At 38.8% G+C, this 60,948-nt stretch overlaps 5 protein-coding genes and 1 pseudogene across 5 annotated transcripts; 4 read left to right on the top strand and 2 right to left on the bottom strand.

Moving 5' to 3' along the window:
- Positions 1-5,384: 5,384 nt before the first annotated feature.
- LOC137723185 (F-box/kelch-repeat protein At3g06240-like) lies at positions 5,385-6,275 on the bottom strand. The gene has a single exon (XM_068462356.1). The coding sequence runs from the start codon at positions 6,273-6,275 to the stop codon at positions 5,385-5,387; it is 891 nt and encodes a 296-aa protein (XP_068318457.1).
- A 93-nt stretch (positions 6,276-6,368) lies between these two features.
- Positions 6,369-11,357, top strand: LOC137723184 (uncharacterized mitochondrial protein AtMg00860-like). The gene is made up of 2 exons (XM_068462355.1): positions 6,369-6,451; positions 10,982-11,357. The coding sequence occupies exons 1-2, from the start codon at positions 6,369-6,371 to the stop codon at positions 11,355-11,357; spliced, it is 459 nt and encodes a 152-aa protein (XP_068318456.1).
- A 2,250-nt stretch (positions 11,358-13,607) lies between these two features.
- LOC137723675 (uncharacterized) lies at positions 13,608-17,472 on the bottom strand. The gene is made up of 7 exons (XM_068462873.1): positions 16,883-17,472; positions 16,616-16,712; positions 15,616-16,496; positions 15,334-15,436; positions 14,449-15,221; positions 14,076-14,174; positions 13,608-13,955 (listed from the first exon to the last, which is right to left on the bottom strand). The coding sequence occupies exons 1-7, from the start codon at positions 17,450-17,452 to the stop codon at positions 13,875-13,877; spliced, it is 2,604 nt and encodes an 867-aa protein (XP_068318974.1). The 5' UTR covers positions 17,453-17,472; the 3' UTR covers positions 13,608-13,874.
- Positions 17,473-27,032: 9,560 nt separating this feature from the next.
- Positions 27,033-28,166, top strand: LOC137723182 (phloretin 4'-O-glucosyltransferase-like; annotated as a pseudogene).
- Positions 28,167-30,747: 2,581 nt separating this feature from the next.
- On the top strand, positions 30,748-32,526 carry LOC137722482 (phloretin 4'-O-glucosyltransferase-like). The gene has a single exon (XM_068461491.1). It carries the CDS (start codon positions 30,884-30,886, stop codon positions 32,306-32,308), a length of 1,425 nt encoding a protein of 474 aa, XP_068317592.1. The 5' UTR covers positions 30,748-30,883; the 3' UTR covers positions 32,309-32,526.
- A 10,201-nt stretch (positions 32,527-42,727) lies between these two features.
- LOC137722858 (phloretin 4'-O-glucosyltransferase) lies at positions 42,728-44,496 on the top strand. The gene has a single exon (XM_068461958.1). The coding sequence runs from the start codon at positions 42,890-42,892 to the stop codon at positions 44,333-44,335; it is 1,446 nt and encodes a 481-aa protein (XP_068318059.1). The 5' UTR covers positions 42,728-42,889; the 3' UTR covers positions 44,336-44,496.
- Positions 44,497-60,948: the final 16,452 nt, after the last annotated feature.

Below are 60,948 nucleotides of genomic sequence, written 5' to 3'. Positions count from 1 at the left end.
TAAGTATGGTCCCTATATAAATATTGATGTTGGTGGCTTCTCATCTATCAAAGCCATGCTTTTATCTATTTTAATTATAGTTAGGTTGCATTGTAACTATAATATGTTATTAATTGTCTATCCTACCAATGTAAGGTACCCTCCTATTTAAAGGGTTTCATATGTAAGATTAAGTAGCCAATTAGTGAATTAAAAAAGTCATCTAAGAAGAGAGTTTTCTCCTTCCTTAATCAAGTGTGAGGCTTGGATGTGTCGAGTGAATCCGCAATTAGCAACGTCAAGTGATTTCGTTGCCCTTGGTTGAGTAATTCCCAGGTTCCTATCCCTTGTCTCCTCGACACTTCCTTTGGCTTTTTTTTCCTGCGTCAAGTGGCATTAGAGCAGGTTTTCCACTATAGTTGAAGACTATGGCTGTGATTTACAATCTGTTTGAAGAGCACATTGTCGAAGAAATCAGTTTCGTAAATTGGAAGTCCCCACCAATTTACGATGAGTATGTTGATGATGACGACAACCTCAAATAGAACTCTTTCGATAGGTGTTCTCTACTAATTTATGGAGAGCGAGATGAGGATTACAAGGTTATGTTTACGGTGGTTAATCACCAGTGTTGTTTGCAACTTGGAGTCAATGCCAATCCTGCCCCAAATTTTTATGAATACTGTGACAGTAACAAAGGAATGAGTTCATCTGTGAAAGAACGGTACGTGCATCATCATAAAGAGGTAATATTTGACCTTGATACCCATTATATATGTGACTACATTTGGGAATCCTTTATTGCTTTCCACACTAATATACTTGGAGCAAAGTATTTTTCCAAGTCATCAATATCAAAAGGAAATTTGGAAGATTGATGAACATTTTTCAAAAGAAATTGTACTTCAAAAACCTATTATTGTTGTAAGGTCAAATTTTTCCGTAGGCCTTGCTGTACGTGGTAGTGCATTTTTAATGTCACCTTAGTGGTGTAAAAATTGTTATGTAAACCATTGTAGGCTAGCTATCCTTGTTAGCGATATTGAGATCCAAACACCATCCATTGCTCTTCCATTTAAAAGGCACGCGTGAATCTCATGTAGGAAGGTTATATTCATCTTTTTAAAACTGAAAATTTTGGTGAGGCTTCTTTGTTGATTGTTTTGACTTGTTGGACCGGCCTCCTTACAGTAGTGTAGAATATTGCTTGTACTCAATTAAAAAAAATTGTTTTTCTGTAATTTAATTTTATGCAATGCCCTTGTTCCTCAATTCCAACGTTGTTTACACTCAATGTTTGTCTCTAAATACCCTTTAATATTTTTCAGTATATAAGATTAATTTCTTGTACACGTAGATTGGGCACCCACTAAAATACTGAAACAAAGAAACGTGTTCATCACATACTCATTTTCACAGTACATTCAATTACCCGATCTATTTCGTTTGTTCTTACAAGTTTTGATTTTATTCTTCAACTAACATGCACTCATATGTTTACCTTGTTGGGGCTTAAAAAGATTTCACTACTTTGGAGTTGTTTATCTCACAAAGAAGAATGTAACGCAGGGGAATTTGATAGGCAAGAGAAAGAAAAAACACTCAAAGTATTACACAAAATTTTTATTCTCACACAAACTTAGTACAAGAGGAAACACTCACTCTTAGAAGCTTTGTTACTTCTTTTCACTTCTTACTTGGCACTCTCACTTCTCACTACTTGCTCTCTTGGTTGTTACATCACATAGCTTAGCAACTCACCTATTTATAGGCAAGGTTTGCCAACTTTGGCATTGCTAGAACTTTCTAGCTAATGCTTAACAACCACACATTTTTACAAGATTCTAGATCTTTCCACAAAAAGCCTTAGATATTTATGCATGCATTCCACCAACTTGAACTTTGCTAGAACTCTTTAGTATGTGCATGAGGGCCGGATCAATTGTCTTGGACCAAGACAAAATTACAATTCAACATACCCAAACTCCTTGAAATTTGATGATAAGTTCATTGGGAGGATATGAATATTTGCACAGTGGCGATGATCCTTTTTGACTGGGATTTTGCAGAATATCTCAACTATTATGTGGTGTGGCAGTTGGAAGATGAAAGGCAATATCATGCTCTATTTCTTTGTCATCTTCTTGTTAAGGAGGTCTATCGTTAATGGTCTCGTGTCGAGTTCAGGAAAAGAATGAATGAGTTCACAAGGCTGAAGTAATGAGATTGAAAGGAGGCATATTAACACCAAGGATGGACTGCAAGTAACTGGGAAAAAGTAACGTTCCGGTCTCAAAACCGTCGTCGTTTAGACCAAATCCAGCAGCATAGTCTTGGCACTGAAAAGACAATCTACCTAAACAGGTTAAACGTAAAAATATATTTCCGTATCATTTTGCTACCAGAAAACACAACTGCAACTTAAGTATAATCAAAGCCTCTAATTACTTCAAATAATCCAAATCACAAGCGGCACTCTGCTTCTGGAGATTTCGGGACTCAAAATAACTCCACGAACAAAAAAATGATGGAAATAAAGCAACGTTCATTCCGTAAGATACAATTTATATGCAACAAGTCTACGGTGCTAACTGTGACATAAATTATTCTCCTTTCAACTTATACGATTAGTATTGGTAGTGGAAAATTGAAAATGATGATATTTCCAAAGAACCGGAAAATGCAAAATCATGAAACTGAGTAAGCTTTTCATCATTTAGACATAAAGTACATTTGAATTCCCATATCTTGTATCTTATGACATACAACAAACAACAACAACCAAGCGTTATCCCCCTAACAAAATTCTCTGTTAGCTCCAAATACTCCATATTTTTTCTTAAGATCTCTTTCTAAGTCTTCCTAAGTTTTCCTTTACCCCTTTTGCCTTAACAACCAAGCGTCTCACAATTACATCTTCTAACCGAAGTATGTCGTATGTTAGGTAATTTAATTTGTTTGTCCCCTTGGATTACTAACAAACATAGCCAACTCAGTTTCATTTTATTGCGCTCCAAAAAAAAAAAAAAAAAAAAAAAAATCATCTGCGCTTCTCTCATACTTCATTTGCAGATTGACTTGGTGGTGTCAATAAGGAAGGGGTAACATATATATCTCAAAATAATGTATGTAGGAACTTGAAACAATTTTGATTAGAGGAAAATTAACATGAAGGGTTATCTGTAATTGGTGAATGGTAGTGAGAAATGAGACCACGAAATTGTACTACATTAAAGACCAAATGATTGACTAGCCACGACACAAATTGCCAGCGAGATCTAACCCTTTATAACATCTTGAAGCGAAACCAAGCTTGGAATATGCTAGTTATAAATGATAACCCATGAATCCGAACCCTTGCAACGCCCCTTGTTCCACTAAAGGAAAACCAACTTTTCCAGACTAACAAAATTAGTCGTGCAAAATGACATTTCGTCGCCTTAGATTTTGTCCGACAAAATTTCATCGGAAAAAGGTGTTTTTATTTGTAGTGAGGCCATAGAAAATTGTAACTTTATACTTGTTCTCTTTACTCTAATGCTTCGTTTCTTAAACACTTCTACAAAATGCCAAACTTAAATCTACTTTATATAAGTTTTCCTAAACAATTAGAATCTGCCCATATAAACGATCATTTATTCAATGCAAAAATTCCTTCCAAATAAATCAAATTTTAATGAAGTCAGATTCTTAATAATTCATTAATCGAGAACTCAAAGTAGATAAAATCTTGTGTAATATGATTTTTTGCACAATGTTATAAAGAAAATTATATGCCGCACCAAGACAAAAAACAAGATATAGAAAAAAAAAAAAAGAAATCAAGAATGCATTGATCTGCAATCAATTGGAAAATTTAAATCAACGTAGGATAGTGCTATTCACGCACCTATTTTTAGGTTCCACAGATCCTTGTTAATTTTTGGGCATTGATATATATTGTTGCGGAAATTAGATAACCAAAATTAGGCTCTTTAAGTCTCGAATTTTTGTGCTCGCTAGTATACGAATCAAATTACAGTATAGCATATAAGCACGAATATCGTCCCACAGAGATCAACTTAATTCTAAAAGTCTTACTAATGAAATTGAAACAAATTATAATTGGGAAGCTTTAACAGAAAAGATAGAAGATTTCAATTAAACTAAAGACGAAATATGACTTTAAAATAAAATGAATGAAATAATAAAATTAAAACATAAGAAAATAAGACCTAAGGCATCCAAATTCACCGTAGCCAATCCTACTTAATTCCCTTAATATGTTATGCTCAAGTAATTTCCCAATATTGACGATTGATTTTCCCTAAATGATTCAACGGCCATGGTATCTGATTGCATCAAAAGCATCCTTCCATGTTAACCCTCTATGGCATCTAGATGGATTTAAACGAGTAAGAACCCATTAAGCTCTATGGAAATCGTTGGAAAGTCACACAAACACTAATTGCATGGCATCTACAAATAGGTGTTTATGGTATCAATTGCAAGAAGCTAAACCCGAGTTAAGTATGGCATCTACTCTAACTTGCATCAAATCAACCTAATTTAAACCTAGATGGTGATCAAGCATCTAAATAAAAATCAAGCTCATTACGATTAGCAAAAGATACTCAATAAAGATGAAAAATTTGATAATAACAATGCCACAAGACAATTAAGTATTCATGATTAGGCTACATCGTAGCCCTAGCAAAGAAAAAAACTACAAACTTCTCTTCCTCTTCCCTTCTTTGCCGCAGCCCCCCCTAAAGTGTGATATGTTTTTGGTGGCTTTCTTCGTGAATGAATGAATAAGGAGAAGTAATCTCCATATTATAACTCACGGCAAAGGGGCAATATAAAGCCTAATTAAAAACCTAGCTCTTATTGGACTTTAAGTCCTAATTAAAGAAAAAGAAATTAAACTGAAATCATAAAAACAATTATGTCCATCCCAAAAGCCATTGAATAGCTTCCCATGTCCATCTGATTTCCACAACCGTTGTAATCTCATCTTCTTATTGTAATGCATATGTATTGGTGCAATTAATTATCCTTGTGCTCCATTGGAATTACTCTAGACATCCGAAATCTCGTTTTTTCACTTCTTTTTCGCATAATTCTAGTATTGAATGTCTATAAATTAAAACAATATAAATGAGTGCATTTAACCCATTCATATATAGAAAATGCAAAGGAAATATATGATAAAAATATATGAAAATATGCACCCATCATATATTCTTCAATTTATCCGATTCGACTGTACAAAATTAAGAGTGTGTATGAAAAGTCAAAATAGATATGTGGATAACACTACCCCCTTATGCAAATCAAGCACCCAATCACCTCAGTATCTTACAAAATATAATACCAATACTATGTAAGCTTGACTAGCTAGCTATGACATATAGTTTCGAGCTCTAACCTCTGATAACATCTTTAAGTGAAACAAAGCTTGGAACGTGGACAAGTGCGTCACTATTCCATGATATCCCATCGATATGAATCCACGCAAAGCCCCCTGTATTAGGAAAATAAACTCGCAAATGTCCGTCCCTACCTAATATCAATACTTTTCCTTCCTCGGTAAAGTTTACGGATTTGAAATAATATGAACGACAGGAACCCCAGTTCTTGCAAATTTCAAGCTCTTGGGTCCAAGACTCCTCAACGCCATACTCCTTCATCACCCAAACGGTTATATTATTAAGCGAATGAACTGTCAAAGAGATGCAACTTTTCATGACTCCAAGCTTATAATTAGGCATATTGTCCATATCAAACTGAAAAGGGGGTAGTGGAAATTGCTGGAAATGCTCAGTTTCAACATCAAAAGCAAAGATCCCGAGAGAATCCATACGCCGGCCTAACCAATGAATAAATCCATTATGATAAGTACCATATGATAATGCGAAAATCTCAAAACCTTCGATGATTCTCCAAGTAGTACAACCAACGGTGAGAACCCTCGCCCCCGGTTCCTTGGACTCATTGTTTGGCTTATTAATCAGAACAACTTTGTAGACATCACTGATGGGACTAAACCCAAAGCCAGAATAACAATTTGTAAAACGGATTTTCGAAGGTTTTGGAATTGCTAAGGACTCAGCGGTAATGGGATTGGATATGTAAAGACTCACCGATCCCATCAACCTGTCTTCGCATAGAAGCAAACCGTTGTATGAACTCACAATATGTATATCTCCTGTTCGGAAAATTGGGTCTCTACAAAGCTTCAGTGCCACATGGTTTCCGTTCCACTTGTGCTTCAGGCCGACCAAGAAGTGGGTGTGTTTAATCTGCCATCCCATTGGGCACTGTATTTGGGGGTTCCCTTGGACCAAAAGGCAAGTATGAGTTCGTGAAAATAGACCCCTCATGAATTCAATATCTGAGAGGAAACGATGCCAATCCTTGCACACACATTGGCACTGGATGAGCGTTTTAGTTGGGATTTTGCAGAAGATCTCCACTATAATGTGGTCTGGTAATTGCAGAATATAGGCTTTCTTATCATGCTTTTCTTCTTCTTCTTCTTCTTGTTTTGCCTGTTCATGAATGGACTTTGGGGGGTGGCTTAAGCACACTTCGGATTTTTTCATTGATGTGCTGCAGTTCTCTAGGTTTTGCACTACCATACTTGCTAGATTACGTCCACTTCCCTCAGAATATATATGATTCAGAACTAGGGTTTGAGACTTGATGTGTCCCGTTGGGCTGGCCCATTTCAGCTATTTTCAGGCATATTTAAAAAATGTAATATTAATTTGTACTTCAAAAATCTATTTTGTTGTAAGGCCAAATATTTTCGTAGTCCTTGTGGTGGTAGTGCACTTTTAATGTAACTCTAGTGGTGAAAATGTTGTTATGCAAACTAATATAGCCATCCTACTCTTCCATTAAAAGGGCAAACATGAATCACACGTAGAAAAATTATATTTGTCCGTTCAAACTAAAAATTTTGGTGACGCTTCTTTGCTGACTATAGGAGGTTATAATTGTATAAAATTAGGATTCGACGGAAAAGGCTCAAACTGAACGACGTCGGTGCTTTGAAATTGAACATCTTATCAGCCAGATCAGTAAGAGTTTCAAATATATTTAATGAACTGCACCCTATGTGATACGAATGACGTTGCAGATGCCCCTTTCGTTACAACATGTTTTTCAATTTCTTTTTCGTATATAGTGTCAAGATTCCTCGAGGATTATATATTTAAATGAAAAATGGCACATTGTTCATTTGTAATTTGCAAGGTTTTAATTTTTCACTGAAAAAGGTGTATGCCTATAATACCCATTCCAATGACTGAAAACATAAATCTGAAAATATGAAGTGAACTCTTAAGTCATCTTACGATAAATCTGAAAAAGATGTATGCCTATAATACCCATTCCAATGACTGAAAACATAAATCTGAAAATATGAAGTGAACTCTTAAGTCATCTTACGATAAATGTTTAGGTTTCTTAATTTGGTTGAAACTTGAAATGACGAATATAACCTCCTCACGTGAGATTAACGTGTGCGTTTTTAATGGAAGATTACCGGAAGTTAGGGTTTCAATTGCTAATGAGGATGACCACAAGGATTTGCTTAACAACTTTTTTGCCACGAGAGGGACATCAAAGGTGCACTGCCACCACAGGACCACGAATAAAATTCGGCCTCCTTAAGTAGATAGAACAATGGTCTACTTAGGTCAATAGAACAAATGTATGGTTTGGTTTCAATCCATCTATGTATGACTTATATCTCTTAGATGTGAGGTCTGCAAGAAGCTTTGTGCCGCAGCCCTTCGTACATACAGAGAAATATATGCAAAGGTTTGTTCTTCATCCCTTTTATTCCTCTTTCAACTTATTTCCAAATCTAGGAAGTAAGAAACATCATCAAACACTAAATCCCAACACATCTTCTATCAGAAGGTAACGGGGTGTCCGTGAAAGCACGTCTATGGTTGTTAGGACCTCACTGTGTGGGCCTAGGAACCATCTCTTGTTTAGCCCATGCGTGCCTTGTTTTGCTCAAAGCCCAGCCTGTGGGTGCTAGGGTTTCCCCTTTCAGATGAATATAAATAACTTAGTGTACTCTGTAAAGGGCATGAATGAAATGAACTTACTTTTCCCTTAACTCTTTTCCCTTCCTTTCTCCTTTTAAATTCTGCACTATTCTGTCAATTTCTTGCTTTCTACTGTTGGGAACCGATTGGGCGTACCAATTGGTATCAGAGCCCGTCGATTGATGGGCAAAAACACCTAGTCCGCTACCTCGTTCGATCTGGATGCGATCGCAGCTGCTGTGGATGCTTGCCGGGAACACCTTCGCACTCAGGTGGAGGGCTTTGGTGACTCCATTGCAGCCCTTGAAACATAACAAGCAACTCTTCAAAAATCGTTTGATCAAATGAACTCCTCAACCGCCACATTTCAAACACAATGTCCTCATAGTTCGCAGCGTTTCAATAGTTAATGCTTGATGAACTCCGCCTTCTAAAAGCAACCAACCCTCCATCACCCCGTTTACCCCAACCCACCACTGCTCCACCCACCCCAAACTCAACCCCAATGGTAACCCATCCCTCTACACCTATTCCCACAACATCATTTCGTTCCTTATTCGCACCTCCCACCACCACATATTCGGGTTTAGGTCTGTCTAACCCTTCCCCACCAAGCCTCGCCCCTCTTCCCCCCTATTTATCCACCACCTGTACCACTCCGTCACCCACCACCATTAACAGTCGCCTGACTCCATCGTACCACCATACTGCCTCTTCCTCTTTTTTTCCCCCAACCCCATTTTCCCCAATCTTTCACAACCCCCATCTTTCCATATCATTCCATCAACCACACAGATCCCCACACACCTCACCCAACCCATCACACCCATCACCTCTCAACATCCTTCCCATTTCAAGGCCATTAAAATGGACTTACCTTGTTTTACTAGCGATGATCCATATGGTTGGTTAGCAATGGCAGAACGGTATCTGGACTACTATGAGGTCCCCCCCCCCCACCAGTGGGTTTTGGTGGCGGCCTATAATTTTGGAGCGGATGCATCTATTTGGATGCGAGGATTTGAGCAACTTTATGGCCGCAACAACAGGGGTCTCTTTGTGGAATTATTGTTACAAAGATTTGGGGGTGGTGATCGAGCACACATCGAATCACAACTTACACACATCCAGCAACTCGACACGGTGGATGAATACATTGCTGATTTCACCAAACTTTCATGTCGAGTGCTCGATTGGACAGAAAATCAATTGAAGCATGTTTTCCTCGAGGGGTTACGAGACGATATTCGTCATGATGTTTTGGCCTTTGAACCTGGTTCCCTTCACCAAGCCTAAAAATTAGCCAAAATTTTTGAGACCAAAAACCAAGCCAAAGGTTTGTTCCGTCCAAATTTACCTCACCACCACCAGCCTTCACCTTTTTCTCGACTCTCTATATCTCCCACCATCCCACAACAACAACCCCGTCCACCACCAACCCTCCACCCCAATGCACCTTTCAGATGTCTCACCCCAGCTGAGGTACAAGAAAAAATTCGAAAAAAAAAGTGTTTCCACTGCACCAAACTGTTTATCCCTGGTCACAAATGCAAAACTCCTATGATAATGTTATTGGACATTGATACCCACGATGATGAACCTACGAAGTTCCATGATTGTCATTCTGAGGAAAACACCCACACGGACCCTCCATGCCACATGCTTGAACTTTTCTCTATTCTGGGACTTAGCATTGGTCATCCAATGCGCTTGACAGGCTCTATTGGATCTACTAAGATCCGAGTTCTTATAGATTCAAAAACGGCATGCAATTTGTTGAGCCTGGACGTTGCATAACAATTGGGCTTCGACATTGAGCATATTCCACCAGTCCATTTCACCACAGCTTGCCACAAAAAGGTCCATGCCAATATGCGCGCCCATAATGTCACTATACACCTACAAGACTACACTCATCTTGGTTCCTTTCTCCTCTTAAATATCCCAGGCTATGAACTGATTTTGGGTGTTGAATGGCTCGAGTCACTCGGGTATATCGGGTGGCATTTCAGAAACAAAACAATGCTTTTCACAGTGAATGACAGAACCTATACCCTACAAGGCCTCATTATAGCCCAACCCACATTACACCCATGCAACCTAGCCCAATTTCACCCTCACTATTCCCCACCCCCACTTACTGCCAATTCTCCCACCAACAACTCTCAATTTTCCCCACCGCCCACATCTTCTCCTGTCAATTTCACGACCCCACCAGAGTTTTGTCATACAGACACCATGATTACCACACCATACCTTTTTCCCACCGACACCACCTTTAACTCCACCAATATCCATCCCGCAATACTATCCTTGTTATCCCAATGCTCCCACCTTTTCACCACTCCTCTCAGACTTCCACCTCAGCGTCAAGTCAACCATAAAATACCTTTGCTTCCCAATACTCAACCCGTCAACGTACGCCCATATTGTTACCCACACTCTTAGAAAGCGGAAATTGAAAGACAAGTGCAGGAACTTCTCGACTCCGAAGTCATTCGCAATAGCAACAGTCCATTTTCTTCCCCAGTTCTTTTGGTAAAAAAGAAAGACGAATCTTGGCGACTCTGTATTGATTATAGAGCCCTCAATGCTGCCACCATCAAGGATCGCTTTCCAATTCATGTTGTAGATGAGTTGCTAGATGAGTCACATGGTGCATCCATATTTTCAAAACTTAACCTACGATCAGGCTACCACCAAATACGCATGTGCATTGAAGACATTGCTAAAACGGCCTTTTGTACACATGATGGTCACTTCGAATTTCTGGTAATGCCTTTTGGTTTATCAAATGCCCCTTCTACTTTTCAAGCTCTCATGAATTCAATATTCCGTCCGTACTTATGTAAATTTGTCTTAGTATTTTTTGACGATATACTTATGTATATCCCTTCTTTGCATACTCACCTATCCCATTTGGAGCTGGTTTTCCAAGTTTTCTCCACACACAGTTTGAACGTAAAACTCAGCAAGTGCTTATTCAGTCAAGACAAAATTGAGTATTTGGAACACACCATATCAGGCCAAGGTGTTTCGGCGAATTCGTCAAAAATTCAGGCAATCATTGATTGGCCTCAGTCGACTTCTATTAAAGGCCTGCGGGGATTTTTAGGATTGATTGGTTACTACCGCAAGTTTGTCCATCATTATGGGTTGACAGGAAAGCCCTTGACCTCTATGTTGCAGCAGGGCAATTTCAAGTGGACAGATGAATCCATTGTTGCCTTCGAGAAACTCAAACAAGCCTTGGCCTCCACCCCAGTTCTTGCTATTCTCGATTTCACCAAGACATTTGTGGTGACACTGACGCTTCTGGCATTGGCATAGGGGCAGTGTTGTGCCTGGAAGGCCATCCAGTTGCTTACCTCAGTAAGGCTTTATCGGGACGAAATCTTGCTCTCTCCACTTACGACAAAGAGCTGTTAGCCATTGTCTTTGTCGTCCACCATTGAAGACCATATTTGCTAAGCCAACATTTCTGCATCATCACAGACCACCAACCAATCAAGTACTTTCTTGAGCAACGTATTACTACTCCCCAACAACAAAAATGGCTCGTAAAACTTTTGGGCTATAACTATTCGGTGGAATATAGACCGAGGTCTCAAAATAGTGCTTCAGATGCTCTATCATGCAAAGTCAAACTACAACCACTTATGGGAATTTCATCTCCACTATTTGAAAGCGTACCAGCCTTCCAACAATACTACTCCATGGACCCATCTGTTAAGGATATATGGTTAGCCTTGTTGCAATCTCCAGCTACTACAATTTGTGAGTTTTCCGTCGTGAATGGTGTACTCCACTACAAGCACAAAATATTCGTCCCATCCATTTCACCATGGCGTCCCAAAATATTAGAAGAATTCCATTCTTCTTTACAGGGAGGCTACTCGGGTTTCCTCCGGACCTATTATCGCGTTAAACATGGTTTTCTTTGGCCGGGAATCAGACGAGATGTGAAAACATTTGTTGCCCACTGCACCGAATGTTAGCGCCAAAATCATGAAACAATACATCCCTCTGGCCTCTTGCAACCATTGCCCATTCCAATCGGCATTTGGCAAGACATTGCCCTTGATTTTGTTGAAGGTTTACCCTCATCAAATGGATACACAGTAATCTTAGTCGTCGTGGATCGCTTAACCAAATATGGTCACTTCATAGCCATCAAGCATCCATACACTTCAGCTTCCGTTGTAGAGACTTTCATCAAGGAAATTTTTCGTCTACACGGAATGCCTAAGTCCATAGTGTCAGACCGGGATCCCACATTCATCAGTAACTTCTGGAAGGAATTTTTCAAACACCAAGGTAGCTCACTTTGCCATAGCTCAGCATACCATCCTTAATCAAATGGTCAATCGAAAGTTCTCAATCGCACCTTGGAACATTACCTCCGCTGTTTCTCCACCGATAAACCCAACAAGTGGTCCAATTTTCTTCCTTGGGCTGAGTGGTGGTACAACACCACTCTCCAATCCGCCATCAAAATGTCCCCATTCCAAGCTTTATATGGGTACCTTCCTCCATCCATTCATACTTACTTACCCGGCACCACGATGGTACAATCTGTGGATGCAGCGTTACAGGACCGGGATAGGTTGCTTCGCATCTTACGGGTTAACTTACAACTTGCTCAGAACCGAATGAAACAAATCTATGACAAAGGTAGAATAGAGCGTGAATTCCAGGTAGGTGATTGGGTCTACCTCAAATTGCAACCATATCGCCAACAATTTGTTGCTTCTCGCCAATCCAACAAACTTGCACCCAAGTTCTACGGTCCATTCCAAATCCAAGAATGTATTGGCTCGGTGGCATACAGACTTGCCCTCCCACCTACTTCAAAGATACATCCAGTCTTCCATGTGTCCTTACTCAAGAAAAAGATTGGTGATTCTACTCCACCAAACCCAGTCCTTCCGCCCCTCGACTCTACTGGACTTCTCCATTGGCAACCTGAAAAAATCCTCGACCGAGGCATACTCAGGAGGAAGAACACTGCAGTTACCAAATGGCTCATCAAATGGATAAGCTGGCCCACCTGGGAAGTTGCAGACGACATCATTGCTCGTTATCCTGATTTTCAGACCTGAGGATAGGCCTGTTCTTAAGTGCGCTCGCGGGAGGGGGGGTTGTTAGGACCTCACTGTGTGGGCCTAGGAACCATCTCTTGTTTAGCCCATGCGTGCCTTGTTTTGCTCAAAGGCCAGCCTGTGGGTGCTAGGGTTTCCCTTTTCAAATGAATATAAATAACTTAGTGTACTCTGTAAAGGGCATGAATGAAATGTACTTCCTTTTCCCTTAACTCTTTTCCCTTCCTTTCTCCTTTTAAATTCTGCACTATTCTGTCAATTTCTTGCTTTCTACTATTGGGAACCGATTGGGCGTACCAATGGTAAACTTGGGATCAGAGAGCAAACCCCGCCAAGGCTTGCACACGCATTTCAAACCCTAAGCCTTGATTCTCTCTGTTATTCAGTATGGGAGAACCTCTAGCTCACTCTGTGGTGCGGCGGACGGAATTGTATTCTTCTCTTGATTTCAATGATACAATCGACTTTCTACCACTGCATGAGGTTCATTCCCCACAAAGTATCTCAACATTCAAATAACTCAAATTCACACAACAGAAGTTTTACAGAAATCTGAATCTATAACAATGTCGTCCCGAGATACAAGATTGATACAGGTTCCACAAACTTGTGCATTTAGAAACATCGTGGATGTCAATCCAACCAAATCCTCCTGCAAATACGAACGGTTCCCATAATCCAACCTAATCTAACCTAGCCACAAAGAATGCAATTCTTTGTTTACTCTCGTTCTCGTGATCTGACACTAGCTGCTTGAAAACTTTTCTTTCGGAATGACTTTTTCTTCAACGTAATTTGCAAATGTGACACTTGGTTCCTGAAAGCACTGCAAGAAATAAGTTTAGCTAAGGCTTAATACCGAGTAACTAAACTTGGGATAAACAAATAACAGAAGAACACCATTAAAGCTAGAAATACTTTCTTATGGAGTATGTTGGACACTTACTGTGACTTTGGAGTGAATGTTGAGATCATAATTCATTTCACCGAGGCGGTTTCTTGCAATGCCTTCCGCTTCAGATGCTCTCCTGCAAGCTTCTTTAACCTGAAATAAATAAAAAACAAATCATGATTCCAACATCAACGAATTATTTTGTTTATTAGTCTTTCCGAAAGGCATAAATATTTTGCTATGCCGTATGAAAAAGATATTCAAACCATATGGCAATTTTGAGCAGATGTAAATTATAAGTTGTTGAACATAAAGGGACTGCAACTTGGAAGCATATATTCTTATTAGTCATAAAAAAGGCATAGCAAGAGCCAAAAAAATGAAATTTTATAACCTCATCTTTGTTTCAAGCTTGAGAAAAACTGACCTCGTTTAAGTTCATGCTGGGATTAGTTGCACTAGCAGCTGTTAATTCTAATATCTTACGTAAATTGGATAGTTCCTTCATCAAATCAAAGGCTACTTCTTCAGCATCTAGCATCTGGTTTCTAGAGAACTCAAATGCTCTCTCTGCATGGAGTCTAAACGAAGCACAATTCAAACACGAGCAGAGTCCTCTGCATCCTCGTGGATTTCTTTTAAGGATTCCTTTTCTGGGACCAACTTCATGAACAACCGAAGAAACTGTGGCAGCAATTTCAGATGAGTTCTGAGACAAGCTATTAGCTTGAAGTGGCTTCCCACCATTAGATAATGCTGTTCTTGAACTTGTGCCTTCCTCTTCAGGTTTATAAGATAATGAATCACTGACTGATATTGCACCGTCTTTTATGGAAGTGGCTTCACAAGTACTGGGGCATAACAAAGTGACTGTTTCTTGTTCGGAACTCATTATCTCAGGGCGTGTTTCCAGTTCACTGATTGATATTGCACCGTCTTTCACTGACTGATAAGGTTCATCTTGTAAATCAATTGGCATTTGAGATTCACGGGCGTGCTCTGGAGAAGTTAGATTCTGTCCACCATCGTTAGATGAGCCATTAGCTGTCACTAGTTGTGGTGTCGGTAGAGTACCGGGATCACAAATTTGATGCTTTGATTGAAATTTCAAGCCGTTTGATTTATCCATTAGTGTTTCTTGCTGATTAGGAGTCACTGGTGACAGTTGCTTTTGTTTCAAATCCTTATCAGTATTGGCAGCTGTGAAAAATGATCATAAGAAAGGTTAAGCTTATTTCTACTAGAGGCTCCAAGTTAATACAACTATCTATTCCTTCAAATTATAAAGAAGTGCACAAAGGAAACAAATTACCAGAGTTAGTCTTCTCCATGTCCATAAGAAATGGAAGCAATCTTCTGTAGCTGATTGATCCCGGACTCCTAAACAACTTGAGTCGTGAACATGGATTTAAAACCTATTTTGGAAACAAAAAAATTATATTAGCAGAAGAACAAATAAACATTCAAAAAATCATTGATCAGCCAGCTTTTGCCTAGAACCAGAATGCCTTAGATTAAAAGATATCATACCGGAAAATGATGGCTTTCCAAATGAAATTCAGACTGATATTTAGATCGGTTGATAAATAATTACCAGATTTCTCTTCGGAGTAGATTCATGTCTCTTAATATCAACCGACGGAACATCTCTATGATTGAATGCAGTGGATGGCTTCTCCGAACCTTCATTTGTACTCTGAAGAACATATCCTTCTTCACTAACTCTTTTTACTTCCCCCTTTAGTTTCCCTAAGATCTCAGCATCTGGTGGTGTCATCTGGACATCGTCTTCGTTTGAATCATCTATCTGATTCAAAATGTCTCCGGCATTACCAACTCTCTGCTCATTTAAGTGATTTGGATTTTGGTCCTTACAAAGATAGCCCATGTCATTTTTTCTCATCCCATCATTCTGAAGTCGGTTTATGTTCTGACCAACTTCACTATCCTTGCATGAATAGCACTCCTCCACAATCGAATGTGAGATGGGATTTATATCTTTCACATTTTGAGCTTCGCCCGGAAACTCATTACCAGCTTTATTGGCAGTCCCCGCATTCTCTACTGGTGCATCACCACCAGCATACACGTCAATTACATGATCCTTGTTAACTAGAGAGTCCTCCACAGCTGATGAGGAAGAGGGGCTCGGAGAATTTAACTTCTGAACTTTGCAAGAAAATCCCAAATCACAAATTTCAACCTGTTCATCAACAGGTGGCTTTGACCGACACTCCTCAACCACAGTCATAGATGGTGATTCCGAAACAACACTATCATTAGATGTGTCATTCGAAGAAACTTGTACGGTTTCCAGCGGAGCAGAAGAACCATTGGTAGGACACTCCCTGGAAAGTTTTTGCTCATTAAATTGATGCAAGAAACCCGCTTGATTTTCAGAAGCCCGCTTACCCTGGAACGGTTTTCCTTCCAAACCTTTATTGAGATTTGGCTGTTGACGAAACTCAAGCATACCTGTACACAGAGTACTATAACACTTAGTTCCCTGAATATATAATTCTCCAGAGGGAAAAATAATCTTAGCATTCGACAAGCTTAACAAAAGTAAAGAAAGGCAAGGGTAAAGCGGTTACAAGAATTGTCTTTCGCCATATCGTTTAAATAAGGAAGCAATCGTCTATAACTGAATGAGCCGGGAGCTTTGAACACTCTCTGTCGAGGCTTAAGGACCTGACATTACCACAAAGAATAACACAACACAAATCAAACAATGCGTTTCAATGCCTTGTATGACCCATAAATGCTTCAATCCTATCTCAAATTTTATAACCAACAGCTCTAAGCAATATCAAACACTTGATCTTCAAAAAAAATTCAACTAAACTGGTAATCAGACATACCGATTTGGTTTGATAATCGACATTGACACGAAAACTATTTGCCTTCGCATCGGGTGATGACTTCTGGGCACATTGCTGAACGAAGCCACCGATCCCGTTACTGGCCGGGGATTTAAGACTGGCATCATGCAACACAAACCCCATTTCTGAATTCCCAGTCCCTATGCTCTCCGAATCAGCCACATTTGGACCAGAGCGAGAAATACCATATCCAGAACTCTCCAACCCATCATTCTTCGCCGCCTTGGGACCATTTTCTGGTTCATGAGAACCGAATCCAATCCCTAATTTTTGGTGGACGTTCACGTTCTCAGGCGGGTCAGAGGTTGGGGAAAAAACCCGTTTGACGCGGAGATCTTTAATCAGAGTGTTCCGGAGCAAGCTGCCAGTTAAAGATCCTTCCATGATCTGATCTAATGATCTGGGTCTTTTCCGGAGTGGTTCGGAGCTCGGAAGTTTAGAATCGCCGTCACAATTTCTGGCCTGACCGGATCGGTGGGTGTGGAGCTGGATCTGAGATTTGGCGCCGGTGCTGATCCGCATTACAGGTGAAGGCCGCTTCCATTTCATGGAGGTTTGGTTTGCTTCCATGGCCGCTTCAGACTGTAGGAATCAGAGACAGAGAAGAGAAGAGAGTTTAGCGAAGGGGAGATGGAAAAAGAGAAATGGCGGCAAAAAGGTGCGAGAGGATGGTGGATGATGGCGGGAAAGTCAGGGGTTAGGTTATTTTTGGCGGGAATGCGGATCTATGGGATTAAATACGTTTTGATTAAGTTTTAATTACAATTTTTTGAAAATTAAGGGTTAGTTTGGTATTGTCGTGTTATTTAAGAAAATTACTTTTGTTGTGGTGTGAGAATAAATAAGATTGTTAAGTGTTTAGTAAACTATTTTTGTAAAACTGTTTTTAATTATAAAAAAAAAAGGCAGTGTTTGATTGTTTGATAAACTTTTATATAAATTGTTTTGAATATGTTAAATGACTAGTAATAATATAATATTTAATGTGATATAATAATTGTTAAAGACAAAATATAAGAACAAAGATTGTAATTTTGTAAAACATGTGAGGGTATACTTATCATTTGAAAAGTTCATTAATGAGCATTCATTATTATGTTTTGAAAAGGAAAAAAAAAACACCTTTTTAGAAGCATGGTAGACCATACTTCTGCTTTTCTAAACTTTTCTACTTTAATTGATAGCAGTTTTTTTTTTTTTTTTTTAAAAAACGCATTTTTTTATTTTACCAAACACATTTAATATTCTAAATTTTTTAATAAACAATTTTTTTTTTAAAGCACAACAATTCCGAACCAACCTTAAATCCCGTTTTGAAACGTTTGGTTTTCATTTTGTTTAGTGGAAAGTTAAACCAACTCCATTTGGGCCAAGGTCAAAATTGTATTGGCAAGAATGCTTATGTGTATTTCAATATAATCAACATTTCAACCGTTGCATTTTGATTGTACTAAATATATACATTCAGGTACATTATATATAATTGTTAGATAATAATTATATTAATACATATAAAAATTATAACCAAATTCTATTTTTTGAATACATGAGGTATTCCACTATACATTATGCAGTATATAAAACCGAAGTGAAGTTGAAGTTTATTATAGCCTTAATCACTTACGAATAAATGTTGGTATAGTGGAAAGTGAGCAAAGAGTTGGAATCCGCAATTCGAGTTCAAACTCCCACGATGTATTTCCTGTGACCATCAGCTCTACTTTGGCGTATTGTTTAATCTGGGGTCAAAATTACGATACCGCTTCATGCAGTACCAAGATTGCATAAGAAGAGAAATTAGTCTATCGTTAATGTGTGGTGGGATAGCTCCTATAGTAAAAAAATAAAAAATAATTCCCATGTGCTTCTTCTAACTTTAATGATTATATAAATTAGTTGTGGGATTCTTCCTATTTTTCAGGTTTTGAGATACTCAATTTTATAAAAGATAATGCTAGGTATGCCAAATTTTCAAACCAAATTTAGAAACTAAATAATATGTTACTGATATGACTACCAACATTCATTTACCCAACATACCCTAACGTAGTTAGTGCCAAGGTTCTAAAAAACGCTAGATGTTAGTCGGGCGGCGGGTATGCCTATTTACACTTAAAAAAACTATACTTGTATAAATAATAGAAGAATGATAAAATGTAAAATAGAAGTAGAAGAATACACAAAGTACATCCATCCAACAAGTTCAATATTTAAAAAAACAGTAAGCATATACAGGTAATGTAACACGCTATTTTTTGAAAAAGGAAGTGATAATATAGGTAGTGTAAAGAATTTTAAGTACATAATTTGAAGAAAAAAAAGTAGATAATAATATATAATATATTTGTTTAATAATGGAGTTGGTAACGTTTTTAAATATATTTCATAAGCCTAGTGCTTTCCTTTTGACGCCTTGGAAATTGATCTGACAGAGGGAATAGCTTTTGATAGAGGGCAGTGACTTTTGACACATAGGAAATCGGTAAGACCCTTAATTTGGGGTTTCCCGTTTCCTCTCCCATCCATTCTTCTTCAATTGCTCTGCCCGATTCCCCATCTTCTCCACCTAATTAAGTTTCTCGTTTCCTCTCCCTCCATTCTTCTTTGATTGCTCCGCCTGATTCCCCATCTCTCCGCCTAATTTCCATCCTTTTGCTCTGTATAATTTTCCAAAACCCAATCATGAGTCCAGTCAATTTCCTCAAGCACATCGAAGAAATCCTCTCCAGTGAAGAAATCTGGGCTTCCAGGTCAAAGTTCTCGGTTTTTTTTCCTGCAATTGCATTGTTATTCAGATTCCTTCTACATATCTCTCTCACGTTTACTCTTCCCTCACGCTTTCTTGGTTTCTCTTTCGTCACCTTCGTGGTGTAGTGAAACGGATTATTTTAACAAAACCGCCGCAAAGGCCGCTTAGCTCGGTGCCTAGGCTACCTAGCCCACCTAGCCGCCGCCTAGGCACCGCCTAATACCCTTGCTGATTTCCTGAACACTTTTGAAATAATCGTGATGGCAGCCTGACGCCCAGTGCCTAGGCGGCCGTCCAGACCGCATTTTAGAACACTGGTTAGTGCCCATCATCATTAAGAGGGCTGACCTGGGAAACCTATTCAATAACTAGATCATCATGTTTTTCAATATCTGTAAGCACAACATCCACCATTTGTGATGGCCACAACAACAATGTAGTATAATTGTTCGTTGATCACATCCTTGAGAACTTGATTGACTATATTTTGGGTTTGATCAGACCAATGTGGAGCAACTACCGTAGAAGCTACAACATAGTTATTTATAAAAGGAGGATGATGATTCTTCGCACCTAGATGACTTTCTTGTTGGCAGTTAGCAGTACCAATCAATTGTTAAATTGTACACATGAAAGAAAAAGGAAGATTACTTGCAAGATCCATATTCACAAGAATTCTAACATAATAGTTGTGAGGATGCGAAGGTAAAATACTTTCACATTGGTGACATGAAAAACTTTGCAAGAACTTATAAGAGGTTGGGCTATTCTTCATGTTGTCAATTGGTTTTATGGTGGAACATCAACTCTCTTCATGTTATTATAGCAGGTTGGCCCACATGTGACGCTCAACAACGACACATGCTCCACGTCATCCAATTCATGTGGGCATGTGAGTATGTGAAGGTAAAAGAGTCACACATTGGTGAAACAGAAAACCTTGCAATTTCATATTGGTGAGAAAAAAAAACATTGTAGTCCCACATTGATGCAAGAAAAAACCTTGCAAGCGTTTATATGTTAAAATTCAAACTTTGATTATCAAAAATGTAATTCAAAATTTGTTGATGCACAAAATCAGTGAGACTTTGGAACAACGTAAAGTGTCAAGTTTGTTACCTTCGCTCGGTTGTTTCGCTCAACTAGTGATAATAATATGTAAAGAGATAGAGATAGGGAAGTAAACACAAGTTGTACGTGGTTCACCCTAAGTTTGGCTACGTCCACGGAGTAGATGAGTTCTCCTTAATAGTGAAGGGTTTACACAAATACATAAGTTTAAGCATAATCATCATTAGTGGATTCTAATGACTAGTTTAAGTACAATAATGACATTAAGGATTAATTGTAGGAGAATGGTCTTCTTTTATAGTTGAGGAGTGTAACATCTCACATCAACCAACGGAGAAAGGGTGATGTGCCTTATATGTATATGCCCACCTCTATATAGCACGAGGCCTTTTGGGAGTTCACTGGCTTCAGATTCCATCGAAACTCTGAAGTTAAGCAAGTTCGGGCAAGAAATCCTAGGATGGGTGACCCATTGGGAAGTTGCCCGTGAGTTTCCAGAAACAAAACCGTGAGGGCGTGGCCGGGGCCCAAAACGGACAATATTGTGCTATGGCGGAGCCAAGTCTAGGATGTGACGATTTAGAAATCCCAGGATAGGTGACCCATTGGGAAGTTGCTCGTGAGTTCCCAGAAACAAAAACCGTGAGGACATGGTCGGGCCCCAAAGCGGACAATATCGTGCTATGGCGGAGTCGAGCTCGGAATGTGGTGAAGCCTAAGTCGGGATGTGACAATTTGGTATCAGAGCCACTCTACCATGTGTTGCGACTGTGCCGACGAGGATGTCGGGCCCCTAAGGGGGTGGATTGTAACATCTCACATAGACCAATGGAAAAGGGGTGATGTGCCCTATATGTACATGTCCACCTCCATATAGCATGAGGCATTTTGGGAGTTCACTGGCTTCGGATTCCATCGAAACTCCGAAGTTAAGCGAGTTCGGAAAAGAAATCCCAGAATGGGTGAGCCATTGGGAAGTTGCTTATGAGTTCCCATAAACAAAAACTGTGGGGACGTGGTCGGGGCCCAAAGCAGACAATATCGTGCTACGGCGAAGTCGAGCTCAAGATGTGGTGGAGCTCAGGTTGGGATGTGACAAAGAGAGTCTCCAGCTTTCGTTCCCGGTCGATGTGGGACTCTATTAGTTTTATTCTAACGTTGACATGTGTTGTACTGTGATTGGCCTCTTGGTTTGAAGGAAACTCTTGTGCTTCAGCAGGGGTACCTCAGCATGAACCCCTCAGTGGGTCCTTGAAGGTATGATATTGACTGGTACTTGGTAGTTTCGGGATTGGTCAAGTATGGTACAAACAAAATTAAATGCCATATTTCTTGTACGATATGAATGGAATAAGAAAGAAGGGCATAAATACTATTGTAGAGAGAATGTGACTCTTGCTCCTTAGATTCTCATACATTCACACTATGCATGTGAGCTCAACATCAGTACATATATAACCGTTGGAGGAGAAAGAGAGCTAACAAACTCAATCAATCTTAGCCCTCCATTGTAACTAGCTTATGAGCTAATGACAAGAGTACCATTACATAGCTTATGAGCTAATAGAAGAACTCTCTAATAACATAATTACAGTGTAAAATCTAAGTGGGATTTATATTTCAACACTACCCTTTAAATTGTGCACAGATTTTACCCCAAGTTGCTTCCTTAAGTAACTAAACCTTTCTCTTGATAAGGACTTGCAAAAGATGTCTGCAATTTGCTCATTTATAGGACAATAAGGCAATCAATTTTCCTTTGATGCAATGCATCTTTGATGAAGTGATATCTTGTATCAATATACTTGGTTTTTTTACAACAGACATGATTCTTGGTGATAGCTATGACAGATGAGTTAACACACATTAATGGAGTTGCTTCAGTTTGTAACTCTCCAAAATCATTTGAAACAAATCTCAACAATATAGCTTGAGCTGTAGTCTATGAAGCACTAATGTATCAACTTCTGCAGTAGATAAATCTACACAGTTTTGCTTCAATTAAACCTAAGAAGACATTTCACTACCAAAAGAGAATGCATAACGATATGTGCTTCTCATATCATCATCTGAGCCATCCTGGTCACTGTTACAGTATCCAATCAACGTTATTATTATTTTTTTTTTAATACTCTAGTCCATAGTCAAGTGTTCCTTGAACATATCTCAATATTTTCCATGTAGAACCAAAGTGTTTATTTGACAGACAATGCATGAACCTTGCTAGCAAGCTTGCTACATACATCAAATTAGGCCTCATTGTTGTGAGGTACAAGAAACGACCAACAATTCTTCCATATTGAGCTTCATCGACACTACCACTTCCATCATCCTTCCTTAGTTTTTCATTTGCAACTAAAGGATTGCTCACAGTTTTGAAATCCTGCAGACCAAATTTGCTCAGAAGAGAAGATGCATATTTCTTTTGGTGTAAGAAAATATAAGATTTTGTTTGTTTAACTCCCATACCAAGAAAATGATGGAGCAATCCCATTCAGACATCTCATTTCTTTTCATCATGTCCACTTTAAACTCATCAATCATTCTTTGATCACTTCCAGTGTATATTATATCATCTACATAGATTGAGACAATGAGCATTCCTCATTCAGAGTTGCTTTTTGTACAAAGAGTTGCTTCATTGGAACTCTTTTGAAACCACACGTTGTGAAGTATGAATCAATTTCACCATACCATGCTTTTGGTGCCTGTTTAAGACCATAAAGAGATTTGTTCAATCTGTAAACCTTATCCTCTTCTACATTCACTGTAAATCCCTCAGGTTGTTCAACATATACTTCTTCTTGGAGCACACCATTCAAGAAGGCTGATTTTACATCTAACTAAAACAATTTCCAGTCCTTTTGAACAGCGATATCAATAAGAGTCCTAATGGTATCTAATCTAGCAACTGGTGCAAATATCTCAGTGTAATCAATTCGTGGTTTCTAAGCATACCCTTTTGCCTTGTTCTTTTGGACAGCTCCATCAAAATTAAGCTTGGTTTTATAGACCTATTTCAGTACAATTACTGGTTTCTTAGAAGGTCTACTCACAAGAGTCCATGTATCTTTCTTCTCTATATTATAAACACTTTCATTATCACTTAGGCCATCTAAACTATATGCTAATTGTATATCTTTATCTTCTTCTAATTTAAACAATTCCATTAAATGTACTTTTGCTCTCGGATATTTTCTTAATTTTGGACACTTAGGTATAATATGTTCTATTTCTCCACATAAATAACATTTACAACAACTATTATCTTTTGGTGCTTTATATTTTCTAAACCAAGGTCTGCCATTTTTTTCCCTAAATTGTTTGAGAATATACTCACAATTCTACATATCCTTAAAGGTCTTACGCCAAAATTATTATGTCATTTGTGGGGTTTATATGAATTGTAATTCTTTTATATATTTTTCTTATGCTTATTTTCTTATTGCAACCATATTGTTAAGGCAAATCTATATTTTTACAACTCATGTAAAATTGTTTCCTAACCTGTCTCTTAGTTTTTATTTGGCTACACTATTGTCTAAATATATCATTCATGTTGAATTTTATGTCCTATTACAATATCATTTTTCTTTCTACGCTCAATTGTCATTCATTCCAAAAAATTTCTACTATTGATCATTTTATTTTTGTCATATAAATATCTAATAAATTAATATCATTAATTTTACTTGTTCTTCATAAGTATTTAAAGAAACCCGAAATATATTAAGCTATGTATTGTAAATCACAAATTCGTAACTGCTCTAAATTTCTAATAGCTCGTATTGTTCGTCACCATTTGGGTAAGTTTGTGGCAGCAATGACTATGCAAATTCTTGGAGTGACCTCACCTCTGCACGCAGAGATGGAAGCAGCAAGGGCGGCAGTGCTGTTTGCTCAAAAATGGGAAGCCAATATGGTTGAGTTTGAAGGTGATGCAAGTTTTGTTATTGCGGCTTTGTATTTGGATGAGGTTCAGATTTTCTCCTTTGGGGCATGTGATAAATGATGCACGACACTTTCTTCGAGCATTCCAACGGATTAAACTCTCTCACGTTTGCAAAGAAGGCAACATGGTGGCGTGTCGGCTAGCGAGATGTGGGTTGTCTTTGCTTCATTAAGTTTTATAAGTTGAAGAGCCTCCTGATGTAATTAGTGATTTATTAGTCAAGGAGAGTATTTTATTTAATGTTGATGCGGGAAGCTTTTTTTTCTTCAGACTGGGTTAAAATACCAAACTAAGTTTTTATCGAGGCCCACTATTGTGCACCCTAACATCATATATGTAAGTGTTTCGATTTTATGAATCAATGAATATCAAACTTTCTAAAAAAAATTATGATTTAAAAAATCTTGTTTAATTAATGTAACGAAATCATCTATATTAAAATGTGTTTTAGCTACTTGTTGATGTTCTGGATTTTGTACTTTCCAAGCTTGAAAATAATTAAAGACTAAACGATCTAAAGTATGTTCAAAATAACCTAAGATGTCTTGGAAGGTAAGACTATTGTGGCGAAGTCACCAACTGGTCTATTTAAAAAAAAAAAAAAAATCTAACATGTTTTGCAAATTACTAAATCTAACATTAATGTTGCATGTACACAACATCTTTCCCATCCCTCTATTGTTTTCTCCCAACATTGTGAATCTACATTATTTAAATTTAATATATTTACTACTATATTGTGAATCTACATTATTTAATATCTAAGTTAATATCTAAATTTAATATATTTCCTACTATATCAACTTAGATATTAATTTAATATATTTCCTAATAATGTAGATTCAAAATATCTAAGCAATTAGAAAATTTCGAATTGTTTCCCTGTAGCATTTGCTTTGTCATGTTTTCCTTATGCTCATTTTGGGTATTATAATATTATTTTGTCCTCAAGATTAAACATGACGTTTTGAGGATTTTTCATTAGTAGTTTTATTTTAAATTTTTTTTTTTATACACTTCATATCGGCTTAGGAGAAACGTATGTGAGTTCCCCTTCTTTCGGCTTAGGACTCATTGTCCTAAAAACTGTCCTAGGCGCTTGACGGTGGAGGACCGATGAGATTTGGGCTAAAACTTAGAGTAAAATCAGGTAGGGGTTAGGCGCTAGACGGACTAGGCGATTCAGGGTTTAGGGTGCCATCATTTTTATAATTTTTGAAAAATAACCCATACTATTTCTCTTGATGTTTCACGTTTTTCTTCTCCCTGTCTCTCCTCACAAACACGTTCTATCTCTCCGGTGATGCTGTATAGGCAGGCTCTTTAGTCTGAATCCAATTATTCATGGCCTCACTTAGCGAAGCCTAACTCAACGAGGCCTAATATATTATTTGGCCTACCAAACTAGATGGAATTAATAATTTATTAAACTAGACAAATCAAACACTCCCATGTGTATTCATCAGTAGTGCGTATTGGATAAGTATATAGGCTAAGTCACTATCACTACACGTGAGAAACATGTGCATGTATGGCTTACTAGATAAGATAGTATAAATAGCTTTTCCTTCTTTTATATTTTCAGTGTGATTGTAATATCTGTGAGATTGAGTAAAAAGATATAGAGAGTTTCTTTTGGCTTCTCCTTCAAGCTTCCTTTTTTAGTATATTTCTTGATTTCTATGGAATCCATCTCTATTGTTAAGAGTGCGGTGATGAATTAGTTTATCTACCTGACCACATCAGACTGGATTTAGTCCATGTGATGTGCTATGAAGTCGGGAGAAACCAATTTGAAAAGAGTAATCTGTTAATTTTTTAGATTAAATTTTTAAATCATATGATAGGTTATAAATAGAAAATACGCATATTAATTAATACTTAAGTAATAATTCAGTAATTAACAATCACTCCGTCAATATGATTTAAATATAGAGTAATACTAGAGAGACAAACTTTTTAAACCAAATTTTGTAACCATAAGACGTAGTTGTTGATGATTGGATTATTACTTAAATGTGATTAACGTGTTTATTTGCTCTTGGTGTATGATTTGCAAATTTTATTTAAAAAGTTGATCTACTTGGCATTACTCTCAAGTAGATGGTCTCTTTAACATTAACCACGATATTATTCATGGATCGATAAGACCACAAATCACAAGTATCCTTCTCATCTTGGCTTTGTCTCCATAGGGTCTTCAATTCGTCACCACAAGCGTTACATTTCTACACCAACCCTCTATTTAAGGCTTGACATCCTCTCACCACAATCCCCACCTTGAATGTATATTCTCCCCACAAGAATTTCAACAACTCCACGCTCCACCGCGGACCTCCGCAATTGCATTCGCCGTCATGGTGCAGCACCGCTTTCTACTTGTCACATATCCGGCTCAAGGCCAGATCAACCCTTCCCTCCAATTCGTCAAGCGCCTTATCAACACTACTGGTGCGCATGTCACCTACGTTACCAGTCTCTCCGCCCGTCACTGCCTAGACAATGGCTCAATTCCAGATGGATTGACCTACGCGCCCTTCTTTGATGGGTATGACAACGGCTTTAAGCCCGGCGACAGCATCGACAACTACTTGTCTGAGCTGTGGCGCCGCGGAGCACAAGCCATCACCGACCTTGTAGTCTCAAGTGCAAACGAGTGTCACCCTTACACATGCCTAGTCTACACATCATTTCTCCCTTGGGTGGCGGAAGTGGCGGATGAACTTCACCTCCCAAACGTGTTGTTTTGGATTCAACCAGCCACGGTTTTCGACATCCACTACTAGTATTTTAATGGCTACAAAGATCTCATCCGAGATAATACTAATTCTGGTACGAACAATGTTCCATGTTCGATAGAATTACCAGGTTTACCATTATCTCTCACAAGCCGAGACCTTCCCTCCTTCATGGTCTATACAAATCTGTACAATTTCGTTCTCTCATTGTTTCAAGAACAGATGGATCTGCTGGAGAGAGAAACCAACCCGACCATTCTAGTGAACACGTTCGATGCACTAGAGCCGGAAGCCTTGGAAGCAATTGACAAGTACAATTTCATTGGAGTCGGGCCATTGATTCCGTCCGCTTTCTTGGACTGCAAGGATCCATTGGACAAGTCATTTGGAGGCGATCTTTTCCAAAAATCAAAGGACTCTTTGTACCTCGAGTGGCTGAACTTGAAGCCGGAAGGGTCGGTGATTTATGTTTCCTTCGGAAGCATTTGTGTGTTGGGAAAGGCCCAAACGGAGGAAATCTCAAAAGGGTTGTTGGATTGCGACCGTCCGTTCTTGTGGGTTATTAGAGATAAAGTCGAGAAGAAGGGAGACGATAACGAGGCGAAGAAAGAAGAGATATTGAGTTGCAGAGAGGAATTGGAAGATAAGGCTCCAAGAGCGTGCTGGAGTTTGAATTGGTTTTGGAACCTATCAACCAAAGTATTGTCGTCCTATAAATACGAGAGGTTCTACAACGCGAAAAGCCCCCTTTAACTCAAAACAACTCAAACGCTATACATGAAACTCTTCTCACAACTTGAAAAAAATACTAATTATCCTAACCCCTCTATCAGCACATATTCATTTCCTTGGAACATCATTCGTTGGCAAACCGAACATCATTGGGTTTGCAAACTGACAACATATTCAGTTCGGGTGGACATTACTGGAGCCATAGGACTAGTGGCCTAGGAATACCTTCAGTTTGTTTAAACATCACTACTTGTAGTTCGGTTGGTTACCTATCCAAGTCTCAGCCGATAAAGAGTCTTTGATTCATTCGCCGAAAGAGGCCACTTCATTAACATCCCCAGCGAAGTGGTGTCTATGATCGGTACTTGCACTTACATTTCAGAGTTCGGCATTTAGACAGCCAAACAACATTCACCATAAGGACACTCATTTCCTTTGAGTATATTTGTCCTTACAGCTTGATACCGATTCAGCATAGTTATACTCTCACAAATATAGTTGTAGGTATCGAACTTGGTGGAGAAGATCCTATAGTTCGCAATGAATTAAGTAACCTTATCTTTAGGTTTTAGAACCCTAGGCCAAGATGTGTTATTTCCTCAGTCGTAGTCGCTCAAGCATAGCAGTCAGCAACACATTCGACACCACCACCACATCTATTCTACTCACCCAATTATTCTCGGTCGTGCATTGGTAAGCCTGCATTCATAAGAAGGACGTAGTTAACTCACTAGTTGCTCAGCCCGCGCGCCATGTACATCTTGTAAGTTTTAGGGTCAACAAAACCTAACAATATAACAGTGTAGGACATTGCGTAGTTTGTTTAACAAAAATAGCTTTAACAATAACGACCCAGTAACACTATTTAGGACACAAAACTGGTCACATAGTCGATATATTCTCTTTAACATAGGCTAGTATGAGAAAAGAGGGCAATAGCCACAAAGCAAGAGTGACGTTGCTAAGATAGCTATTACTAAAAGCGTGACAACGATCATGCCACACTTTTTTACTTTTGGGCACACTCGCCTCTACTATAAAATACATCATCAATATGGTTAATTTTGTGTGTCTAATGATCATTGTTGTTAAAGAAAAGTTAGTGTCATAAAGCTAGACCAATCAATTTTAGTGTGATGCAGCTAGACCAATCAAATTTGGCATATGATAAACGGCCCCCTAGCCCTAGGCCCCTAACTAGACAAATCACAAATTTGTATGTGTATTAATCAGGTTTGTGCTCACTAAATTCGCTCGTCTCTCTTGAAACGTCAAACCTACTAGTCCATGTTATGTGCTATTCACTTAATTTAATAGAAATAGAAAGCGAATTCATGCACTCATCATGCATGCATGAGTGAAGACTATTACAACCATTTAGCTTAATTAGGTAAGTTTAGTTTGACTAGGAATCTTAGCAGGAATAGGAATTTAGAATAATATTAGCAGGTTTAGGAGTCTTAGTCCCGCGGGGCCCATTTCGTATTCCATTTCACCAAAACTATATGGTTGCTTATTTTTTTAACTCGTCATATCGAACTAAATTATGACACATGAAGCATATGTGTGTTTGCCTTGTCAAACTATCAGAAAGACACGCGAAAAACCTATTTCTAATAATATTGATATTGTCTCTCATTTTTTAATTATTTCTTGTACTGTTCCATGGGTGTGAAGTTTTTATTATAAAAGATCTTGATATTAGTTGGATTGAAATTAAGATATTTAAATTCTTTTTTTCTCATTCTATCGATGTGAGATTTTTCAACTTACCTTCTTTCAGCTTAGGACCACAAGAAAACAATTTGGTCCTTCTTTTAGTTTTAGTTTTGTAGTTTTGGGTGCAGGACCGTGCCACCATCAGATTGTGTCTTTGTTCTTAGTTTTCTTTTTTCCTAGTATTGAGGACAAGCCCTCAAGGTCGAGTTGCTCACATCTACGATGAACCGTATAGGCTGTTTAGTTCGAATTCAATTATTCATGGCGTTAAACACTCAGCCTTGAATAATTAATTAAACTAGAAAAATCAGATTGAATCAATAGTTAATTAACCTAGACAAATCAAACACTCGCATGTGTATTGATTAGTTTTGTGGTGATGAATTTGTCTATCTGACCACATCAAACTGGATTTAGTCCACGTGATGTGCTAAGAAATTTGATGAAGCGAATTTGAAAAGAGTAAATCAGGGATATCACCTTTTTTAGATTAAATTTCTAAATTATGTGATGTGCCACTAATAATCACGTAGTATGATTTCAATAGCATGATTTCTACACTCATCACATATTTGTATCATCTTTCTAATAGATGTAGAGCCATTTGGTACGATCTCATCTCTATTAGAGAGATGATACAAATAATGGTACACAATAAAAATATGTGATAAGCACAGTATTTTTATTTAAGTATAGATGACCTAGTATTACTCATAATATTATGCATGGATCGAGAAGACGACCACAAAACACAGGTATCCTTCTCATCTTTGCTTCGTCTCCAGCGTCTTCAATGCGTCACGACAAACGTCACTTTTCTACCCCCAAACCCTTATTTAAGCCTTGACATCCTCTCAACACACTCCCCACCTTGAATGTATATTCCCACAAGAATTTCAATTTCACTCAGCTAATAAGCCCACGGCAACAAATTTTCTACCAATCAACTACGTACCTACTTATTCTACTTCCAACACCTCCACGCTTCACCGCGCACCTCCGCAATCGCATACGCCACCATGGTGCAACACCGCTTTCTAGTTGTCACATTTCCGGCTCAAGGCCACATCAACCCTTCCCTCCAATTCGCCAAGCGTCTTATCAACACTACCGGTGCCCATGTCACCTTCGTTACCTGCCTCTCCGCCCGTCACCGCATAGACAATGACTCAATTCCAGATGGATTGACCTACTCACTCTTCTCTGATGGGTACGACGATGGGTTTAATTCCGCCGACAACATCGACGACTACATGTCGGAGCTGCGGCGCCGCGGAGCACAAGCCATCAGCGACCTTGTAGTCTCAAGTGCAAAAGAGGGTCACCCTTACACTTGCCTAGTCTACACAATACTCCTCCCTTGGGCGGCGGACGTGGCGCATGAACTTCACCTCCCAAACGTACTGCTTTGGATTCAACCAGCCACGGTTTTCGACATCTACTACTATTACTTTAACGGGTACAAAGATCTCATCCGGGATAATACTAGTTCTGGTACGAACGATGTCCTTCCATGTTCAATAGAATTACCAGGTTTGCCATTATCTCTCACAAGCCAAGACCTTCCCTCCTTCATGGTGGATACAAATCCGTACAGTTTCGCCCTCCCGTTGTTTCAAGAACAGATGGATCTGCTGGAGAGAGAAACCAATCCGACCATTCTAGTGAACACGTTCGATGCGCTAGAGCCGGAAGCCTTAAAAGCAATTGACAATTACAATTTGATTGGAGTCGGGCCATTGATTCCGTCTGCTTCCTTGTACGGCAAGGTTCCATTGGACAAGTCATTTGGAGGCGATCTTTTCCAAAAATCAAAGGACTCTTCATACCTCGAGTGGCTGAACTCGAAGCCGGAAGGGTCGGTGATTTATGTGTCCTTCGGAAGCATTTCTGTGTTGGAAAAGGCCCAAATGGAGGAAATCGCAAAAGGGTTGTTGGATTGCGGCCGTCCGTTCTTGTGGGTTATTAGAGATAAAGTCGAGAAGAAGGGAGACAATAATGAGGCGAAGAAAGAAGAAGAGATGTTGAGTTGCAGAGAGGAATTGGAAGAGCTCGGGAGGATAGTGCCGTGGTGTAGTCAAGTGGCGGTTCTCTCGAGTCCTTCGTTGGGTTGCTTTGTGACACATTGTGGGTGGAATTCAAGTTTGGAGAGCCTGGTTTCGGGGGTGCCCGTCGTGGCGTTTCCTCAGTGGACGGACCAAGGGACGAATGCCAAGTTGATAGAAGACACTTGGAAGACAGGATTGAGGATGACACAAAATGAGGAGGGAATTGTTACGGGTGAGGAGCTCAAGAGGTGTTTGGAGTTGGTCGTGGGAAGTGGGGAGATTGGTGAAGAGATGAGAAGGAATGCTAAGAAATGGAAAGATTTGGCAAGAGAGGCTGTGAGTGAAGGGGGGTCTTCGGACAAGAATCTGAAGGCTTTCTTGGATCAGATAGATTAGAAAATGGCTGGCCCTTTTCTATTTCTTGGTTTGGTAGTTGCTTACGGCTACGTAAACACAACTGGTCGACTTTCGTAATAATGTCTATTGCATGGACAAATACTTTTTTACTTTACTTTTAAAATGTGTAGTTGTGTCCTTTGCTATTACAAGAAAGAATTGAAAAACCTCGGCAGTACGAGGAAAGTTTATTGTTATGAAAAAAAAGTTGCACTTAGTTAAGGAGACATAAATATATCTCTCATAAAATAAGAAAAACAAATTACTAGAAAAAAAGGGGAGGACATACACCTTATCCCTCTTTAAAAAAAATTACAAGAAAGAGTGAGGGGACGTATACTTACCCCTCTTCGAAAAGAAAATACAAACAAAAACGGGGTGGATATACGACCGACTCTCTCTAAAATAAAACCTAAAAGGTAAAAACCTACAAGATCAGCTACAAAACAAAAAAGGAGAATCCAAAAAGATTAGGTAAAAAAGAAAATGACATATCAAAAAGAGGAGACAAACCTGTGGGCCGACATACTTAATAAATCTGAATGCAGAAAATGAAGAATGTCTATAAAGAGTGGCATTTCAAACAAGTGAAGACGAGAGAAGTCCTAAATTAGCTAATTTATCAGCAACTGCATTCCTTTCTCGAAATCTATGAGAACAGCGGAATAACATGTGCCGCAACTGGAAAATACTATTTTCCAACGAGTCTAGAGCGACCAAATAGGAGAGAAAGAACCATAAGCAAAGCAAGAAATCACACTAGGAAAGTTAATTAATCTTGCCAACCCCACGTGTGAGCCAACTCTACAACAAAGATGGCAACATGAAGCTTCGCATAAAAAGAAGTTCAATGCCTTAATCTCACCCCATTTGTATTCACTTTGACCCTATAAAATGGAGGAGGATGCCAAAGAACAGAAATTGTAGGAGTTTTACAGGACTCAGTCAAAATTACAAGGGAGACTACAAGTTGCTTATCCAAAATACCATGTACATGATCAGGAGTGAAATCTCCAACCTGCTTAATTCAGGCCAAAGTGGAATAACAAAAACGTGAAAAGGAAGCAGACTTACTTTCAAACTTCATTTTATTACTCATCTTCTAAATAGCCATATGTAACTTGCAACAGAAATGCTTGGAATGGCTCGAAAACCACATTTGTAAAAGGGAAATTACTTTATGACCCCGTTGTATGACTTTCACTTTTTTTTATTATTTTACTATTTTTTATTTTATAAGAGAATACACATATATACCTTAATGATGAACTTTGCTAGTTATTACGAACAAGATAACCATCAGGCTCTCGTGCAAAATCTCTAGTTACCATTAGCTAGTAGGAAAATTCGCAATTCACACTGAGCTTTATGTGATGTGATGATCCCTATAGTTAGATCTTGCCCTTGGGTTTATGTGGAACACCGAAAACCAGATTCTATAGCTGATCAGTGGGGAAGCCACAAAGCTCTAAGGAGGTGTGGCCGCATCTTCAATCGTCAGAAATTGACCCTACGAGTTAAATCCGCCCCTCTGGTATTTTCATCTCTTTTGTTACCTTTCTTCTTCTCGATTACAGGGTTGAAAGTTGAATTGCAGAGTTTCAAAGCTTGAGTTTGTGGGTGGAGAACCGGAAGAGGAAAGCGGTTTCAAAGAAGAAGAAACAGAGCAGCAAACTACAGCCACTTCGCCACCTCCACTACCATGGCCCCACTCATCCTTCTCCATCTGCTTATGGTTCTCCATCCTCTCTCTACCCTTCTCTCCCTATGGCTCTGCCTCAACGTGAGAGCGAGGACTGTCAAATCCTCGATATTTTACCATTTGGAGTTTTTTATTGGAATTTTTTAACATTAGTTCTTGTAAAAGATTAAAATTTAAAATAAAATCTAGTGCTAGATTACATGTTCAATTTAATTCCTTGAAGTGTATTTTTATCAAAATTTATATTCAATTTTTGTTATTTACTGTATATTTTTATTTAATCTCTCCACATTAAATTTTAATTTTATTAATATGCACATATTTAGTTCTTTAATTATAACTGAACATAAATGAGAAAATATTAAAAGAAATTTGTGATACAAAAATATATAAACACATAAGTGTACAAAAATGATTGTGCCGAAATATAAAAAATTAACTTTTTTGTACCTAAATATTTGTATCGAAATATATTATAATGAACCTAAATGTATTATATTGAATTAATGTACCTAAATGTCAATACCGAAATGTATGTATCAAAATGTACGTACCGAAATGTATGTACCGAAATATAGTATATTAAATTAATGTACCTAAAATGATTTGATGTTGCGTTTAGCGCGCTGCTGACTTCTTGATCTTGCAACTGCGGCCGAGGAAGGAATATGTCTCGACCTTCGGGTTCTAGAGCCTGAAGACAAGGCTGCTAGTCTTGTGAAGTTCACGGATTGTCGGCATCAAGTTCGGTCACGGTGATTATATTCGTAAGAGTATAAGCACGCCGAACCGGTATCAAACTATATGAACACAAGTACTCAAAGGAGATGTATGTCTTGATGGTAAACGTGGTTCGGCCGTCAGAATGCCGAACTTTAAAACCTACTTGTAAGTATCCAATCATAAAACAACTCGGCGTTCAATGTGCCAAGCCCAGTAATCTGTAACACCTCACTTCGCCGAGAAGGCTGATGAGATGACCTTTGCCAACAAGAACTCGAAGATCCTTTTTGGCCGAGACTTGGATAGATAACCAATCGGCTTTGATACAGTGTTATTTATCCAAACTGAAGGTGCTCCGGGGGACTGATTCTACGACAATATTGTTGTTTATCCAAACTAAAGATGTGTTGGCGGAAAAAGAAAATAAAAATCTCAAGGTTGTTGAGAGGTTTCGCGTAAAGTGAGAGTTTGCGTAGGGCAGTTTGTATGTTGAATTGGAGGGGGCCTAGAATGATGCACCCCCTTCTTATTTATAGCAACCAATCTCGATATGACCGAACCAGAACTACACTCGAATCAGGATTCTTCATCCTAATCTAACCAGATCTCGGCTAATCCTTCCTCTATTAGGACTTTAAACCAACCTCTTTATCCAGCCACATTCACTTCTCAAATCTCAGCATCCTCATTCCATTGAGACTCCTTATTATACTAGGATTCGATTCACCCTATCAATCTGCCTCATACTAGAACTGGCCGATCTTAACCAAGCAGCCCATGATAATTCTAGAAACATACTACCGGGTCGAGAACAACTCCTAACTTGGCCCATAAGACAAGAGTTAGAGGACTTGGAAGAAATTCGACTTGACGCTTATAATTTATTGGTGGCACAGAAGAAGATTGCCGAGCAAGCCTATAATAAACAAGTCAGACAAAAAACATTCGGAGAGGGAGACTTGGTTTGCCAAACTGTGCTGCCCGTGGGGATTAAAGACCCTAGGTTCAGCAAATGGTCACCGAATTCGGAATGACCATTCGTCTTTCACAAAGTTCTCGGCAATGGGGCATACCACCTCAAGGATCGGACAGGTTTAATTCACAAATTGCTGATCAACGCGAAATTTTTAAAGAAATACTACCCAGTTACTTAGGAGACGCTAGAATAAAAGAGCATTGCATTAATTTTGCAAAAGGGCGTACAAGTGATGATACAAAAGATTCTTAAGGCCAAAATCCTAAAGGGTCGAAGGAATGAAGGCTTCAAGAGCGGCCTTCAGTTCCAACCACCGTACTTGGCCCATGGTGACTTCGGCTTGCCTCGTCCTTTTGTTAAGCTAAAGTTGCTGGATCTGCTTTACGCCAGCCGCGAAGTTGTTAATCGAGCCTTATTCACTTCAAAATCCTTTTCGAGTTTTGAAGCAACAGCCGACCTTTGCTGTTGAAGCTCGACAATTTAATATTGAAGTTTGGTAATTTGACGATTGATAGGATTAAAAGCACACCACAAAGTAGCACACAAATGTCCTATTGATTTTCCTTATTAACAATAAGATTTGTCAATTGTAGCATATGAAAATAAGGGTCTTTCCCGCAGAAGATTGTTTTATCTAACTACTTAAAGTGTCACAAAAACTGGGCTGCTGTCCCTACTGGCCAGCCACCGAAAAATAATTATTAGACCGACTTACACTTATCTAAGGTCTATGAAATTTCTAGACACACGGAGCTACAATCACACAAATGTTTGGGATTTTTGGAGTTGATTTGCTATTTAAATTAAATCGAACAAAAACAGAACAGAAACAGATTTTAAGTAGTTCACAAATTAAGAAAAACGAGTTAGGGGAATTGCTATCCACCACCAAATAATCATACAAACATGTTATGTTTCATTCAAATTCCTTTTATTTTCGGATGAAGATGCTCAAGTTGGCTCAATGTTAGAACTCAACCTATTACTCTTTCTTATGTGGTATGTTAAGAGAATGGCATTTTCAACTTAATTTAGTCCCTAACATGCAATCTAGAATGGTGTGTTCATAGATTTAACAAGTATAAATCATTAAGAACGAAAAGAGTTTGAGTCATCACAAGGCATCGTAAGTACTGGCGTTGTCTTACTTATCCTAGAAATTGGTTCACATGTTAATTGCAATTAACAAGTACTACTCTAGAACATATGTAGGTCCTCATTCGACAAGGGCAGGCACACACATATTCATAGCATTAGAATCCTAGATATGCTTACTAAGTATGCATCCGTAGAAATCACATAAAGAATTCATCAATGAGACAAGTAGTGAATCAATTTTCATCCGTTCATAAAAGTAATTCAAACAAAATGTCATAACAAACTTGCAATCATATTCGGGGCTTCAAAACAGCCCCTAACTACTAAAAATTTAGTTACACAATCCTTAAGTTAAAACAAAACATAGACATGAGATTGAGAAAATAGAACCGAAAGAAATCGACTGAGGCCTCCTCTTTCCTTCCTTCCCCAATGCTACTTTTAAACCAATTCTTGCTGCATCATTTTCTTCTCCTTAACTCACCCACTAATAGCCATTTAGTGATGACAATAAGTGAGAGGAAATGTAAAACAATTGTAACTCCTTGGGTAGCCTTTATGCCAATTACTCCCTCTTAATCCTCATCTTTAATTCCATTTCCTCTGATATTTGAATAGGTGTCAGCTGGTTTGTTCTTGATTGCATCAGTTTTGGGTACTAGATTTATTGGATTTATTGCTTTCAATGCTTTCTTGTCAGTTACAAACTGCTCAGCCTCTTGGAAACCTTTCAGTGTTAAAACGGCCATAACTTCTTCTAGAAAAATGATATTAACAATCCGCGAAATGGTCCAGAAAATAGACATCCGTAGCTTTCCAACCATATAAGGCTCATTCTCTAATTCATTCTGAGCTGTCCGAAACTTGCTTCCAAAGTTAGCTGACGTGCACAGGCAGTTTTGACGAATTTGTTACTTAAAATTTCACTTGTGCTATTTTTCTTTTCTTTGCTTGACAAATCCTACAAAACACACAAAACCAAAGTAAATAGCTCAAAAATATAAGGAACTAACTAAGAAAAGGCAAGTGAATTTGATGTAAAATATATATAAATATGAGCTTGTCAACGATCAAGGCCCGCCAGTCGCGTTTTCTTTGCTTTTATGGCCTTAACCTCCAACCGACTGGCTTCATGAGCAATCTTTGCAGCCTTAAGGTCTTCCTCGGCCCGGAGAGCCTGTTCAAAAATAGTAAAGTACTACCAGTTCCGCTCCAGAAGATTGGATAGGTGGACGACATTTTCGGTGCTCAGCAAACCACCAACTGCAAGATCGTTTAGGCATTCTCCTATTGAGTCAAGGCTTTTACATTGAAGGATTTGTGAGGCAGAAAGGGATAGGAGTTTTGCAACTTGGTGAAGGCATGGGATTCGGCTGCGATCGTCGAAGGCTCGGCCGACACGACAGATGACTAGGCTACTCCAGAAGTATTCGAAAGGAGAGAGTCGAGCTGGACTTCCCATAAAGGTTGCACATGAAAAGATTTTAGGCAAAAGGAAAATCGTAAAGAAGATAGTAGAGATAATTTGTTTTAGACCTGCCAATAGGAAACTTCAACCATGTCCCCTGGTTCATTGCTCGAACCCAGAAAGCTTAATGGCCGAGCCCAATGTTTAAGACTGCTTCTCAATTCACGGGGCCGATGAAGGTTATCTACGTTCAACGGCCACTGAGATGGCCAAGAAATATAGATAACACCCTTTGGCGCATAGAATTTTCGATGAAATGAATAATTGGGCACCTGACATTTATTATTTTTCTCGTTTCAGACTTGTTATAGTAAAATTAACGAAAGAAAGGGATCGAGCCTTACAAAAGTCGAAGTAACTTCTTGAGGATGAATGCCAAGGTCTTGATCCTGCTGATGGATTGGTGTCTCTGCTGTCGCTTCAGGCTCGACAAGTGGCCTTTTTCCATGATCAGCTGCAAAATGATTAACCTAGTTAGTCGCCTCAACCACAGCTAGAGGGTTAGTAATAGGGGTTTAGTTGGTCGAAGGCACTCATTAGTAGGATTTCTTCGCTGTCGTCATCTTGAAATAAGCGTTGTTAGTATTTGGAATCTAGCCAGCAACATAATCATACCCTTTCCTCCAGAACGACCACTAGTTTTGTTTTTGGATTCGGAGGGAGATTTTTCTCAACCAAGGTGGTTGTTTCCTCCAAAACAATAGCAATGACCGGCCCTGGAGTTGCAAGTTCCTTGACCACCAGATCAACGATTGGCTCGACCACGACTTGCTGAACGGGAAGAACCTCATGTGCTTTAATGATGGGAGGTTTTGTTTGTATATTCGTCGAGGCTCGAACGGCAGGAGTGCCAGGAAACTCAGCAGTTGCTCTTGATGTTTGGCTGGAGATGACATGAATTTCCCGCTCTTTTTTTTTTTTGCCAACCTCTTGACTTGTTTTTTAGAACGGGGAGCATCGTTAGCCGTTTCGGCCTCTGGACAAGATCGTTTGCTCCGCAAGGTCGGTAGAGCAGTCTCGATTTTCTTTAGCAAGAGGGTAGTTTTTTTCTTGGCCACGGCCGCAGCTGTTGCATCTTTATGACTGCCTGAAAAAGCTAAAATCAAAACATAAGAGAGTTTGAACAAACGGCCAAAGTGAAATGATAGACGCAGACAAATACCTTGAGCCGTCTCTTTGGATTTTGGTGCGGGAGACTTCTGTGGACGGTCGCAGAAAATCTTCTTGAAAACGTCTTCGACCGGCGTGCCAAAAAAAGTCTTGGGTGTATACAGCCCACCAGTCAACAAAGGTGGCAGTATTAAGAATCTCAGGGATGTTTGGTCGGAGGCGGAATTTCTTGCACCTTTCCTGAAATTCTTGCTCAGCCTCCCTGTATTTTTTCTCTGAAGAACCAGAGAGGGATCCATGGCTTAGGAGAGAATAGGAGGTGAGTAGAGGCATTGGGCAGCCTTGGAGGTAGTCGATTTACCGTGTGGTGAAGTAGGATTTGTAGACTTCCCAACTTGCCCGCTTAGCATCGCAACCGAGAGGAAGGTTGAGAGTCAACACAAACGATCCCCAGTTCTTTCGGATGTCAACATCTTCGGCTTCACTTCATGCCTAAGATGGAAGCTTGATAGAAGGGGGATATTCTTGATGACGGCAGATTAGAAACCCGTCGTCGGAAAGGTCTTCTAGGCTGAAAAAGTATTTAAAAACTTCCTCAGCCGAGTGAGGATAAGCGAGTCTAGAGCTTAATTGAAGACCTAGTGTTTCAGAGGACTTAAAGTTGGGGACTTCTGGCCTGAGGGTGGCGAAATAGACTTGTAGCCAGAGTTGAAAAACCCAAAGTGGGCCAACTAGTGTGGGTCAATCTTGTTGATCGTCCTCTCAACTAGGCAACGTGTGACGTTGGCGATGATGGCCGAGCTAAAAGCAAGGATATGACCACTGGCTAGGGCTTCAACGACCGGCATGTTCTCAACCAAACATTCATTCGACTTGGTACAGTAAATAAATTTGTTATACTAGTAGAATAGGAAGGCTTCGTGTTCTCCTTTCCTAAGGGTTTCTTCTCCTCAACCAGTGAAGTGTTGGATGAGGGTGTTGTAGTTGAAAAAGTTCTTATGCAACTTTTGAACTTCTTCTTTTGAGGGCTCTTGGTTTTTCTTCTTTAGCGACTCGACAGCGCGTTCTTCGAAGAGTGTCTTGAGGTTGGGGTTAGATTGGTACCCAGAGAGGGCAATATCAATCGGGAGACCTGAAAGGGAAGTCCCAAGGATGGCTAAGACGTCAAGAATAGTGGGACCAATACGGTCGAGTGGGAGGACCATAGTATTGGTGGCCGAGCACCAAAAACCTAGAGCTGCTATGAGAAGTTCTTTGTCCATGGCAATCTCGATGGTCGAAAGCATGATAGCATCGTAAATGCCAAGAGTCTTCCATTCCTTGCTGAAGAACTTCTCCATCCTCTTGACCCAAGCTACCTAGGTCGCAGTAGTTGAAGGCCAGGCCCCCTGAGGTTTGGTCAATTCCCACTTCGACCAGTCATATCCTTGAAACAAGGGTTCCAAGCAGTGAGCTTTGAGGAGGTTGGTAATAGACGCTGGGACATTGTCTTTGAATAGTGGTCCCAAGATCTAGTAAGAAGTGCTCAAATCACCTTCGAATCGTAGGTTTTTGATGGCGCTCCGGTCAATGAAGTCCTAGCACTTGGCGCATTCGTCGGAAAGTTTGGAGATGAAGGTGTTGGAAGCCATTGTTGAGAACTTGAAGAAATTTCTGAACTTAAAGGTTTTTCTGGTTAGAGAATGAGCTTTGAAGGTTGTTCTGGGAAAGAAAGGTTTGAGATTTCTAAAAGCGTAAAGGAAAAAAATGAAGGAATTTGGGTATTCTTGCCATATATTTGACACCTTTCAAGTACTGCATTATCAATATTTCTGATTCCGCATGTATCAGCAAGATGTCCAAATTTTCCACAAATTTGGCAAGCTGAATTTGTTGGAGGTGCACCAAGAATGCCAAAAGCAGAGGTATGCAAAAATTAGAATTATAGTTTAATTTACCTCTGCCCTTGTTCTTGTTATAGTTATTCTTGAAGTAGGTAGCCTGATTCCCCCCACCAGAAAAACCATGAGATTGATTACTTGAATACCCTTGACTCAAATTGCCATAAAATCCTTGATTGTGATTACCAAAATACTCTTGGGCTGAGAAAGATGAGTTTTGGAACTGGACTCAGAATTCTTGGCAACCATTGCAGAGAGAAATGGAGTAACAACAATGTTTTCAACCATTGCTTCTTCAGCAAGCAACTGGGATCTCAAGTCTTTGATAGAGATAACGCTTTCTCTACCTCTAATGATAGATCTTTTAGTATTGTACTTCCCTGGTAAGCCGTTAAGTGTTAATATGGCAATATCATATCTTCGAAGTATACTCCTGCAGCTGCCAAATAATGGAGCTTACCATCGAGGTTTTTAGACATGCGAATGATACCATGTAAAGCAACAGGTTGAATACACAAAATGAAAGATATATTTAGAGTTATTTACAAGTACATTATCTTCAAATCGTTAACTTAAAAAAAATTAAATAAATTAATTAAACTGCGTAGGCTTCGGGTCGCCTATGCAGCCGCCCAATTACCGCCTAAAGGCTTCATTGATTTTTTAAACTCACAAGCCCTAATCGGGACGCCCAGCCTCTGCGTAGTACCTATGTTGCTTTTTAGAACAATGCTTCTAAGTTGTCTTCTTTTATGCATGCCACAAGAGACCTCTACATTCTTTTCCTCCTCTATCTCTAGCTACGAAATCAATCATATAGCTAGCCAACATGCTGCAATGTCCATTACCCTCCACATCCAGGTGCATGCCTTCATGTATTCTTCGTCATGAACCTACCAAATCAATACGTGCCCTTGAAGTCTGCATCTTAAAAATTTGCACCAATCGTTTCACATATTTGTTCTCAAGATGAAGTTTTTATTTTGCTTAGTAGCTTGCCTCCTTATTCTTCTTTTCCCTCTACTTTATCAAGATTTAAGCCTATTCAGTAGTTATTTATCTTCTAGGTTTTGGACAATATTAAACCTCTTGAACAGGTTTCAACGATTGAATTTAATATACCTTTGGACAATCCTAAATAGATGACTATGTCCTTTTATTTTCATAATCAAAATCCTACTTAATGATAAAAAAAAATAAAAAAAATAAAAAAATCAAGTGATGTGCACTAATAGAAAATAAGCACATTAATCAATACTGAAATAATAATTCAGTCATCAACAACTACGTCATATAATTTAAATAGATGGTTTCCTTAACATTATCCATAAATTATGCATGCATTGGCAACCACAAGTATCCTTCTCATCTTGGCAAATTTGTCTCCAGCGTCTTCAATTCGTCACCACAGACGTCACATTTCTACCCCCAATCCCCCATTTAAGCCTTGCCATCCTCTCACCGCACTCCCCACCTTGAATGTATACTCCCACAAGAATTTCAACTTCACTCAGCTAATAAGCCCACAACACCAAATTTTTCAACAATCAACTACATACCTACTTATTCTACTTCCAATAACTCCACACTCCACCGCGCACCTCCGGCAATCGCATACGCCGCCATGGTGCAACACCGCTTTCTACTCGTCACATATCCAGCTCAAGGCCACATCAACCCTTCCCTCCAATTCGCCAAGCGCCTTATCAACACCACAGGTGCGCATGTCACCTACGTCACCAGTCTCTCAGCCCATCGCCGTATAGGCAATGGCTCAATTCCAGATGGATTGACCTATGCGCCCTTCTCTGATGGGTACGACGACGGGTTTAAGCCCGGTGACAACATCGACGACTACATGTCGGAGCTGCGGCGCCGCGGAGCACAAGCCATCACCGACCTTGTAGTCGCAAGTGCAAACGAGGGTCATCCTTACACTTGCCTAGTCTACTCATTAATTGTCCCTTGGTCGGCAGGGGTGGCACATGAACTTCACCTCCCAAGCGTGCTGCTTTGGATTCAGCCAGCCACGGTTTTCGACATCTACTACTATTACTTTAATGGGTACAAAGATCTTATCCGGGATAATACTAGTTCTGGTACGAACAATGTCCTTCCATGTTCAATTGAATTACCAGGTTTACCATTATCTTTCACAAGCCGAGACCTTCCCTCCTTCATGGTGGATACAAATCCGTACAATTTCGCCCTCCCGTTGTTTCAAGAACAGATGGAGCTGCTGGAAAGAGAAACCAATCCGACCATTCTAGTGAACACGTTCGATGCACTAGAGCCGGAAGCCTTAAAAGCAATTGACAAGTACAACTTGATTGGTGTCGGGCCATTGATTCCGTCCGCTTTCTTGGACGGCAAGGATCCATCGGACAAGTCATTTGGAGGCGATCTTGTCCAAAAATCAAGGGACTCTTCGTACCTCGAGTGGCTGAACTCGAAGCCAGAAGGGTCGGTGATTTATGTGTCCTTCGGAAGCATTTCTGTGTTGGGAAAGGCCCAAATGGAGGAAATCGCAAAAGGGTTGTTGGATTGCGGCCTTCCGTTCTTTTGGGTTATTAGAGATAAGGTCGACAAGAAGGGAGATGATAACGAGGCGAAGCAAGAAGAAGCGATGTTGAGTTGTAGAGTGGAATTGGAAGAGCTCGGGAGGATAGTGCCGTGGTGTAGTCAAGTGGAGGTTCTCTCTAGTCCTTCGTTGGGTTGCTTTGTGACACATTGTGGGTGGAATTCAAGTTTGGAGAGCTTGGTTTCAGGGGTGCCCGTGGTGGCGTTTCCTCAGTGGACGGACCAAGGGACGAATGCCAAGTTGATAGAGGACTTTTGGAAGACAGGAGTGAGGGTGACACCAAATGTGGAGGGGATTGTTACGGGTGAGGAGCTCAAGAGGTGCTTGGATTTGGTATTGGGAAGTGGGGAGATTGGTGAAGAGGTGAGAAGGAATGCTAAGAAATGGAAAGATTTGGCAAGAGAGGCTGTGAATGAAGGGGGCTCTTCGGACAAGAATCTCAAGGCTTTCTTGGATCAGATCAAGGTTCTAAAAGATGTTAGGCACTAGTTGGACGGTGGGCTGGGGCCTAGCGCCTATGCTGCTAGGCAGGGTCTAGGCAGACGCCTAGGTGGATTTAATTAAATCTATTATACTTCATGTAAATAAATGTATGTTTATGCTTAAATATATATATATATGATTGTGGACATCAAAATTTCGGTGAAATAAATGTTGACCAATAATTAAAATTTCAACACTTATGTGTCACATAAATTTTACACATAACGTGTGACTCAATAAAAAATCGAAAGAAATCAGAAAAGTCATCAAATATGACATGTGTCAACACTTGGCAAAAATGATTTATTTCATCTTAATATCATATTCAAAATTAGGCCTTGAAAAAGTCTATAAATAGAAGCCAATTTCATTCATTTCACTTCATCAATTCACATCACACTAAAACCTTGAAGCTTTGAAACTCTAACGCTCTCAAGCACTCCCGAAGGATCAAGAAAGCCCTCTTCGTTCCCTCAACCTTCAAGATCAAGCCCCGACGGCCCTTGAAGAAAGTGTTCATCGTTCATCATCCGTTCATCTTAAGATCAAGCCCCAACGGCCCTTTGGATCAACAGTCCATCCACAGATCTACACTTACGAAAATAGAATCAGAGGATCAAATTGTAAAAAAGATTGTAACCCCAAAATTAATACAAAATATTATTTTGTACACGTGTTCTTGTTTTAGGAAAATTCGTGTTTACAAATTTGGCACGCCCGGTGGGACTATCTCTACCTCTCATCTTTATCTTCAAATCCGCAAAAAGCACAAATGGCATCAAGAAAGGATCAAGTTGTTCCCGCAACCAAAACGAAGAACAAGAACATCCTCGCCGTAAGTGGTGATATTTCGGGCATCACAACCCGAAGCAAGGCAAGAGCTCTTTCTGCCACGGCTTCTGCCCCTGCATTAACTTTGTTGAAGGAACAAAATCACTGAGGCACGAGCCTATGATCACCCTGGCCTTGCTAAGGGTGCTAAGAGAGGAAAGCCCGAGGAAGTACTCAGAGTCCCTACTCTCCAATGCCTACTCGAGCGGCAGCATAGCCATGCAAGTCATGACCACCGGAGCAACTTCAATCGAGGAGCAGCTAGCTCAAATGAATGAAGCAATCACAAAGCTCACACTGAATATGAAGGAGAAAGACTTGCAAATTGCCACACTCGTCAACCAACTAGATGCACATCCCGACGTGAAAGTCGACCCAAAGGTTGGTGCACTAAAGAAAGAAGTCGACGAAGAAGAAGAGCATCTAGCGGAGAAAGTCAAAGAGAAGCTAAAGCCAGACCAAGCAACGGCGTTCATGGGATCTTTCTCTATCCAGCAGTTACAGGAGATAATCGCAAGCACAATCAAGACACAGTACGAAGGAAGCTCACATGACTCCGTGCTGTACCCAAAGCCCTACTCCAAGAAGATTGACTTTTTGAAGATGTCGAGGGGTTATCAGCCACCAAAATTCATACATTTCAATGGAAAAGGAAACCCAAAGCAACATGTCGCCCATTTGCAACAATGCTGGGACAGAAGGAGACTACCTCGTCAAGCAGTTCGTGTTCTCACTGAAAGGTAACGCCTATGACTGGTACACTGACCTCGAGCCCGAGTCTATTAACAGTTGGGATCAGCTAGAAAGGGAATTCCTCAACCACTTCTACAGCACGGGCCGCACTATAAGCATACTGGAGTTGACCAGTACGAAACAGTGGAAGGATGAACCTGTCGTCGACTACATCAATTGATGCCATTCATTAAGTCTGGATTACAAAGATCAGCTTTCTGAAACCTCCGCCATTGAGATGTGCGTTCAAGGTATGTTGGGGGTTACATTACATCCTCCAAGGCATAAAACCAAAAACATTTGAAGAGCTGGCAACTCGTTCCCATGACATGGAGCTGAGTATCGCCAATCACGGGAAGAAGAAGCTGATCACCGAGTTCAAGAAGGATAAGGTGTTCGCCCCAAATATAGACAAAACTGGGAAGAAGCCCGCCAAAGAAGCTTTTACTGTCAACACTACCCCCATCAAGACCTCCTCCATGCCCATCAAGATCTCCTCTAAAAACAAAGCAAAGGAGATAAGGAAAGGTGAGCTTTCTCGCACCCAAGACAGGTACAGAAACACCTTGAGGGAACTGGAGCAGAAGACGAACCCTTTTTCTAACTCTGACATGGCTACAATGTTAGACGACTTGTTGGAAAAGAAAGTGATCGAGCTACCCGAATGCAAGCGTCCTGAAGAGATGAATTGCGTAAACAATCCTAGGTACTGCAAGTACCATCATATTATGAGCTATCATGTTGGCAAGTGCTTCGTCCTCAAAGAACTCATTATGAAACTAGCACAACAAGGGCAAATCGAGCTCGACCTTGAAGACACGGCTGTAACGCATACTACTACAATTGTGTTTGGATCATTCGATCATGTGCCTCTCCAAGTGACACCTGACCATTCCTGTTAATGCTTAAGCTGCACAGCATCTTCTGCACAACCATCGTTGGAGGCAAGTGACCAAGATGCACATACCGATGATGAAGAAGGATGGACATTGGTAACCTACAAAAAGACAAGGAAGCCAAAACCACAAGCCATACAGCCAAAGGTGGAACAAAGAGGAAATCACCACCGCCATAACAATAGGAAGCCTAAAAGAAACATAAAGACTGATAAGCCAACATTTGCTGGGAAACCTATGAACCAAGAGTCACCCATTCTCGTCTCCTTGCACGAGTATTTCCCGAAGGACTTTTTCCAACAGTGCACTACCGTCGCCTGTCATATGGTTGAAGTAGAGATGAAAAAGCCCTCAAAAGGCAAAGTTATCACCATTGAAAGAGAAAATACCCTCATGCCCGAAAAAGGTCTGCTAACACACTTGAGCATCGAGGAAGCCCTACGATTGCCAAAAAAAATGCGAATAGCACTAGCAGCGGTCTTGGCAAGTCCCGACGACCACGAAGTGCAAGAAAGCAACGACGAAGGCTTAAAGCTTCAGCCACATGAATGTGCCACGCAATCAACTTCACTGACGAAGACTTACTACTGGGATCAAAGCCTCACAACCGTCCTCTTCATCTTGGGGTACGTAAGGGAGCATAAAGTTAACTGCATGCTTATAGATAATAGGTCGGCCACAAACATTATGCCAAAGTCAACAATGACCATAATCGGCATCAAGGTGGATGAACTGTCCCTAAGTCGTCTGTTGATCCAGGGTTTTAACCAAGGAGGACAAATGGTGATAGGCATGATCCGAGTAGAGATGACCATTGGTAAACTCAAATCAAGCACGATATTCCACGTGATTGATGCAAGAACTTCCTACAACTTGCTCTTAGGAAGGCCTTGGATCCATGAGAATGGAGTAGTGTCATCCAGCCTCCACCAATGCTTAAAATTCTACAAGGACGGAGTAAATGTGATCCAAAGTGATACCAAACCATTCACCGAAGTTGAATCACACTTTGCAGATGCGAAGTTCTACATGGATGAAGACATGGTGCCTGAAGCTCTTCCAGAAGAGATCAAATCCACGGGCAAAGCAGCACCTAAAAAGCAGGTGAGGCAAGCGATATCCAAGAAGCAAGAAGGGCAAGCTGTGCCATCTTAAAGCAAAAATGATGACGAGCCTGCTAAACCTGCAACAACCAAAAGGAGTAGGACGCCTTCAAAAGGACCGAACACACCCATATTCTGATACATCCCGATGTTAAGAAGAAAGAATGGTCAATCCCCATTCTAAACTGGAGGAAGAAAAGCCGATACATAGTGGCACAAAGATAATGTGAAGTTGCTCAATACGAATACAATTTTGCCTCTGACACAGCTAAGCGACGCTAAGGTTGCAAGACTACCACAAGGCTTGATAAAAGCTCTGCCAAAGGGGGTGGAATCAAGCTTTCTTCCAACCAAGAGGACTGAGGAAGGTTTTGATCCAAACACCTACAAACTCACGTCGAAGGCTGGGTATGACTTCACTTCCTCTTCGAATCCTGGAAAGAAGGTTTCAAACACTGTCAATGACAAAGAATGTAACCTCACCAAGACTCAAAAGAAGTTGAATGAGCATGGTTACGGAGTTGACAACAATAAAGCTGGACTTGGCTTCACACCAAATGCACCCATGATGATTTCAAACAAAGCGAAAAACGCTAGCGCTCAATACGTCAGCGTGAGCATTGAACAAGATCAAGAAGAGCCCAAACCCGCCCCTCGAACGTCAGTCTTCAATAGGATGAATCGTTCAAGACCCAGAATTTCAATGCTTAATCGCATTGATGGTCAAGACCGAACCTCCGTCTTTAAGAGGCTTAACGCGCCAACATCCCAAAGCTCTATTTTCGAAAGGTTGTCAAAACCTAAGAAACAAAGCAACACGGCTAGCTCTCCTCCACGACGGTTAGCTTCGGAAAGACTTGAAGATAATAAGAAACCTTCTAGAAAAAGTGAGACAACGCCAAAGGAAGAAAAGCTCGACGGGCTAGCAGAAAAAGGCAACGTTCAAAGCTTAATTCCTTCAAGGATGAAACACCAAGCAATCTTAGAGGTTGACACAAATAGACCACTGAAAGTAAGAAGGCGTACTGTCATCTACACCGAACAATCTTCATGCCAACAAGCTCGAAATGACAGTACTGAAAAGGAGATCCAAGATGTCTTCTACATCACGATCCAAGAAGGCAAAAAAGACGAAATCCTCGAGGAAGATGTCACTGCTGCATCACCACAGCTCAAAGATGAGGGGCAAACCATGGTTGATGATCTCAAGGAACTCAACTTAGGCACAAGCGAGGAACCAAAGCTTATCTTCGTAAGTACATTATTAAGTGTGGACGAGATAGAGGAGTATTACCAGCTGCTATTAGAGTACAAAGACATCTTTGCTTGGACCTACAAAGAAATGTTCGGCCTTGACCTTATCATCGTTGTGCATCATCTTACAGTCAAGCCTGGATCGCGACTGATAAAGCAAACTTAAAAACGCTATCAATCCCAGCTCATCCCACAAATCGAGGTCGATTGACAAGCTAATCGATGCAGGCTTTATTCGAGATGTGCAATACCCCAAGTGGATCTCCAACATCGTCATTGTCCTTAAGAAATCTGGACAAATCCGTGTTTGCCTAGACTTTTGGGACCTCAACGACGCTTACCCGAAGGACGACTTCCCCTTGCCAATCATTGAAATCATGGTAGACGCAACCACTGGCCATAAGGCATTGTCATTCATGGACAACTCTTCTGAATACAATCAAATTCGCATGGCCCTCGAAGACGAAGAACTAACAGCCTTTCGCACTCTAAAAGGTATCTACTGCTACAAGGTGATGCCCTTTGGTCTGAAGAACGCTGGAGCTACATATCAACGCGCAATGTAGAAATCTTCAATGACATGCTACACAAAAATGTAGAATGTTACATAGATGATGTGGTGGTCAAGACAAAGAAAATATCAGATCATTTGAAGGATTTGCAAAATAGTGTTCGAAAGGCTGCGAAAATACAACCTCAAGATAAACCCGTTAAAGTGTGTATTTGGCGTCACCTCTGGAAAGTTCCTCAACTTCATTGTCAAGCACCGTGGTATTGAAATGGACCAATCAAATATCAAGGCCATTCAAAGCATGCCTGAGCCAAGAAACCTGCACAAGTTGAAAAGCCTGCAAAGACGGCTAGCCTTCATCAGACGCTTCATCTCTAACCTCGCAGGGCATTGTTAACCGGTTAGTCAACTCATAAAGAAAGATGTTCCGTTCGTATGGGACGAAGCATGCCACAATGCTTTTGAAAGCATAAAAAAATATTTATCAAGTCTGCTTGTCCTGGGGGCGCCTGTGCCCGGGAAACCCCTCATATTGTACATTGCCGCTTAGGAAAGCTAAGTTGGAGCACTCTTGGCACAATAGAATGAATCCTATAAAGAATGAGCGCTTTACTACCTCAGTCGAACTCTCACGGATGTTGAGTTGAACTATTCCCCAATAGAAAAGATGTGCCTCACTTTGGTGTTCGCCATTCAGAAGCTCAGACATTACATGTATGCTTACACCACCCATCTGTTTGCTAAAGCTGACCCCGTCAAATACGTCATGTTTAAGCCAGTCTTGACAAGGCGACTCGCTAAATGGGCTTTGTTTTTTATTTAATATGAGATCATCTAAGTCCCAGCTAAAGCCGTCAAGGGACAAACACTCGTAATGTGCTATCCCACCTGCACTTAAGTTCTAATTCTTATAAAAAAAAATATTATGTTGTATTTTATTTTTTTGGAAAACCTTGGTAGTATGAGGAAAATTTATTATCATGACAAAAAAGAAGTTGCACACCCCTCATAAAGCAAAAAAACAAAAAAAACAAAAAAAAAACAAAATACAAGAAAAATGGAGGGCATGCACCTTATCCCTCTTGAAAAGAGAAAGAGAGGAGAGAGAGAGAGAGAGAGAGAGAGAGAGAGAGAGAGAGAGAGAGAGAGAGAGAGAGAGAGAAGGGGAACATATACCCTTACCCCTCTTGAAGAAGAAAATACAAAGAAAAAGAGGGATGACATAGGACCAACCCTCTCTAAAATAAAACCTAACATGTACGAACCTACAAGACAAGCTACAAAACAACAAAGGAAAATCCAACAATATTAGGTAAAAACATATCAAGAAGGGAAGACAAATTTGTAGGCCGACATACTCAATAAATCTGAATGCAGAAAAGGGAAGAATATCTATAGGAGAAGTGGCATGCCAAAGAAGTGAAAACGAGAGAACCAGAAGCAAAGCAAGATATCACATTAGAAGAGTCACTTTCAAGCCATAAATTTGCTCCAATCGAACAGTAGGTTAATTGGTGATAAATCTGAGTTTTGTGATAGGTGTTATAATGTTGTATGTTTGTGGTTTAGCTTTGTTTATTATTTGGGGCTTTTGAAAGTCTATATATGATACTATCTAGAGGTCTATTTTATGGTACGAAATTGGCTGTATGGGTGGTTGGTCATCTCTAGGCATTAGCAACATGTCATCCCTCAACTAAGTCTCTAGGTTTTCTGTACTAGCCACTCTTGGGCCTATAAGGAGGATTTTTCTTTTTGAGTTGAAACCTTTTTATGTATTTCCTTTATTTACTGTTTTGTAAATGTTGCAGAGATGAACTATTACTCATGCTTTGTTTACAGAAGTGGCATCCTTTATGTATGATAATCCTTTCCATAGGCTAGCTAGTTGCAAGTTGTACTGTGTCTATTTGGATTTGTTTAATGAAGTATTCTACCATTGATGTCCATTGATGAATTTGACACCAAGTTTGCGATTTCTATTTAAAGAATTTTAAAAGGGAATTGTTATTAGCACTTCAAAAATCTTATATTACACTTCAAACCTTCTATAATTAGAAAGAAAAATGCACTCTAGAATGAGATTTCTAGAGTGCAAAAATAGTTCCCTTTTAAAACACTTGATTTTGATTCTTAGTAGTCTGTCTAAATCACATGCCAACATAGTTAACATAGTTTTCAATTTTATTATCTTGAAGTAAGTTGATGGAGAAATTAGGTTTTCATCCATCTTTCTTCTATTTCATTGATTTTTTTAGAATAAAACCTTTTTTTTCTTTTTGCAATTTAATTTTTATCAAGATTCTTAGGTTTTAGTGAACATCATTATTTCAACAATAAAATATACATGGCAGCATAATTAAATTTTATTTCTAAAATATATTCATTTGGTGTTTGCATTTGATATATTATATTAATTTATGACTAAAATTTAAATCATACATTTCTGTTTTTAATTTGTACTTTATTTTATTTTGCAACCCTTTTTTTTTTAATTTGTACTAGTTTTCTTTTTAATTTTAATTTGTACCCATATATTAATTTCTTTTTGAGCCCATATTTTTTAAAACTTCATTTGTTCTCATAACTTTTTAATCTTTTATTTGCACCGATAAGTTATTTATAATGTACCATTCTTCTTTATAAATGTACCACTTTGTTATATGCAAAAGATACCCTTTTTTTTTTTTTTTTGTAAAACTTTATATTTAAAATGTACCAATTTATTATTTTGTATTATTACGTTGTTACTTTTTATTCATTTATTCAATCAAATTTTTTGAAATTTTTTTATTGTAGCCATTTCTAATAGTAATGTAAAGAGGGATTTTAAATTTGACATTTGTATGTCATATATTATACACACAATATGGGATCATAAATCTCATAAAATGTCAAACATATAGAAGGGTAATATAGAGAAACTAAATTTTTTACATCAAATTTGCAAACTAAATGATGTGGTTGTAGATGATTAAATTATTAATTAAGTGTCTATTATTATTGACCATGAACTTAAAGTATTAATTTTCAGTCTAGAATTTAAAGCCTCCCTAAAATAAATGAATCTGCATTTTTGACCATGAACTCTATTATTATTTGAAGGCCCACTACTCCATTGAATGACAGAAAATTAAAATTTAAACACGCTTGTAAATTTAAACCCATAAGATCTGGTTCTAATTCTCTAGATTATTGTGGTACTTCGTCCATTTTTTCATACCGACAATGCTCTGGGCTCTAGACTAATATGATAGACTTTTCAATGTGACAGAAATACAGTTATATACACAAAATGTCATAAGACAAGTAGTTAGATCTTCGAAAAAAAACTCCAACCACTTTTAACAATAAATATACAAAATTGTGTTCACGGCACATTGAAATATTTATCCTTCAACAGATCCCAAATGTTAGTTTCTGTCAATCTATTATCAAATTGGATAAATTGGGGCCCCATTTATCCAGAAAAGAACCTCAGTGGATAATTATTGGCATCAAATACTCTCAAAAGAAATGGAAGAGACATCTATCTATCAACAACCTCTATCTCACAGAAGAAACCAAAGCCCTCGTTGAAAAAAGAAAGGAAAGAGGAAAATTAAGAGAGAAAATACCACAGGAACTCTGCTCGAGTCACTTATACTTGGATTTAATTGGAAAAAATAATTTGAGCGTCGACCAAGGACAAAGGTATAGGAATGAACTGACAGTAGTCGACCTCACAATTAAGGTTCACATTTGTTCCGAAATTAGCTCAAAGATACTTAATGGTTTAATAAGTTACCATAAGAAATGCTAAAACAGATTCTCTCAAAAGTAATTTTTTTAAGTTCTTTGTTACCTCATATTTTAAGATAATATTTTATAATGTTGACATGAGAATTGATATTAAACAGTGAAGTGACAGATAGTGCATAAAGAGTCCCAATTTGAAAGAGTTTTCTTAACATTTCTCAAGTAACTACAGGCTCATTTGGTAGAGAGAAATGAATTGAAATACATGAGTTATTATTTTTAAGGTAAGTTAGAAAGAATAAATGAAAAATATGACTAATTTGGAGGTAAGCGATAGATTGCTCGAGAATAAAAAATTATTTTCCTCTAGGCGCATTAACCTTGCTAGGACTGATGAAGAATCACAACATCTACCTCTTCAGCTTTAGATTTGATTATTGAGATGTTCCAGGATCAATCGTTTATGCGAGAAAATGATCAACGAACTATTTATTTATTATGGTCATAACTATTTTTGTATTTATTTTTTACATTAGAAAATAACTGCACTATTTACTTGTCATAATCCTAACCATTTTCCCCTTCTTTCATCCCCTTAGCTAATTTTGAGTGCTTAGCTGCTCAGCTTAGTTAAATCCCTCATGTAGCCTCTTGAACTCTTTGGTATTATTCAGAATGAATATACACGGGCTAGAATTTCATTTGCTGTGAGGTGTATATATGTTTTTCGTGATATGCAAAGCAAACGACAAGCTAAAACATGTATTGTAAATTTTGGTTGCAGTCTGATTTTTCAGATATCACTGATTTTTTAGATATCATTGATTTTTCAAATATCATCATGGATGACGTTTATTTTTTCCTGTAGTTTGGCTTATATACCAAGAGGCAACCATGCAGTGCCACGTGGCTATCTTATTGAAAATTTCGGGGTTTTTTTGTTTTATTCTTGTTTGCTTTTAGCATAATAAGCAGGGCCGGCCCTAAGGGTAGCCGGGGTAGGCAGTTGCCTAGGGCCCCCAAGGTCGGGAGGTCCCAATTTTTTTTATACATCCTGTATATAAGATATAAATATAGAAAACATAAAAAAAATCACAATTACTTTGTTGGTGCAGTGGAAACGATTCCACTCCGTTTTCTTTGGGGTGGGCATTTCGAAACACCTTCTAGGCATTAGGTTTTGCTTTTTTTTTTTCAAATCTATGAAATTAATGGTCCCAATGGGCCAAAGTTATTTTTTTTTTCCTTTTGCTTTTGAAAGTAACCTCCAAAAACAAACAAACAAAAATCATAGAAAGGGTGAGATTTACTCCCTATCTATATATATAAAGGGAGCACCCCAAAATAGTGAAACATTTAAAATATCATAAATTGCCCCTTAAAAATTTTAAAATTACAAGAATTAAAAGGAGTTAAAATAATTCAACAAATATTAATTTAGAATGAATTTAAGATTTTCAACTTTAGAAAAGAAAAAAAAAAAAAAAAAAAAAACTTCACATTAGTGGGTGGTTTATGTTTAACTTCTTATTTATGTTCAAAAATATTTTAAATAAAAATTGTATAAATAGAAAAAACTTGAGTTTCTTAAATAAAAAACATACAAAGGCCAATTGTCGCACATCTACATGTGTGACAAGAGGCTAGTGAAATTAATGGCCCCATGTGCAAATGCATTTTTTCTTTTCTTTTGCTTTTGAAAATAACAAAAACCAAAATAATCATAACTTTGTAATCCTTTTTCTTTCAACTTCCCAATCTTTCCATTTCTATTGAATGTTTAAGCAACTATCACTTGGTCCTAAAGATTGTAATTCGAGGTAACCAAAACTTTGAATTTAAATTTTCTTTTTCAATAATTTATTGTTAAACTAGGTTATTCTAAAATTTGATTCGCTAGTATGATGTTGATTTTAGAAAGAACACAAGAGAACCACTTGGCGTTGTTGAATTATTATATTTGTCAATCAAGTTTTATTGTTTTTTACTCTCTTGATCATCAAGTTTTATTGCTCTTCACTCTCAATCTTAGACTCTTGACTGCAAACACTTAGTGTATTTGCGTCTAAAGACATGTGACATGTAATATTTAAGTAATGTTAGTATATCTGTTTCATTTTTATATTAATTTTTAATAATATTCAATGAAGAAATAGACTTTTTATGTAATTGGCAAATTCTTTTTACTACATACCAATATGCAAAGAGTCCGAGAACTTTCGGGCCCCACTTTGAAGGCTCGCCTAGGGTCCCCAAATTCTCAGGGCCAGCCCTAATCATAAGACATGCAAATGATCACATGTCGCCGATGGTAAACCGGTTGAGGAGGCACTCTTGCTATTCACAGTTTCACTCTTTGTCTTTTAGAGTAAACTTGTCTGGACCCAATATTACACAAGCTGTCCCGCGTGCAACAAAAGCGAAGTTGACAGACTCTTTCTCCAACACAGTTACAATTTTGTCTCATCCTATCATTTATTAAGATTTGGATTCCATTTGGATTCAAATGGTGGGAATCTTAAGAATTCTCACATCTTAGTCATTCATCGCAATTAAAAATTATTTGAATTTTTTTATTTAAAATTAAATATAAATAGTACCTGATGAAAACTAAATGTACAATAAACGGTTAGGATGTGAGGATCCTTAAGATCCCCACCAAGAAGATCCGGAGAGGATCCTCTTTCCTTAGTGTACCATGATTTCACTGACGATGGACTCAGGGGAGAAATAAAGCTCCAGGAGTTATGGACTCTCTTTTGAAGCACAAGGAGCATTTGAGGATGTGTCCCCACTCCAGCAACATTGCTACTGTCCGCACTTGACCACCTGCTCAATCCGTCAGGTGTAGGGTTTTATCACAAAAGGCATCGGTGTTAGTTAGAGTGGGGTAATTATATTTAAAGGGCTTGTTCTCAAGCCTTCTGACCGATGTGGGACAGAGGAATTCTAACACTCCCCTGCACGTGAGACCCCATTTTATGGGTCACATGTGAAGTTCCACACATCGACAACCACGTGGAGCCAAACCAGGGCTAACTCGTTCGCACGGAGCCAATGAGGACCCACCCATTCACGTGGATGTATGGGCCCGTCCCCTAGCTTTGATACCATGTGATGAGTAAATATTAAATTATATATTTTACCCTATTCTTAGTATTAGTTTATTGATTATTTTGGTAGAATTTTGATACTTTGCTTTTTATTTTCAACATAAGACATTCGACTTCCTCTGGAGTAGAACGTGATCAAATGGGCGAATTTTGGAGTGATTCAAATTGGAGGACGTTTGTGTGTCTCTTGCCATCTTTGTGTCAAAATTTGGGATTTTTCTACCAAACGGTTATTTTCTGGCGATCAAATAAAGAAGCAGTGCGCGTTGTTGAAAAGTGACGTTTTTGGGCTTAAACTAAGTTTTTGGAGCCCAAGATGACCTCAGATGGGTTCATGGCCTTTTGGAGAAGTGTTCAGAATAGTTCAAGCTTTGAACTCAACTATGTTAGGCTAGTTTTGGAGCTGATTTGGGTCCAAAACGTGGTTGTGCAGACGGATTGCATGTTTGATATACATTCTAGCTTGAATGCCACAAGTAGAATATGCATAAGGAAAACCTAACCTTCAAAGTTGCAAGGGTAATTCATAAGTAATTGGTAAATCTACATAGGATTGTTAAGGGGACGGCGAAACCCTAGGTTTTTACAATTTGGTTTTCATTACTTTGTCAAGTTATTTATTTGTTTTAATTTAAAATTCGTTTTTAATATTGTAGATCATAAAATCAACTTTTTCCAATCTTTATTTTTAAATAATTAATTAAGATTTGGTATTTACATAAATTATTTATTCAATCCCTACAGAAACGACCTTGCTTGAGCCGTTTATACTACAACTACTTGTTCTCTTGCAAGTATTTTGTGTGTTTTTATCCCTACTTTGGCAAGTGGTAAAATCCCTATCAAGAAATTGGCGCCATCGCCGAGGATTGTTTTAAATAATTTGTGTTTATCAACTCTTAGTTAATTATTTTTGTATATATCTTTTTATTTACTTGGTTTTATTTTATTTTAGGTAATAATTTGCTGGTTTTAAGAGCATTGCAGCAATGGTTTGGTTTAGAGCCTCACAAGAAGTACCTACAGTTTGTGCTCTTTGCAATTTGAATACGCATGATATTATGTATTGTCCTCAACGGCAGTTTTTTCCAGAGTTTGTGCAGCACCATATCAATATGAAGAACAATTTTCAAAGGCCTAGGTGCACTTCCTACTCAAATTTTTAGAATCCATCATGGCCAGTGCATCAAAATTCTATGTGGGTAAGCAATCAACAGACGTTTGAGCAACTCAGTGGGTCACAAAAACATTCTTGGGAGGACCAGATCACTAAATTGGAGGAGTCCACTAGGTTGTATACGGAGAGCAGTACCCAAAAAACGCAGAATATGATAAATTCAATTGACAATCTAGCGCAGAAAATTGGGCAACTCACATATCAATTGGCAGAACAAGAAAACGATTCCAATTCCAATGTCCATAATCAACCAATTGCGAACCCACAAGGTTCAAAGGAGTGCTCAGCAGATCAAACATTGAGATGGGAAAACACCAACGATAATTGGATGGAAGAGTATGAAATAGAAGAGCCATCAGCCAGTGACACATGCCCAACGAAGGAAACAACACTAGCTGACCCTGAACTTTCCCCTGAATCTGTTATTACCCAAGTGATTGAGCCACCTATGCCTTTTTCCCAAAGGCTGTAGCAGACCACAATAGATCAGCACACTCGAGATTCTCTGCAGACACATGCAAAAGTGTACATTAATATGCCGCTACGGGATGCAACTGAGAAAGCTCCAAAGCAATCAAGTCAACCCACTAAGCAGCAAGAATGCATGAATATTCAAACATATTTGGATACAAGGCAGACGGGTGGTGAGGAGAAAATTTTAGATGTTGTAACAATATGTGCGCTTGCACAACTGATGCGTGATTTATACGCACACAAATTAAACCCTCTTTTCGTCAAATTGTAGTATATGTATAAGTAGGGATCGTTCTGGACCGGGGATTAGGAGGGATTGTTAATCACTTGGATTTGACTCAAAAAAAACGTAAAAACACAAAATAAATGTATTTCTAACTAATCTAACACTTTAAAATAAATGGGGGATTGGTTTTGGACGAAATTAAACTAAAATAGAAACTTGGAAACAAAACAGATTGTACAAACGAAATTGATGGAATAGAATGAAGAAAAAAAAACTAGTTAGAGGGTTCCTTATCCACACATGAACATAAGCATATAATTTGACTCCCAGTTATGACTTCAACAAACGATGAATGACAATGCTCCAAGTTAATTAGGTCCGCTTAAATTAACCGTCAGATTTCCCTAGATTCATTGGATTGAATGGGATACGCATTACAACCAAATTATTCCTAATCAAAGTCTCTCACATGGAATACGCATGATAGAGACATTCAACAAAGATCATTAAGTTCAACGGAAATCATAAACATTGACTAGGCATTCATAACTATGAAATACGCATGTTAATCCAGCCTAGGGTTTACTAAACACAATCGTGACTAGCGATTTTTACTACTCATGAATATAAGTTCATAACGATTAGGTGAAATTCCCTTATATCCTAGCATCAAGTCTTAGGCATGCAAATTAAGTGTCGACCCTCAACCCACATACATAAACAAGTTCTTAATCAAAACAGAAAAGTAACCCACATCTAAAGTTCATGAATTCATAACTGGAGTAAATCAAATCATAACCAACATATGTCCATGGCTTCAAATTCGCCTCTAACTAAAAAGAAATTAGTTTCACATGTTTAACATAATTGAATAACAAGTTAAATTAAACATGAAAACAGAAACAAGAAAAGAAAGAACAAATGGATGGAAAGTTAGCTACGGGGTTCATCTCCACATATGTTATACTTGCATAATAAAACGATTTCCAATTGCATTTCAACAAATCATTAATTCTCAACGCCCCGGGTCAATTAGGTCCGCTTAAATTAACCGTCAAGTTTTCCTTAAGTTAATGAATTGGATGGGTTAGCGCAACGCAATTCACAACATTCTCCAAAAGTCCTTTACGTGAAAAGCACAATAAAGATACAATCAAAGATCATTAAGCATCATGAAAACTTTAAGTGTTGACGAGGCATTCGTTACTATGGAATACGCATGAAACTTATGCCAAGAATTTATTTAACGCGATTGTTTATAAGCAACCTCCACTACTTGTGAATATAAGTTTGTAACTATTAGGTGAAACTCACTTATATTCTAGCGTCATATTGATGCATGAAAATTAAGCGCGCATTCTTAATAAACATTCATAAATAAGTTATCAATCAAACGGTTAAACAAATTGAACCACAACTTATGAAACGCAATTAGAATTAATCAAATCAAAATGCAAGCATAAACATATATTTCGAATCACCCCCTAGCTAAAGGGGGTTTAGTTTATTATAACTTTGAAATCAAAGAAATACCTAAACATTCCAACAACTCAAACTTGAATTGTATGAACGTTTAGGCACTCTTCTCTTCCATTCCTCATACGTACAAACAAAGAGAATTGAATTTAAACATTGAAATCAAAGAAGCACCTAAACATTCCAACAACTCAAACTTGAATTGTATGAACGTTTAGGCACTCTTCTCTTCCTCGTTGTTGTAGCACAAGGTCTAAGGATAGTTTGATGGTGTGAATGGTTTGGGGAGTGGTGTTTGGATTAATAGGGAAATGGAAAAATGGTGTTTGGATTATAGGGGAGACTCACGGCAAAGGGAAGATTGGATGTGTTGTGGTATGTACAATGGAATGGAAGTGTTGTGTGTGAGATGTGAATGAAAATGAGATGTGCATGAATGAATGAATGCAAGGGTATTTATAGGAGTAGTGGAGGGAACATATGGCTATGTCATTTGTAGGTGAAGTAGGTGGATGTTGTAGGTGAAGTGGATGTTGTAGGTGAAGTAGGTGGATGTTGTAGGTGAAGTGGATGTTGTAGGTGAAGTAGGTGGATGATATGTTAAGTGATAAGTGATAAGTGATATGATATGTGGTTATGATATGATAAGTGGTTAAGTGGTGATGATAGGTGATAAGTGATTAAGTGATATGATATGTGGTGATGATAAGTGATAAGTGCATGTGGGTTAACTAATGAAGGAAATGCATGTGCAATGACAATGTGTTAGAATGGATGTGTGTTATGCATGGCATGATTGGGATTAGGAAAGGTTTAAATGTCCTAAAACTAAAGAGAACAAGGTTCCAACACTTTGGCTCCAATTAGGTCTTCAATTTCGTCCAACACTTTGGCTTCAAGCATAAGCTATCCGTCCTTAGCCCAAAAGTGCTCCAAAAGTCTCCAAAATGCATCTTTTTGCTCCTTTAGCCCTTTGGACCTATAAACACACGAAATAGCTTAAAGTACTAAAATAACTAAAGAAACATAACGTAAATGCACGAGAACAAGCCATTTAAGTCGCATGAATATGCTCCTATCAAATACCC

This window comes from Pyrus communis, chromosome 17, assembly GCF_963583255.1.
Source record: "Pyrus communis chromosome 17, drPyrComm1.1, whole genome shotgun sequence".
In the NCBI taxonomy this organism is placed as follows: Eukaryota; Viridiplantae; Streptophyta; class Magnoliopsida; order Rosales; family Rosaceae; genus Pyrus; species Pyrus communis.
This window is presented reverse-complemented; position numbering and strand designations above follow the sequence as displayed.

Coding starts and splice junctions, on each gene's coding strand:
- LOC137723675 (XM_068462873.1), bottom strand. CDS start 17,452: ATGAAATGGAAGCGGCCTTCACCTGTAATGCGGATCAGCACCGGCGCC. Junction 15,437..15,615: donor CTACTCCGAAGAGAAATCTG/GTAATTATTTAT, acceptor TTTCCAAAATAG/GTTTTAAATCCATGTTCACG. Junction 14,175..14,448: donor CCAGCATGAACTTAAACGAG/GTCAGTTTTTCT, acceptor TATTTATTTCAG/GTTAAAGAAGCTTGCAGGAG.
- LOC137723185 (XM_068462356.1), bottom strand. CDS start 6,275: ATGGGATGGCAGATTAAACACACCCACTTCTTGGTCGGCCTGAAGCAC.
- LOC137722482 (XM_068461491.1), top strand. CDS start 30,884: ATGGTGCAACACCGCTTTCTAGTTGTCACATTTCCGGCTCAAGGCCAC.
- LOC137722858 (XM_068461958.1), top strand. CDS start 42,890: ATGGTGCAACACCGCTTTCTACTCGTCACATATCCAGCTCAAGGCCAC.
- LOC137723184 (XM_068462355.1), top strand. CDS start 6,369: ATGCCAATCCTTGCACACACATTGGCACTGGATGAGCGTTTTAGTTGG. Junction 6,452..10,981: donor CTCCACTATAATGTGGTCTG/GTAATTGCAGAA, acceptor CTCCACACACAG/TTTGAACGTAAAACTCAGCA.